General features: G+C 44.3%; 3 protein-coding genes and 1 long non-coding RNA gene across 29 annotated transcripts; 2 read left to right on the forward strand and 2 right to left on the reverse strand.

Annotated features, from left to right (window-relative positions):
* The first annotated feature begins 1211 nt into the window (after window positions 1-1211).
* LOC127928117 (uncharacterized) lies at window positions 1212-6685 on the forward strand. Of its 4 annotated transcripts, none has more exons than XR_008130476.1 (4): window positions 1212-1773; window positions 1958-2036; window positions 3381-4688; window positions 6499-6685. It is a non-coding gene; the product is annotated as an uncharacterized LOC127928117 (long non-coding RNA). The 4 variants fall into 4 exon arrangements; XR_008130477.1 differs by having other exon boundaries at window positions 1703-1717; XR_008130479.1 differs by having other exon boundaries at window positions 1731-1745.
* A 1523-nt stretch (window positions 6686-8208) lies between these two features.
* On the reverse strand, window positions 8209-20156 carry LOC118379471 (sugar transporter SWEET1-like). Of its 9 annotated transcripts, XM_052515098.1 has the most exons (6): window positions 19927-20154; window positions 19475-19552; window positions 19033-19156; window positions 15981-16142; window positions 15498-15617; window positions 8209-13565 (listed from the first exon to the last, which is right to left on the reverse strand). In XM_052515098.1, exons 1-6 carry the CDS (start codon window positions 19992-19994, stop codon window positions 13458-13460), a joined length of 660 nt encoding a protein of 219 aa, XP_052371058.1. In that variant the 5' UTR covers window positions 19995-20154; the 3' UTR covers window positions 8209-13457. The 9 variants fall into 9 exon arrangements, with proteins under 9 accessions (XP_052371058.1, XP_052371059.1, XP_052371053.1 ...); XM_052515099.1 differs by lacking the exon at window positions 15981-16142 and having other exon boundaries at window positions 19927-20156; XM_052515093.1 differs by lacking the exons at window positions 15498-15617; window positions 15981-16142; window positions 19475-19552; window positions 19927-20154 and having other exon boundaries at window positions 8209-11835; window positions 12004-13565.
* A 9021-nt stretch (window positions 20157-29177) lies between these two features.
* LOC118379472 (ephrin-A1-like) lies at window positions 29178-45230 on the reverse strand. Its single transcript, XM_052515151.1, has 5 exons — window positions 44940-45230; window positions 31970-32265; window positions 31747-31812; window positions 31419-31553; window positions 29178-31321 (listed from the first exon to the last, which is right to left on the reverse strand). The coding sequence occupies exons 1-5, from the start codon at window positions 45035-45037 to the stop codon at window positions 31200-31202; spliced, it is 717 nt and encodes a 238-aa protein (XP_052371111.1). The 5' UTR covers window positions 45038-45230; the 3' UTR covers window positions 29178-31199.
* Window positions 39304-43321, forward strand: LOC127928132 (uncharacterized). 15 transcript variants are annotated; one of them, XR_008130546.1, is made up of 5 exons: window positions 39785-40185; window positions 40723-41440; window positions 41478-41588; window positions 41663-41773; window positions 41848-43321. XR_008130546.1 is itself a non-coding variant. In XM_052515149.1 (4 exons), the coding sequence occupies exons 2-4, from the start codon at window positions 41229-41231 to the stop codon at window positions 42340-42342; spliced, it is 966 nt and encodes a 321-aa protein (XP_052371109.1). In that variant the 5' UTR covers window positions 39304-39356; window positions 40723-41228; the 3' UTR covers window positions 42343-43321. The 15 variants fall into 15 exon arrangements, 5 of the variants coding, with proteins under 5 accessions (XP_052371109.1, XP_052371108.1, XP_052371106.1 ...); XR_008130550.1 differs by having other exon boundaries at window positions 41885-43321; XR_008130553.1 differs by having other exon boundaries at window positions 41922-43321.
* Window positions 45231-70390: the final 25160 nt, after the last annotated feature.

The following is a 70390-nucleotide window of genomic DNA, read 5'->3' on the forward strand; positions in this document are numbered from 1 at the left end:
TGGTTTGCTTAATATAAGGAATAAAAAAGGATATATACTTTTACTTTTGATGCTTAAGTACATTTAAAACCAAATACTTTTAGACTTTTACTCAAGTTGTATTTTACTGGGGGACTTTCACTTTTACTTGAGTCATTTTGTTTTAAGGTATCTTTTTCCACCACATCTCTCTGTGTCTGTGTGTGTGTTGTATACGTCAATCACAGCACCCCTCTGCTATCTCTCTCTTTTACCTGCAGGAACACATGCAGGCATGCAGACAGGGAGGCATGCATGCACACGCACACACATGTGCACAGACAGACAGACAGACAGACACACACAGATGATCAAGATATGGGAAAGTCAGGGGTAACAACAAGGAAGAGAAAGACAGAACATTGAGAAGTAAAAACAAAGGAAATTGAGGAGAGAGAGAGAGAGAGATGAGGGGTGTGAGGAGAGAGAGAGAGAGAGGAGGGGTGAGGAGAGAGAGAGAGAGGAGGGGTGAGGGGGAGAGAGAGAGAGAGGGGGGGTGAGGAGAGAGAGAGAGAGGGGGGGTGAGGGAGAGAGAGAGAGAGAGAGGAGGGGTGAGGAGAGAGAGAGAGAGAGGAGGGGTGAGGAGAGAGAGAGAGAGAGAGGAGGGGTGAGGAGAGAGAGAGAGAGAGAGAGAGAGAGAGAGAGAGACAGAGAGAGGAGGGGGTGACAGAAAAAAATGAGAGAGAAGCACATTCCTCCCTCCTTCTTTCGCCCTCTTTTTCTCTTCAAAACAACAGCTGGGACAGGTGTGTTTTTACTGATTGTAGAGAGTGCACATGCTGACTGTGTCAATGTGTAAGAGCGAGACTCAGGAAACAGAGGGATCCTGTTTGTGAGCAGACTGCCATTGTTCCAGTGATTAAACACACACAACATCTTGTCCCCCTGTAGCCCGTACGCCCCAGACAACCATACCCTAACTCTCTCTCCAAGACACGTACACAATCACAATGATCATATGGGTGTGTATTAACCCATTGTAGCTTTGTCTAGTCTGTGTGTCTCCATACAGTAGATCCTTCTATTGTCCCCATCTCTCTCCTTACATTGGGACTACACCCCTCCAAATCAGCCCCTCCTTCTCTCATCAACGATTCCCTTCATCTCGCTGTATTATTCCTAGTTTATATCAGAGAACCCCCCCTGCGCTCCTTACACCCTCCCCCCTAAAGGCACCAAGCCAAACAAGTGCGCTCGCATACTCCCTAAAAGGTCATGCTTTACTCATCTCATATGTATATACAGTATTCTCTTCTACTGTAGGTCTCTCTCTCTCCCTGTATTCTCTTCTACTGTATCCCTGTGGCATAGCTATGTCTCTCTCCCTGTGGCATGGCTATGTCTCTCTCCCTGTGGCATGGCTATGTCTCTCTCTCTCTCTCCCTGCGGCATAGCTAGGTCTCTCCCTCTCCCTGTGTATAGCTATGTCTCTCTCCCTGTGGAATAGCTAGGTCTCTCTCTCTCCCTGTGGAATAGCTAGGTCTCTCTCTCTCCCTGTGGCATAGCTAGGTCTCTCTCTCTCCCTGTGGCATAGCTAGGTCTCTCTCCCTGTGGCATAGCTAGGTCTCTCTCCCTGTGGCATAGCTAGGTCTCTCTCCCTGTGGCATAGCTAGGTCTCTCTCTCTCCCTGTGGCATAGCTAGGTCTCTCTCTCTCCCTGTGGCATAGCTAGGTCTCTATCTCTCCCTGTGTATAGCTAGGTCTCTCTCTCTCCCTGTGTATAGCTAGGTCTCTCTCTCTCCCTGTGTATAGCTAGGTCTCTCGCTCTCCCTGTGACATAGCCATGTCTCTCTCCCTGTGGCATAGCTATGTCTCTCTCCCTGTGGCATAGCTAGGTCTCTCTCCCTGTGTATAGCTAGGTCTCTCTCTCTCCCTGTGGCATAGCTAGGTCTCTCTCCCTGTGTATAGCTAGGTCTCTCTCTCTCCCTGTGTATAGCCAGGTCTCTCGCTCTCCCTGTGACATAGCTATGTCTCTCTCCCTGTGGCATAGCTAGGTCTCTCTCCCTGTGGCATAGCTAGGTCTCTCTCTCTATCTTTATGGCATAGCTAGGTCTCTCTCTCTACCTGTGGCATAGCTAGGTCTCTCCCTGTGGCATAGCTATGTCTCTCCCCCTCCCTGTGGCATAGCTATGTCTCTCCCACTCCCTGTGGCATAACTATGTCTCTCTCCCTGTGGCATAGCTAGGTCTCTCTCTCTCCCTGTGGCATAGCTAGGTCTCTCTCTCTCTCCCTGTGGCATAGCTAGGTCTCTCTCTCTCCCTGTGGCATAGCTAGGTCTCCCTCTCTCCCTGTGGCATAGCAAGGTCTCTCTCTCTCCCTGTGGCATAGCTAGGTCTCTCTCTCTCTCCCTGTGACATAGCTAGCTAGGTCTCTCTCTCTCCCTGTGACATAGCTAGGTCTCTCTCTCTCCCTGTGACATAGCTAGGTCTCTCTCCCTGTGGAATAGCTAGGTCTCTCTCTCTCCCTGTGGAATAGCTATGTCTCTCTCCCTGTGGCATAGCTAGGTCTCTCTCCCTGTGGCATAGCTAGGTCTCTCTCCGTGTCATAGCTAGGTCTCTCTCCCTGTGGCATAGCTAGGACTCTCTCATTCTCTCCCTGTGGCATAGCTAGGTCTCTCTCTCTCCCTGTGGCATAGCTAGGTCTCTCCCTCTCCCTGTGGCATGGCTAGGTCTCTCTCCCTGTGTATAGCTAGGTCTCTCTCTCTCCCTGTGTATAGCTAGGTCTCTCTCTCTCCCTGTGTATAGCTCGGTCTCTCTCTCTCCCTGTGTATAGCTAGGTCTCTCGCTCTCCCTGTGACATAGCCATGTCTCTCTCCCTGTGGCATAGCTATGTATCTCTCCCTGTGGCATAGCTAGGTCTCTCTCCCTGTGGCATAGCTAGGTCTCTCTCCCTGTGGCATAGCTAGGTCTCTCTCCCTGTGGCATAGCTAGGTCTCTCTCTCTCCCTGTGGCATAGCTAGGTCTCTCTCTCTCCCTGTGGCATAGCTAGGTCTCTCTCTCTCCCTGTGGCATAGCTAGGTCTCTCTCTCTCCCTGTGGCATAGCTAGGTCTCTCTCTCTCCCTGTGGCATAGCTAGGTCTCTCTCTCTCTCCCTGTGGCATAGCTAGGTCTCTCTCTCTCCCTGTGGCATAGCTATGTCTCTCTCCCTGTGGCATAGCTATGTCTCTCTCCCTGTGGCATAGCTATGTCTCTCTCCCTGTGGCATAGCTATGTCTCTCTCCCTGTGGCATAGCTGTCTCTCTCCCTGTGGCATAGCTGTCTCTCTCTCCCTGTGGCATAGCTAGGTCTCTCTCCCTGTGGCATAGCTAGGTCTCTCTCCCTGTGGCATAGCTAGGTCTCTCTCTCTCTCCCTGTGTATAGCTAGGTCTCTCTCTCTCCCTGTGTATAGCTAGGTCTCTCGCTCTCCCTGTGACATAGCTATGTCTCTCTCCCTGTGGCATAGTAGGTCTCTCTCTGTACCTGTGGCATAGCTAGGTCTCTCCCTGTGGCATAGCTATGTCTCTCCCCCTCCCTGTGGCATAACTATGTCTCTCTCCCTGTGGCATAGCTAGGTCTCTCTCTCCCTGTGGCATAGCTAGGTCTCTCTCTCTCCCTGTGGCATAGCTAGGTCTCCCTCTCTCCCTGTGGCATAGCTAGGTCTCCCTCTCTCCCTGTGGCATAGCTAGGTCTATCTCTCTCCCTGTGGCATAGCTATGTCTCTCTCTCTCTCTCCCTGTGACATAGCTAGGTCTCTCTCTCTCCCTGTGTATAGCTATGTCTCTCTCTCTCCCTGTGGAATAGCTAGGTCTCTCTCTCTCCCTGTGGAATAGCTAGGTCTCTCTCCCTGTGGCATAGCTATGTCTCTCTCCCTGTGGCATAGCTATGTCTCTCTCCCTGTGGCATAGCTATGTCTCTCTCCCTGTGGCATAGCTATGTCTCTCTCCCTGTGGCATAGCTATGTCTCTCTCCCTGTGGCATAGCTATGTCTCTCTCCCTGTGGCATAGCTATGTCTCTCTCCCTGTGGCATAGCTAGGTCTCTCTCCCTGTGGCATAGCTAGGTCTCTCTCTCTCCCTGTGTATAGCTAGGTCTCTCGCTCTCCCTGTGACATAGCTATGTCTCTCTCCCTGTGGCATAGCTCGGTCTCTCTCTCTCCCTGTGGCATAGCTAGGTCTCCCTCTCTCCCTGTGGCATAGCTAGGTCTCTCTCTCTCCCTGTGGCATAGCTAGGTCTCTCTCTCCCTGTGACATAGCTAGGTCTCTCTCTCTCCCTGTGACATAGCTAGGTCTCTCTCTCTCCCTGTGTCATAGCTAGGTCTCTCTCTCTCCCTGTGTAATAGCTATGTCTCTCTTCCTGTGGAATAGCTAGGTCTCTCTCTCTCCCTGTGGAATAGCTAGGTCTCTCTCTCTCCCTGTGGCATAGCTAGGTCTCTCTCTCCCTGTGACATAGCTAGGTCTCTCTCTCTCCCTGTGACATAGCTAGGTCTCTCTCTCTCCCTGTGTCATAGCTAGGTCTCTCTCTCTCCCTGTGTAATAGCTATGTCTCTCTCCCTGTGGAATAGCTAGGTCTCTCTCTCTCCCTGTGGAATAGCTAGGTCTCTCTCCCTGTGGCATAGCTATGTCTCTCTCCCTGTGGCATAGCTATGTCTCTCTCCCTGTGGCATAGCTATGTCTCTCTCCCTGTGGCATAGCTATGTCTCTCTCCCTGTGGCATAGCTGTCTCTCTCTCCCTGTGGCATAGCTAGGTCTCTCTCCCTGTGGCATAGATAGGTCTCTCTCCCTGTGGCATAGCTAGGTCTCTCTCCCTGTGGCATAGCTAGGTCTCTCTCTCTCTCCCTGTGTATAGCTAGGTCTCTCTCTCTCCCTGTGTATAGCTAGGTCTCTCGCTCTCCCTGTGACATAGCTATGTCTCTCTCCCTGTGGCATAGTAGGTCTCTCTCTGTACCTGTGGCATAGCTAGGTCTCTCCCTGTGGCATAGCTATGTCTCTCCCCCTCCCTGTGGCATAACTATGTCTCTCTCCCTGTGGCATAGCTAGGTCTCTCTCTCCCTGTGGCATAGCTAGGTCTCTCTCTCTCCCTGTGGCATAGCTAGGTCTCCCTCTCTCCCTGTGGCATAGCTAGGTCTCCCTCTCTCCCTGTGGCATAGCTAGGTCTCTCTCTCTCCCTGTGGCATAGCTATGTCTCTCTCTCTCTCCCTGTGACATAGCTAGGTCTCTCTCTCTCCCTGTGTATAGCTATGTCTCTCTCTCTCCCTGTGGAATAGCTAGGTCTCTCTCTCTCCCTGTGGAATAGCTAGGTCTCTCTCCCTGTGGCATAGCTATGTCTCTCTCCCTGTGGCATAGCTATGTCTCTCTCCCTGTGGCATAGCTATTTCTCTCTCCCTGTGGCATAGCTATGTCTCTCTCCCTGTGGCATAGCTATGTCTCTCTCCCTGTGGCATAGCTATGTCTCTCTCCCTGTGGCATAGCTATGTCTCTCTCCCTGTGGCATAGCTAGGTCTCTCTCCCTGTGGCATAGCTAGGTCTCTCTCTCTCCCTGTGTATAGCTAGGTCTCTCGCTCTCCCTGTGACATAGCTATGTCTCTCTCCCTGTGGCATAGCTCGGTCTCTCTCTCTATCCCTGTGGCATATAGGTCTCTCTCTCTATCTGTGGTAGCTAGGTCTCTCCCTGTGGCATAGCTATGTCTCTCCCCCTCCCTGTGGCATAGCTATGTCTCTCCCCCTCCATGTGGCATAACCATGTCTCTCTCCCTCCGTGGCATAGCTAGGTCTCTCTCTCTCCCTGTGGCATAGCTATGTCTCTCTCCCTGTGGCATAGCTAGGTCTCTCTCCCTGTGGCATAGCTAGGTCTCTCTCTCTCCCTGTGTATAGCTAGGTCTCTCGCTCTCCCTGTGACATAGCTATGTCTCTCTCCCTGTGGCATAGCTCGGTCTCTCTCTCTATCCCTGTGGCATAGCTATGTCTCTCCCCCTCCCTGTGGCATAGCTATGTCTCTCCCCCTCCCTGTGGCATAACCATGTCTCTCCCCCTCCCTGTGGCATAACCATGTCTCTCTCCCTCCCTGTGGCATAGCTAGGTCTCTCTCTCTCCCTGTGGCATAGCTAGGTCTCTCTCTCTCCCCCTGTGGCATAGCTAGGTCCCTCTCTCTCCCTGTGGTATAGCTAGGTCTCTCTCTCTCCCTGTGGCATAGCTAGGTCTCTCTCTCTCTCCCTGTGGCATAGCTAGGTCTCTCTCTCTCTCCCTGTGGCATAGCAAGGTCTCTCTCTCTCCCTGTGGCATAGCAAGGTCTCTCTCTCTCCCTGTGGCATAGCAAGGTCTCTCTCTCTCCCTGTGGCATAGCTAGGTCTCTCTCTCTCCCTGTGGCATAGCTAGGTCTCTCTCCCTGTGGCATAGCTCGGTCTCTCTCTCTATCCCTGTGGCATAGCTAGGTCTCTCCCTGTGGCATAGCTATGTCTCTCCCCCTCCCTGTGGCATAGCTATGTCTCTCTCCCTGTGGCATAGCTAGGTCTCTCTCCCTGTGGCATAGCTAGGTCTCTCTCCCTGTGGCATAGCTAGGTCTCTCTCTCTCCCTGTGTATAGCTAGGTCTCTCGCTCTCCCTGTGACATAGCTATGTCTCTCTCCCTGTGGCATAGCTCGGTCTCTCTCTCTATCCCTGTGGCATAACCATGTCTCTCTCCCTCCCTGTGGCATAGCTAGGTCTCTCCCTCTCCCTGTGGCATAGCTATGTCTCTCCCCCTCCCTGTGGCATAGCTATGTCTCTCCCCCTCCCTGTGGCATAGCTATGTCTCTCCCCCTCCCTGTGGCATAGCTATGTCTCTCCCCCTCCCTGTGGCATAGCTATGTCTCTCCCCCTCCCTGTGGCATAACCATGTCTCTCTCCCTCCCTGTGGCATAGCTAGGTCTCTCTCTCTCCCTGTGGCATAGCTAGGTCTCTCTCTCTCCCTGTGGCATAGCTAGGTCCCTCTCTCTCCCTGTGGTATAGCTAGGTCTCTCTCTCTCCCTGTGGCATAGCTAGGTCTCTCTCTCTCCCTGTGGCATAGCTAGGTCTCTCTCTCTCCCTGTGGCATAGCTAGGTCTCTCTCTCTCCCTGTGGCATAGCTAGGTCTCTCTCTCTCCCTGTGGCATTGCTAGGTCTCTCTCTCTCCCTGTGGCATAGCAAGGTCTCTCTCTCTCCCTGTGGCATAGCTAGGTCTCTCTCTCTCCCTGTGGCATAGCTAGGTCTCTCTCTCTCCCTGTGGCATAGCTAGGTCTCTCTCTCTCCCTGTGGCATAGCTAGGTCTCTCTCTCTCCCTGTGGCATAGCTAGGTCTCTCTCTCTCCCTGTGGCATAGCTAGGTCTCTCTCTCTCCCTGTGGCATAGCTAGGTCTCTCTCTCTCCCTGTGGCATAGCTAGGTCTCTCTATCCTTTTCCTTGATCCTTCCCTTCTCTCTTACAGCTCCTGTTACACTGTCAATCTCTGCTGTTCCCTTGACCCTATTCCTCCCAATTCCCAATCTTTCTTTTCCATGTCCCCTCTCTCTCCTCCCCCTCTTTTTCCCCACTCCCACCCTCTTGGTGTTGTGTCTGTGTTCTCAGTAGGGAGGCTGGATCTTTTGATTACAGGAAGAGAAGCTGGCACACATATACACGCATGCTGAGAAACCCGAAACACAGCCATTCCCACAGCTGCCCAATCAGGCAGTGTTGGCTAAAAGACACTTACTCATGCTCACACACATCAACACATTCTCATTGCAGAACAATCACACTGCCTTGTCTCACTCACACAAACTCATTCCCAGTATCACCCAATGTCTCACACATTGCTTTCCACACAAACAAACCTAAGGGTAACCTCATTAACCTTAAAACACAAACAAACCCCACATAACTACAAGAGCAGGGGTGTATTCATTAGTCGGATTCCCTTGCAAAACAGTTCTGCAATGGAAACTGATTACTGTTCACTCTAAGAAGCCAACAGAACCAAACGGGGAGGGACCTACCTGAATTTGTCCAATAGAAACGTACTTTTAGAGTAAACGGTTTCTGTTGCTAAACGTTTTGCAACTGACTAATGAATACACCTCTGGTGTTCCACATGGTCAAATGCAGTGCTCTCACCTCGTTGAATATATCTGCATATTCAGCCAATCAAATTGTACCTATTCATGTTAGGCCTACTGCTATGTGGATACTCTTTATCCACACAAAGAAAAACACTGGATCTTAAACAACAGTATAAAACATGTATTCAGTCTGAAGAAGCAGCAAAGCCCCAACTCCCTTATTTCCAGAGTGATAATATCCTATTAAAATAGCATATGTAGAATACCCTATACACAATCCAATGCATCAACAACAAGAGCACAGACAATAGACTTACAGTATATTTAGTTTGGACAAACGTAAACCAATAAAAACAAATAAACACATTGTGCACATGAAGACATACGACCCAAATAAACACATTGTGCACATGAAGACATACGACCCAAATAAACACATTGTACACATGAAGACATACGACCCAAATAAACACATTGTACACATGAAGACATACGACCCAAATAAACACATTGTGCACATGAAGAAATACGACCCAAATAAACACATTGTACACATGAAGACATACGACCCAAATACAACAAATAAACACATTATGCACATGAAGACATACGACCCAAATAAACACATTGTGCACATGAAGACATACGACCCAAATAAACACATTGTGCACATGAAGAAATACGACCCAAATAAACACATTGTACACATGAAGACATACGACCCAAATACAACAAATAAACACATTATGCACATGAAGACATACGACCCAAATAAACACATTATGCACATGAAGACATACGACCCAAATACAACAAATAAACACATTATGCACATGAAGACATACGACCCAAATAAACACATTATGCACATGAAGACATACGACCCAAATACAACAAATAAACACATTGTGAACATGAAGACATACGACCCAAATACAACAAATAAACACATTATGCACATGAAGACATACGACCCAAATAAACACATTATGCACATGAAGACATACGACCCAAATACAACAAATAAACACATTGTGCACATGAAGACATACGACCCAAATAAACACATTGTGCACATGAAGACATACGACCCAAATAAACACATTGTGCACATGAAGACATACGACCCAAATAAACACATTATGCACATGAAGAAATACGACCCAAATAAACACATTATGCACATGAAGACATACGACCCAAATAAACACATTATGCACATGAAGACATACGACCCAAATAAACACATTATGCACATGAAGACATACGACCCAAATAAACACATTATGCACATGAAGACATACGACCCAAATAAACACATTGTGCACATGAAGACATACGACCCAAATAAACACATTATGCACATGAAGACATACGACCCAAATAAACACATTATGCACATGAAGACATACGACCCAAATAAACACATTGTGCACATGAAGACATACGACCCAAATACAACAAATAAACACATTGTGCACATGAAGACATACGACCCAAATAAACACATTGTACACATGAAGACATACGACCCAAATAAACACATTGTGCACATGAAGACATACGACCCAAATAAACACATTGTACACATGAAGACATACGACCCAAATAAACACATTGTACACATGAAGACATACGACCCAAATAAACACATTGTGAACATGAAGACATACGACCCAAATACAACAAATAAACACATTGTGCACATGAAGACATACGACCCAAATAAACACATAGTGAACATGAAGACATACGACCCAAATACAACAAATAAACACATTGTGCACATGAAGACATACGACCCAAATAAACACATTGTGCACATGAAGACATATGACCCAAATACAACAAATAAACACATTATGCACATGAAGACATACGACCCAAATACAACAAATATAAACGGTGTATGAAACACAATAAGAATGGAATTCTTAGTCTTCCCTCAGTTCATGGATTTAGAGACCAAGTACCGATGATGTAGAGTACATGCCATGTCTGCTTAGAGTAGGGAAAGGGTTGCAAAACTCTAGGAACTTTCAATAAATTCCCTGGTTTTCCAGAAATCCTGGTTGGAGGGCTCCAGATTTCCTTCTTATTCTCTTCAGATTCTGTGAATCCTCCAACCAGGATGTCTGGAAAAACAAGTTCCTGGAGTTTGGCAACCCTAGTAGGGATGGACAACTGAGGGCTCTACACCCCAGCTACAACTAGTACTACTAGGAGCACACAGTCCTTCCTGCCTCTTCATCTCTCCGTGGTACTTAACTGATCCATTCATATAACTGATTAACTAGCGAGTCTAGACCTTAGACGTCTGGTTATCCAGGTGACCTTAGACGTCTGGTTATCCAGGTGACCTTAGACGTCTGGTTATCCAGGTGACCTTAGACGTCTGGTTATCCAGGTGACCTTAGACGTCTGGTTATCCAGGTGACCTTAGACGTCTGGTTATCCAGGTGACCTTAGACGTCTGGTTATCCAGGTGACCTTAGACGTCTGGTTATCCAGGTGACCTTAGACGTCTGGTTATCCAGGTATTCAGTGCTTTCAGAAAGTATTATTCAGCCTCTTTCTAAAATGGATTTTAGAAATAAATAATAATCCTCAACAAGCTTAAACAAAAGCCCATAATGACAGAGAGAAAACAGGTTTAGATACATTTTTGCAAATCTATAAAAAACAGAAATACCTTTATTTACATAAGTATTCAGACCCTTTGCGATGAGACTCGAAATTGAGCTCAGGTGCATCCTGTTTCCATTGATCCTGTTTTCATCCTTGAGATGTTTCTACAACTTGGAGTCCATCTGCGGTAAATTAAATTGATTGGACATAATTTGGAAAGGCACGCACCTGTCTATATAAAGGTCCCACAGTTGACAGTGCATGTCAGAGCAAAAACCAAGACATGAGGTCGAAGGAATTGTCCATAGAGCTCAGAGACAGGATTGTGTAGAGAAACAGATCTGGGGAAAGGTACCAGACAATTTCTGCAGTATTGAAGGTCCAAGAACACAGTGGCCTCCATCGTTCTTAAAGGGAAGAAGTTTGGAACCACCAAGACTATTCCTAGGGCTGGCCGATAGGCCAAACTGAGCAATCAGGGGAGAAGGGCCTTGGTCTGGAAGGTAACCAAGTACACTGACAGAGCTCCTCTGTGGAGATGGGAGAACCTTCCAGAAGAACAACCTTTTTTTGCAGAATTCCACCAATCAGGCCTTTAGGTAGAGTGGCTAGATGGAAGCCACTCCTCAGTAGAAGGCTCATGACAGCCTGCTTGGAGTTTGCCAAAAGGCACCTAAATGACTCTCAGACCATGAGAAAAAACATTCTCTGGTCTGATGAAACCAAGATTGAACTCTTTGGCCTGAATGCCAAGCATCATATCTGGATGAAACCTGGCACCATCCCTACAGTGAAGCATGATGGTGGCAGCATCATATCTGGATGAAACCTGGCACCATCCCTACGGTGAAGAACGGTGGTGGCAGCATCATATCTGGATGAAACCTGGCACCATCCCTACGGTGAAGCACGGTGGTGGCAGCATCATATCTGGATGAAACCTGGCACCATCCCTACGGTGAAGCATGGTGGTGGCAGCATCATATCTGGATGAAACCTGGCACCATCCCCACGGTGAAGCATGGTGGTGGCAGCATCATATCTGGATGAAACCTGACACCATCCCTACGGTGAAGCATGATGGTGGCAGCATCATATCTGGATGAAACCTGTCACCATCCCTACGGTGAAGCACGGTGGTGGCAGCATCATATCTGGATGAAACCTGGCACCATCCCCACGGTGAAGCATGGTGGTGGCAGCATCATATCTGGATGAAACCTGACACCATCCCTACGGTGAAGCATGATGGTGGCAGCATCATATCTGGATGAAACCTGTCACCATCCCTACGGTGAAGCACGGTGGTGGCAGCATCATATCCGGATGAAACCTGGCACCATCCCTACGGTGAAGCACGGTGGTGGCAGCATCAGCCTGTGGGGATGTTTTTCAGCGGCAGGGACTGGGAGACTAGTCGGGATTGTGGAGATGAACAGAGCAAGTACAGAGAAATCCTTGATGAAAACCTGCACCAGAGCGCTCAGACTGAGGCGAAGGTTCACCTTCCTACAGGATAATGACCCTAAGCACACAGCCAAGACAAGGCAGGAGTGGCTTCGGGACAAGTCTCTGGACTTGAACCCGATCTAACAGAGAGACCTGAAAATAGCTGTGTAGCAACGTTCCCATCCAACCTAACAGAGTTTGAGAAGATCTGCAGAGAAGATTGGGAGAAACTCCCCAAATACAGATGTGCCAAGCTCGTAGTGTCATACCCAAGAAGACTCGAGGCTGTAATCGCTACTAAAGGTGCTTCAACAAAGTACTGAGTAAAGGGTCTGTAAATGTGATATTTTCATTTTATAAATGTACAAAATAAAAACAATTAAACCTCTCTTTGCTTTGTTATTATGGGGTATTGTGTGTAGATTATTTTCCTCATCAAACACTTTAATACATTTTAGAATAATGCTGTAATGTAACAAAATGTGGAAGGAGTCTGAAAACTTCCCAAATGCACATCAGTCTAGTTAAAAGAGAAGGATAACAACCCAGCAGATACTGTAGCTACCAGGAACAGAGTAGTTCACCCCTAGTTCACAGGGTACCATAGTGATGAGGACAGACAAGTCAACTATAAAGGTGAGGGGGTCTCAAACCCCACTAGAGGCGGGATCATCCTGTCCTGTTAGTTAGAGCGATTCAACCAATAGCAGCGCATTGATGCTGAGCAAAAAACCTTCCACTGGATAACAGAGACTACTGTGATTGACAGGGCAGGACTGTCCCGCCCATGGTTGAGTTCTCAGTAATGATGTCCCAGACTAGGACAGAAGGCACAAAAAGGAAGTGGTGGAGGGAGAACGATGAGGAAGATGCCCCTAACCACTGATACAGGGTCAGATATTTATTCATAATTTTTCATCCCCCATTGCTAGGGTACTCTGATCCAAGATCTGTGATTAGGGACAGCTTCTGTCTTGAGAGGAGAAAGTCTTCTTAAACCCTTGGTGGGTAGGAGTGATCATGAATCATTTACAATATGAGTAACAATATCAGTGATTGACAGCCTGACCATGATAGGGTCAAGAAGCCTGTTATCTCTCTCCCTTGTAACCATTGGTGTTTTTTTTTTAACCTTTATTTAACTAGGCAAGTCAGTTAAGAACAAATTCTTATTTTCAATGACGGCCTAGGAACAGTGGGTTAACTGCCTGTTCAGGGGCAGAACGACAGATTTGTACCTTGTCAGCTAGGGGGTTTGAACTTGCAACCTTCCGGTTGCAAGTCCACTGCTCTAACCACTAAGCTACCCTGCCGCCCCTGGTGTGAGTCTCCAGCCACTTAAATTTCGATGAGCTTATAGGATGGCACGCCTTGATTGACAGATTCAAATCTCCAGAACAGGAAGAACCGGATGAGACTGGTCACAATGCCTGGCGTGTTTGGAACCTGTAACACACAAACAAACACAAAGAGGGTAAAGCCTGGTGGGTAGGAGCGTTGGGCCAGTAACCGAAAGGTTGCTGGATCGAATCCCCGAGCTGACAAGGTAACAAGGTAAAAGGTAAAAATATGTCGTTCTATTCCTAAGGCAGGCAGTTAACCCACTGTTCACCGGGCGCCAAAGACCTGGACGTCGATTAAGGCAGACCTCCGCACCGCTCTGCCTCAGAGGGGATGGCTTAAATGCGGAAGACACATTTCAGTTGTACAACTGACTAGGTATCCCCTTTCCCTAAAGCTAATTTACAATAATTTAACAGTCCCCTTCCATCTAGCCCCTACCATGTCTCACATACAGTCTATTCAGACCCCTGGACTTTTTCCACATTTTGTTACTTTACAGCCTCATTCTAAAATGTATTTCTAAAATGTATTTCCTCATTCTAAAATGTAAAATATATTTCTCTTCAATCTACACACAATACCCCATAACAACAAAGCAATAACTAGATTTTAAAAAAAAAATATATATATATATATACGTTTTAAATACCTTATTTACATAAGTATTCAGACCCTTTGCTATGAGACAGAAAGAAATTGAGTGCAGGTGCATCCTGTTTCCATTGATCATCCTTGAGATGTTTCTACAACTTGATTGGAGTCCACCTGTGGTAAATTCAATTGATTGGACATGATTTGGAAAGGCACACACCTGTCTATATAAGGTCCCACAGTTGTCAGAGCAGAAACCAAGCCGTGAGGTCGAAGGAATTGTCCATAGAGCTCAGAGACAGGATTGTGTCGAGGCACAGATCTGGGTAAGGGTAGCAAAACATTTCTGCAGCATTGAAGTTCCCCAAGAGCACAGTGACCTCCATCATTCTTAAATGGAAGAAGTTTGGAACCAACAAGACTCTTCCAAGAGTTGGCCACCTGGCCAAAATGAGCAATCGGGGGAGAATGGACTTGGTCAGGGTGGTGACCAAGAAAACTCTGACAAAGCTCCAGAGTTCCTCTGTGGAGATCTTCCAGAAAGATAACCATCTCTGCAGCACTCCACCAAATGAGGATTTTATGGTATCGTGGCCAGATGGAAGCCACTCCTCAGTAAAAAGGCACATGAAAGCCTGCTTGGAGTTTGCCAAAATGCACCTAAAGACTCAGACCATGAGAAACAAGACTCTTTACTCTGATGAAACGAAGTTTGAACTCTTTGGCCTGAATGCAAAGCATCACGTCTGGTGGAAACCTGGCACCATCCCTACAGTGAAGCATGGTGGTGGCAGCATCATGCTGTCGGGATGTTTTTCAGCGGCAGGGACTGGGAGACTAGTCAGGTTCGAGGGAAAGATGAACGGAGCAAAGTACAGAGAGATCCTTGATGAAAACCTGCACCAGAGCGCTCAGACTGAGGCGATGGTTCACCTTCTAACAGGACAACAACCCTGCCAATACAATGCAGAAGTGGCTTCGGGACAAGTCACTGAATGTCCTTGAGTGGACCAGCCTGAGCCCAGACTTGAATCCGATTAAACATCTCTGGAGAGACCTGGAAATAGCTGTGCAGCGACACTCCCCATCCAAACTGACAGAGCTGATCTGCAGAGAAGAATGAGAGAAACTCCTCAAATAGAGGGATGCCAAGCTTGTAGTGTCATACCCAAGAAGACCCGAGGCTGTAATCGCTGCCAAAGGTGCTTCAACAAAGTACTGAGTAAAGGGTCTGAATAGTTATGTAAATGTGATATTTTAGTTGTGTTATTTTTAATAAATGAATGCAGTTGCAAAAATGTCTATAGAACTTGTTTTTGTTTTGTCAATGAGGTATTGTATGTAGAGGGGAAAAAATAATTTAATACATTTCAAAATAAGGCTGTAACGTAGAAAAAGTCAAGGGGTCTGAATACTTTCAGAATGCACTGTATACACACACACCATGATATAGTAGTCTTGCAGCTGTAGTCCATAGAGCGTCCAGGATGTTGAGGTGAGGAAGGTAGCTACAGTCAAAGAGAAGGACAAACGCTCCACACTACCAGTACGCACTATCTCCATCTGACAGAGAAGAGAGGGAGAGAGAGAGGGAGAGAGAGAGGGAGAGGCAAAGGGCAAGGGGAGAGAGCCTGATGAGAAAGGTGGTCATGTTCTAAAGATGGAATCTAGTTGGCCTGTTGTTGGTCTACCTTACATATTTATGAGAGTATGTGAGGAATCAGAGAACTGTGGGTATCAGGGTGGTAGGTATCAGAACATTGGAAAAATAGGTCTGTTTGCCAGGCTAGTGAGTGTGTGTTATCTGAACTCTGTATTAAAGTTGTATAAAGGTTTCTTCACCAGTGCGTGGAAGAATGTGTCCAATGCGTGGACATAGTGTTTATACAATATGCACCCTGTGTAAGAAAGGGTTTGCATATTTACCAGGTCAGCGAGTGGACTCAGGTACATGCTGATAGTGAACAGGCTGCAGGTGAGACCTAGCTGGGCCAGCTGAGACTCTCCCTGAGGCAGGACAACACTGAAGTACAGCCAGCCTCCACAGACCACTCCTCCTGCTAGTAACGTCTGAGAGGTCACTCGCCTCTGGAACGAACACACACAAGTTTACTGACCCCATACTAGTTTTAACTATTTTGGCACACACCCTAAAACTAGGCTTCAAGCTAGAGGTGGCCGATTAATTAGGGCAGATTTCAAGTTTTCATAACAATCAGAAATCGGTATTTTTAGACACCGATTTTTTTTTACACCTTTATTTAATCTTTATTGAACTAGGAAAGTCAGTTAAGAACACATTCTTATTTTCAATGACGGTCTAGGAACAGTTGGTTAACTGCCTCGTTCAGGGGCAGAACGACAGATTTTTACCTTGTCAGCTCGGGGGATTCAACCTTCCAGTTAACTAGTCCAACGCTCTAACCACCTGATTACATTGCACTCCACAAGGAGACTGCCTGTTACGCGAATGCAGTAAGCCAAGGTAAGTTGCTAGCTAGCATTAAACTTATCTTATAAAAAACAATCAATCATAATCACTAGTTAACTATACATGGTTGATGATATTACTAGTTTATCTAGTGTGTATATGCTTTGCATATAATTAATGTGGTGCGTATTGTTGCTCCAATGTCTACCTAACCATGAACATCAATGCCTTTCTTAAAATCAATACACAGAAGTATATATTTTTAAACCTGCATATTTAGCTAAAAGAAATCCAGGTTAGCAGGCAATACTAACCAGGTGAAATTGTGTCACTTCTCTTGCGCTCATTGCACGCAGAGTCAGTGTATATGCAACAGTTTGGGCCGCCTAATGTCCGAATTTTACGTAATTATGACATAACATTGAAGGTTGTGCAAAGTAACAAGAATATTTAGACTTATGGATGCCACCCTTTAGATAAAATACGTAACAGTTCCGTATTTCACTGAAAGAATAAACGTCTTGTTTTCGAGATGATAGTTTCCAGATTCGACCATATTAATGACCTGAGGCTCGTATTTCTGTGTGTTATCATGTTATAACTAAGTCTGTGATTTGATAGAGCAGTCTGATTGAGCAATGGTAGGCACCAGCAAGCTCATAAGTACTTTTGTGCGTTTTTCCAGCAGCTCTACTGTTTATGACTTCAAGCCTATTAACTCCTGAGATTAGGCTGGGGTAACCGATGTGAAATGGCGGGGTGTGCGCTAATAGCTAGTTAGCGGGGTGTGCGCTAATAGCGTTTCAAACATCACTCGCTCTGAGACTTGGAGTAGTTATTCCCCTTGCTCTGCATGGGTAACACTGCTTCAAGGGTGGCTGTTGTCGTTGTGTTCCTGGTTCGAGCCCAGGTAGGAGCGAGGAGAGGGGCGGAAGCTATACTGTTACACTGGCAATACTAAAGTGTCTATAAGAACATCCAATAGTCAAAGGTTAATAAAATACAAATAGTATAGAGAGAAATAGTCCTATAACAACTACAACCTAAACCTTCTTACCTAGGAATATTGAAGTCTCATGTTAAAAGGAACCATCAGCTTTCATATGTTCTCATGTTCTGAGCAAGGAACTTAAAGGTTAGCATTCTTACATGGCACATATTGCACTTATACTTATACCAACACTTTGTTTTTGCATTATTTAAACCAAATTGAACATGTTTCATTATTTATTTGAGGCTAAATTGATTATATTGATGTATTATATTAAGTTAAAATAAGTGTTCATTCAGTGTTGTTGTAATTGTCATTATTACAAATACATTTAAAAAAAAAAATGTATTGTTATTTTTTTATTATTATATAAATTGGCCGATTAATCGGTATCTGCTTTTTTTGGTCTTCCAATAATCGGTATCGGCGTTGAAAAATCATACTCGGTCGACCTCTACTTCAAGCAGGGAACCAGTGGGCAGATATACTGAAAGTACTTCAAACCCTAACGGAAAAATACAAACAATGAACTAGAGCAAACAAACCTTGAATGTCTACAGAAAAATCATCATTATGAAATCTACATAAATGAACATCAGACCATCTGGTGACCATCGTCATTTATGAACATTTGAACATCTTGGCCATGTTCTGTTATAATCTCCACCCGGCACAGCCAGAAGAGGACTGGCCACCCCACATATGCTCTCTCTAATTCTCTCTTTCGGAGGACCTGAGCCCTAGGACCATGCCCCAGGACTACCTGACATGATGACTCCTTGCTGTCCCCAGTCCACCTGACCGTGCTGCTGCTCCAGTTTCAACTGTTCTGCCTTATTATTATTCGACCATGCTGGTCATTTATGAACATTTGAACATCTTGGCCATGTTCTGTTATAATCTCCACCCGGCACAGCCAGAAGAGGACTGGCCACCCCACATAGCCTGGTTCCTCTCTAGGTTTCTTCCTAGGTTTTGGCCTTTCTAGGGAGTTTTTCCTAGCCACCGTGCTTCTACACCTGCATTGCTTGCTGTTTGGGGTTTTAGGCTGGGTTTCTGTACAGCACTTTGAGATATCAGCTGATGTATGAAGGGCTATATAAATGAATTTGATTTGATTTGATTTGACCATCTCTAAGACAAATGAATGCACTCCTGGGGGATTCAGGTCTGGCCGTATCTATGTGATAAGTGACCATAAAACACTGTGGTCAACTCACCTTGTCATTGGTGTAGTGGCAGTAGGAGAGACGATAAAACACTGTGGTCAACTCACCTTGTCATTGATGTAGTGGCAGTAGGAGTGACTATAAAACACTGTGGACAACTCACCTTGTCATTGGTGTAGTGGCAGTAGGAGAGACTATAAAACACTGTGGACAACTCACCTTGTCATTGATGTAGTGGCAGTAGGAGAGACTATAAAACACTGTGGACAACTCACCTTGTCGTTGGTGTAGTGGCAGTAGGAGAGACTATAAAACACTGTGGACAACTCACCTTGTCGTTGGTGTAGTGGCAGTAGGAGAGACTATAAAACACTGTGGTCAACTCACCTTGTCATTGGTGTAGTGGCAGTAGGAGAGGATGTAGAGGGACTGTAGACAGGCTCCTATGGTGTTAACCAGGACCAGAGTCCCATCCGTCTTCAGTATCCCATAATACAGCCAGCCCAGGTTACTATAGAGACAGACAAGACTTTAGCTCAATGGGCTAACACAGTATGATTTGTGCAAACGACCCGGGTTTAATCGGGCAGGGTAGCCTAGTGGTTAGAGCGTTGGACTAGTAACCGGAAGGTTGCAAGTTCAAACCCCCGAGCTGACAAGGTACAAATCTGTCGTTCTGCCCCTGAACAGGCAGTTAACCCACTGTTCCCAGGCCGTCCTTGAAAATAAGAATTTGTTCTTAACTGACTTGCCTAGTTAAATAAAGGAAAAATAAATAAATAATCAGTGGTCACTGGCACGTTGCCTAGGCACCACACACACAGCTTACTTGAGGCATGTGGTGAGGAAGGGGAGGAACTGGACGTTATCTGCACTTTTGGAAGCTCTCATCTTCTTCAGGTCCGTCCTGACACACACACACACACTTTTATAAGACCTGCTTGCAAATCTAGCACAAGAAAAAGGATGCAACTGAACTAAAACATTATTTTATTATCACCTGTCCAGTATTCTATTTACACAAGCCTCAGGCATTGAACGAATAACTAAGCAAATATTTGATTAACTCATATCTGTGAGATAAGGGTGGAGTAGCTAGCTAGCTAACCAACACCGAGCTGGCTATGTCTCCAAAGTTTAATGCAATACAAACAAGCAAATTAGAGCTGAATTTGGTCTCTGCCCAAGTTTGCGATGTTGGCACTAAAGAACAGGTATCTAGCCAACGTTAGCAACTTAGCCAGATAGTTTATCTGAACAGCAGAAAGCTGTCAAACTTACAGTCCAGTCGAGAACATCCCGACTGTAAATACGATGCACGCCCATGATAGAAACTGCAAAAACTCCATAGATAGGAAAAGGGAATGTGTGGCGCACTACCTAGATAGCTAGGTATGTGTCTAAATTGTGAGTAATTTCGCTGTGAATATCAAATCAGCTATAGTGCAAATAGTTGACATCTGCATCAGCGACTGACTCAACGCTGACGTCGTTCTAACGACACTGTATTTCCGTGTTTGTAATCAAGGGCGTATTCATTTCGCTAATTCTGTTGTAAAACGTTTCGTATACGGAAGCAAACAGAACGTAACGAGAGACACCTAACTTCACGTGTCCAATAGAAACTCTCGTTTGCTTTAGTTTGGTTCTTTAACGGTAAACGGTTTCCTTAATGAATAAACCACAGTATTCTGAAATAATTCTGCACTCTGATTGGCAGACATGGATGAGAGGATGGATAGGTTTCCACCAATGATATGATGGTCAATATGATTTCGCTCGTAATCCATCAAGGACTTTAGGTACAGATCTTGGATCAGTCTTTTCTCCCAAAACATTAACCTTAACAATTAAGGGAAATAATGATACACTGACCTTAGATCAGTGTCCACGGGCAACGCTATCCTCCTCCTCTCCCTGGAGACATGAAGTTGCATCTGTGATCACCAATAATGGGATTTAGATGTTGCCGCGTGCACCGCTACATCAGTGTCCAGGGACATATTTATTATAAGGTCACTAAAAGCACTCATTTAGATGAACGCAGCAGAATATAGTATATGTCAAATGTGCAGGAGGCGGAGATCATGATACTCTGATCAAATAGTGTAAAACCACAGTCTGTTTTGGGGTAGTTAGGCTACTGCTGCGAAAACCTACTACTCCTACTGCTAGCAGGTACCCCCCCCCCCTTACTTTTTGTTTGATTACCTGCCATCGGAATGTTTAGAAATATATGGCTCAAACAATCGATTAATCAAATGTATTTGATCAAGTCCATTTTACAACAGCAGTTGCCTGTCTATTTATTTTTTATTTTTTATTTAACCTTTATTTAACTAGGCAATTCAGTTAAGAACACATTCTTATTTACAATGACGGCCTAGGAATACTGGGTTAACTGCCTTGTTCAGGGGCAGAACCACAGATTTTTACCTTGTCAGCTCAGATACTGTATCTGTGCTCCATAATAGCTGTATATAACTCCCATCCTTAGCAAATAATATCCTAATGACATATTCCTCTATGGGACAGACAACAAGACGACAGTCAGAATACTGGGATGTCTAGTAGTGTAGTCTGGGCACAGTGTGAAGTTTTCACCTTGGAGGCATGCTGGGTTGGAATGAATGACCTCCTCTGCTGTATCATCACTGGGATCCAATATAAATACCCAAATATAGCCTGGAATGTTCGAAACAGTGTAACTTTATACCACATACACCCTCTTCACAATATCCACCTTTATGCTATATAGGATAATAATGAGCAAGGGGTTTTGTACATTGCGAGGGGGAACTCATCTCAGTCACTACAGTGTGAAGTGGAACGGCTCCTAATTCATGTTTTGCCTGTGTAATAAACATTTCCAGGTGAACCAAAAGGAGAGAAGTTGTAGATGAAGTCAATCAAAAATCAACCCGGTTTATTACAAGTTGCAACAGGGAGACACCACCCAGCATGAAGCAGAGAAAATGTCTAACTGGCCTCTTGGAGACAGAACCTTAATATCTTAATCAGACAGCACCAAATGTTCTGTAAACAGCAGCCAAGAGGCTTGTAGGAAGTCAAAACAAAAAGGCAATGACTTTGTCAGCTGCTACAGAATCACACAGTGTTCAGACTGACATCAATACAATACAACAGTGAATAATCAGTGTGTCCTCAGTCCTTGGATCTCCATTCTTGCGTCAATCACTGTCAACAGATACGGGAATAATCCATAACATTCATTATCTAGTCTAATGACCATCAACCCGCACTAGCATTTCACTACACCTGCAAAAACATCTGCTAAATATGTGTACGTGACCAATAAAATTGTATTTGATCAACCCACACTAGTGACCATCAACTCACACTAATGACAGTCAACCCGCACTAGTGGCCATCAACCCGCACTAGTAACCATCAACCCGCACTAGTGACCATCAACTCACACTAGTGACCATCAACCCGCACTAGTGACCATCAACTCACACTAGTGACCATCAACCCGCACTAGTGACCATCAACCCACACTAGTGACCATCAACCCGCACTAGTGACCATCAACCCGCACTAGTGAGCATCAACCCACACTAGTGACCATCAACCCGCACTAGTGACCATCAACCCACACTAGTGACCATCAACCCACACTAGTGACCATCAACCCGCACTAGTGACCATCAACCCGCACTAGTGACCATCAACCCACACTAGCGACCATCAACTCACACTAGTGACCATCAACCCACACCTTGAGTTTCACAAACAGAACAATGGAAATTAAGTGTTATAAGGAAACTCCAAATATGCTAAACATTGTGTCTAAACTGAATATGAACTTTAGTTACAGTACCTTCACAAAGTATTCACACATTGGACTTTTTCTACATGTTGTTATGTTAGATTTATTAGAGATTTGTGTCACTGATCTACACACAATACCCTATGCCAAAAATGTATTTTGTTTGTAGAAAAATTTGAAAATTAATACAAAATGAAAAGCTGAAATGTCTTGAGTCAATAAGTATTCAACCCCTTTGTTATGGAAAGCCGAAATAAGTTCAGAAGTAAAAATGTCTTTAGTCAATAAATATTCAACCCCTTTTTTATGGCAAGCCTAAATAAATTCAGGAGTAAAAATGTGCTTAACAAATCACATAATCAGTTGCATTGACTCATTCTGTGTTCAATAATAGTGGTTAATATATATATTTTATGACTAACCCATATCTGTACCCCACACAATCAATTATTTGTAAGGTCCCTCAATCGAGTAGTGAATTTCATGCACAGATTCAACCACGAAGACCAGGGAGTTTTTTCAATGCCTCGCAAATAAGGGCACCAATTAAGAAGACGCTGAATATCCCTTTGAGCATGGTGAAGTTATTAATTAGGTTTTGAATGGTGTATCAATACACCCAGTCACTGCAAAGATATAGGCGTCCTTCCTAACTCATTTGCCATAGAGGAAGGAAATTGCTCAGGAATTTCACCATGAGGCCAATGGTGATTTTAAAACAGTTACAAAGTTTAATGGCTGTGATAGGAGAAAACTGAGGATGGATCAACAACATTGTAGTTACTCCGCAAAACTAACCTAAATGACAGAGTGAAAATAAGGAAGCTTGCACAGAATAAACAATATTCCAAAACATGCATCCTGTTTGCTAACAGGATGCATGTTTTCCAGTATTACTTTAGTGCCTTATTGCAACAAGGCACTAAGGTAATACTGGAAAACATTTTTGCAAGTAAATTAACTTTTTGTCCTGAATACAACGCATTATGTTTGGGGAAAATCCAACACATCACTGAGTACCACTCTTCATATTTTCAAGCATGGTGGTGGCTGCATCATGTTATGGGCATGCTTGTCATTGGTAAGGACTAGGTATTTTTTTAAATAAAAATAAACTTAATTCGGTTAAGCACAGACAAAATCCTAGAGGAAAACCTGGTTCAGTCTTCCTTGCAACAGACACTGGGAGACAAATTCACCTTTCAGCAGGACAATAACTTAAAACACAAGGACAAATATACACTGGAGTTGCTAAGACAACATTGAATTTTCCTGAGTGGCCTAGTTACAGTTTTGACATAAATTGGCTTGAAAGTCTATGGCAAGATCAACAACCAACTTGACATAGCTTGAATAATTTTTAAATAATAATGGGTAAATATTGCACAATCCAAGTGTGTGAAGCTCTTAGAGACTTACCCAGAAAGACTCACAGCTGTAATCGCTGCCAATTGTGTTTCTAACATGTATTGTCTCAGGGGGTTGAATACTTATGTAATCGAGGTATTAGTGTTTTATTTTTCAACATTGTAATAAATGTTAGACTTTTTCACCCACTTTGACATTACAGAGTATGCTGTGTAGATTGTTGACCAAAAATTACAATTAAATCCACTTTAATCCCACTTTGTAACCCAACAAAATATGGAAACAGTCAAGGACTGTTTCTGTATCATATATTACCCCATTACAGTATTCTTTAACAAAGGAATAGTTTATTTCCAAAATGCTATATCCAACTCTTTCACCAGTACCTTTTCATCACATATGATTGCTTATAGGTACCTTCATCTGTGTGTAAAATATAACTGTTCTCAGATTTTTAATTAATAGATTTTAGTTGTGTTAGAAAATGCTATATATGCATTGTTTAGCTGGAATGGAATGTTAGCATCCTGTATATTGTGGTACAGATATCCTGTATATCTGTATACTGTATATGTGGTTGTCTCACCTAGCTATCTTAAGATAAATGCACTTACTGTAAATCGATCTGGATAAGAGCATCTGCTAAATAACTCAAACTAAAATGTAAAAGTTTTAAATAAAGATCTCATATTACTGTATTTAATTATATATACATATATACTACCGTTCAAAAGTTTGGGGTCACTTAGAAATGTCCTTGTTTTTGAAAGAAAAGCAAATTTTTTGTCTATTAAAATAACATCAAATTGGTCAGAAATACTGTGTTGACATTGTTAATGTTGTAAATGACTATTATTGCTGGAAATGGCTGATTTTTTAATGTAATATCTACATAGGTTTACAGAGACCCATGATCAGCAACCTGTGTTCCAATGGCCCGTTGTGTTAGCTAATCCAGTTTATCCTTTTAAAAGGCGTTGATCATTAGAAAACCCTTTTGCAATTGTGTTAGCACAGCTGAAAACTGTTGTCCTGATTAAAGAAGCAATACAACTGGCCTTCTTTTGACTAGTTGAGTATCTGGAGCATCAGCATTTGTGGGTTCGATTACAGAATGAAAATGCCAGAAACTCGTCAGTCTATTCTTGTTCTGAGAAATTAAGGCTATTCCATGAAAGAAATTGCCAAGAAACTGAAGATCTCGTGTACTACTCCCTTCACAGAATAGCGCAAACTGAATCTAACCACAATAGCAAGAGAAGTGGGAGGCCCCGGTGCACAACGGAGCAAGAAGACAAGTACATTAGAGTGTCTAGTTTGAGAAACAGACGCCTCAGAAGTCCTCAACTGGCAGCTTCATTAAATTAGTATCCACAAAACACCAGTCTCAACGTCAACAGTGAAGAGGCGACTCTGGGATGCTGGCCTTTTTGGCAGAGAAAAAAGGGGAAAGAAGAAGAAAAAGCCATATCTCAGACTGGCCAATTTAAAGAAAATAATAAGATGGGCAAAATAACACAGACACTGGACAGAGGAATAATTTTGCACGCCCAATTTTTCAGTTTTTGATTTGTTAAAAAAGTTTGAAATATCCAATAAATGTTGTTCCACTTCATGATTGTGTCCCACTTGTTGTTGATTCTTCACAAAAAAATACAGTTTTATATCTTTATGTTTGAAGCCTGAAATGTGGCAAAAGTTCGCAAAGTTCAAGGGGGCCGAATACTTTCGCAAGGCACTGTAGGTAGTACTACCTATATGGGCAGCCCTGCAGTCCAACTCAACATGGTGCCAGGGGATGTGGAGTTTCCACAGGAGACAGGGCAGAGAGAGAGAGAGTTAGATGAAGAATGCGAAAAAACAAAGAAAGAAAATGAGAAACCTATCCAACCAAAAACACAAAGACCCAGAAACCCGAGACTACGCCTTCACTATTGTAAATCACTAAATCAATACAGAAATGCACTACGGAAAAAGAAGGAACAGCACGTAGGAAAACAGCTTAACTTAATTGAATAATCCATAGAATCTAACCACATTTGGGAAAACTGGAACACACCAAACAAACAATAACAAGAAGAGTAATCTATCCAAAACGAAGATGTATGGAGAAACCACTTCTCCAATCTTTTGGACTCTATAACTAAGAACAAACATCAAAAACATAAACATGCATTAATTCAAATCTTAGAATCAGCTATTAAAGACCCACTGGATCCTCCAATTACATTGAATTAACTACAGGACAAAATACAAACACTCCAACCCAGAAAGGCATGTGGTGTTGTAATCCTAAATAAAATGATAAAATATACAGACAACAAATTCCAATCGGCTATACTTAAACTCTTTAACATCCTCCACAGCTCTGGCATCATCCCCAACATTTGGATCCAAGGACTGATCATTGCAAACCACAAAGTGGAGACAAATGACCCCAATAACTACCGTGGGATATGCATCAACAGCAACCTTGGGAAAATCCTCTTGCATTATCCTTAACAGCAGACTCATAAATGTATTCAGTGAAAACAATGTACGGAACAAATTGGCTTTTTACCAAATTACCGTACGACAGACCACGTATTCACTCTGCACACCCTAATTGACAAAATGTCTATTTCTTTCAAACTTTTTACTTATTTTACTTATTTCTTTTAATTTAGTTTATCTATCTATTTCACTTGCTTTGGCAATGTCAGCATGTTTCCCATGCCAATAAAGCCTTTTGAATTGGATTGAGAAAGGGAGGGAGGGAGGGAGGGAAGATAGCAAACAAAAGGGCAAGGGAGAGTATAAGGGCGAGAGTAGCACTTTCATACCCAGGTGTCAGTTTGCTCATGGTCTCCTGTCACCCCTCTCTCCTCCCACTGTGCTCTCTCAAATTATTATTATTATTTTCAATTCAGGGTTTTTTTTGGCATGGGAAACACATGTTAACATTGCCAAAGCAAGTGAAGTAGATAATACACAAAAGTGAAATAAACTATCAAAATGAACAGTTAACATTACACTCACAGAAGTTCCAAAAGAATAAAGACATTACAAATGTCATATTATGTATATATACAGTGTTGTAATGATGTGCAAATGGTTAAAGTACAAAAGGGAAAATAAATAAATATTTGATCCCCTGCTGATTTTGTATGTTTGCCCACTGACAAAGAAATGATCCGTCTATAATTGTAATGGTGGTTTATTTGAACAGTGGGAGACAGAATAACAACAAAACATTCCAGAAAAACATGTCAAAAATGTTATACATTGATTTGTATTTTAATGAGGGAAATAAGTATTTGACCCCCTCTCAATCAGAAAGATTTCTGGCTCCCAGGTGTCTTTTATACGGGTAACAAGCAGAGATTAGGAGCACACTCTTAAAGGGAGTGCTCCTAATCTCAGTTTGTTACCTGTATAAAAGACACCTGTCCACAGAAGCAATCAATCAATCAGATTCCAAACTCTCCACCATGGCCAAGACCAAAGAGCTCTCCAAGGATGTCAGGGACAAGATTGTAGATCTACACAAGGCTGGAATGGGCTACAAGACCATCGCCAAGCAGCTTGGTGAGAAGGTGACAATAGTTGGTGCGATTATTCGCAAATGGAAGAAACACAAAAGAACTGTCAATCTCCCTCGACCTGGGGCTCCATGCAAGATCTCACCTCGTGGAGTTGCAATGATCATGAGAACGGTGAGGAATCAGCCCAGAACTACACGGGAGGATGTTGTTAATGATCTCAAGGCAGCTGGGACCATAGTCACCAAGAAAACAATTGGTAACACACTACGCCGTGAAGGACTGATGTCCTGCAGCGCCCGCAAGGTCCCCCTGCTCAAGAAAGCACATATACATGCTCGTCTGAAGTTTGCCAATGAACATCTTAATGATTCAGAGGACAACTGGGGGAAAGTGTTGTGGTCAGATGAGACCAAAATGGAGCTCTTTGGCATCAACTCAACTCGCCGTGTTTTGAGGAGGAGGAATGCTGCCTATGCAACGGATGTGAAATGGTTAGCTAGTTAGCGGTGTTCGTGCTAAATAGCGTTTCAATCGGTGACGTCACTTGCTCTGAGACCTTGGAGTAGTAGTTCCCCTTGCTCTGCAAGGGCCGCGGCTTTTGTGGAGCGATGGGTAACGACGCTTCGTGGGTGACTGTTGTTGATGTGTGCAGAGGGTCCCTGGTTCGCACCCGGGTATGGGGACGGTCTAAAGTTATACTGTTTCACCTATGACCCCAAGAACACCATCCCCACCGTCAACCATGGTGGTTGAAACATTCTGCTTTGGGGGTGTTTTTCTGCTAAGGGGACAGGACAACTTCACATCAAAGGGACAATGGACGGGGCCATGTACCGTCAAATCTTGGGTGAGAACCTCCTTCCCTCAGCCAGGGCATTGAAAATGGGTCGTGGATGGGTATTCCAGTATGACAACGACCCAAAACACACGGCCAAGGCAACAAAGGAGTGGCTCAAGAAGAAGCACATTAAGGTCCCGAAGTGGCCTAGCCAGTCTCCAGACTTTAATCCCATAGAAAATCTGTGGAGGGAGCTGAAGGTTCGAGTTGCCAAACGTCAGCCTCAAAACCTTAAGGAGTTGGCGAAGATCTGCAAAGAGGAGTGGGACAAAATACCTCCTGAGATGTGTGCAAACCTGGTGGCCAACTACAAGAAACATCTGACCTCTGTGATTGCCAACAAGGGTTTTGCCACAAAGTAAAGTCATGTTTTGCACAGGGGTCAAATACTTTTTCGCCTCATTAAAATGCAAATCAATTTATAACATTTTTGACATGAGTTTCTGGATTTTGTTGTTATTCTGTCTCTCACTGTTCTAATAAACCTACCATTAAAATTATAGACAGATAATTTCTTTGTCAATGGGCAAATGTACAAAATCAGCAGGGGATCAAATACTTTTATCCCTCACTGTATATATATATATATATATATATATATCCCTCCACACAAGGCTTTCCTTAAGTCTGGGTCAGTCAGAGGGGTCAGGTATTCTGCCACTGTGTACTCTCTGTTTAGGGCCAAATAGCATTTGGCCAGAGGGCTGTGATGTTATGGCCAGAGAAAACCAGCCCAGGGTGAAAGACAGAAATGGCAAAAGCGAGGGAAGGAGAGAAGAGCACAGGAAAGACATGAGGGTAGTTGACAAAAGGGTGAGATTTCTTCAGAGGGCAGAGGGAGGGGCTTGGAGAGTCACCTTTGTCAACCATCAAAACAAATGTCAGAATGCTGCAGTGAAAGATTAACTCCAGCTGTGAATTGTGTCAAAAGTAACAACTTTGAAAGTGTGACCATCAATGTCTTTACCTTTGGCTATAAAATGTGAGAATTGAAAGCATTCAAGTCAGATTTATCATACCGTTTTTTAATTACATTAAAGTTTTCACATTTTAAACAAATGCTGTTATTTATATTTTTCTATGTACACATTTTCCATACAAAGATTTACAAAAACAAAATTACAATACAGTGTCTGTATGTAGGGATTTCCTTTGCATTTTGTGTAACACCTGTAATCCGGATGCTGCTGAGGGGAGGACGGCTCATAATAATGTCTGGAACGGAGCTAATGGAATCAAACACCTGGCATCCATGTGTTTATGTATGATACCATTCCACAGATTCCACTCCAGTCATTACCACAAGTCAGTTCTCCCCAATTAGGGTGCCACCAACCTACTGTGCTGTGCACACACCATAATGTCCAGTGTACCGGTTATGTTGTTTGTGTGACGTTGTTTACAGTATATCAGAGTATGCGATGAATGACCATCAGTAAAGGAAGGAAGCACAGCTCCCAGCTGTCATGCAATCACAACACCCACTCAGAATCCTGTCATTAGCACTTTGCTCTCCTCCTTCCCCTCAACTCCCATTCCCTCCATCTCGTTCCTATACACACATCTGTTCAACACTAAACCATAAAGACATACAAAAGCAAACCAGCAATGACTAAAACAAGCCCAATTTGTTTACAAGAAGCTGTTGTACCAATGACAGAGGATCTAGTTATGTAAATGTGTATATCTACAACATAGAATGTGTGTTTTGTTCTAGTGTGTGCTAATCTGTGCGTTAGAGTATGTATCTGTCACATCATTGGGTTTTGTACAGTGAATTATAATTGAATACTGCATTGTTGAGGAAGGGCTTGCAAGTAAGCATTTTACTGTACTGGTCACACCTGCTGTATCCTGTGGACGTGAAAAATACACTTTAGTTTGATTTTAGTGACATGTCAAGACGAAACATTGACCTGAGTATCTACTACACTAAATAAGACATGAACCGTTCTTAGAGGAAGGTCAGTTAATACATATACATCTATATACATCAATAGTCTCTACATGTAGAGGAGGAAACATGAGGCTGTTTCAGAGGACTACTGTAGGCTTTGGTTCAAACTATTTCAGATTGAACCAAGAATATGTACCCACATTATACACTGAGTGTACAAAACATTAGGAGCACCTGCTCTTTCCATGTCAGACTGACTGGGTGAAAGCTACGATGTTACTTGTTAAATCCACTTCAATCAGTGTGGATGAAGGGGAGGAGACAGGTTAAATAAGGATTTTTATGCCTTGAGACAATTGAGACATTGCTTGTGTATGTGAGCCATTCAGAGGGTGAATGGGCAAGACAAAAGAGTCAAGTGCCTTTGAATGGGGTATGGTAGTAGGTACAAGGCACACCGGTTTACGTGTCAAGAACGAACACTCCTGTGTTTTTCACCCTCAACAGTTTCCTGTGTATATCAATAATCTTTCACCTCCCAAATGACATCCAGCCAACTTGACAACTGTGGGAAGCATTGGAGTCAACATGGGCCAGCATCCCTATGGAATGCATTCGACACCTTGTAGAGTCCAGGACCTGACAAATTGAGGCTTTTCTGAGGGCAAAAGGGGGTGCAACTCAATATTAAGAAGGTGCTGATCATGCATTTTTACACTCAGTGTATATCACTGTTAAACTTCACTTCAGGGTAATCATGAAAACAGTTATCCCTTTGTCAGTTTTCTAATAACGATTAGTACATCACGTTTCCAGTTAGATCTGTTCCAGAGTCAGTGGGGTTTCCAAGAGTCCATACAGATCAAATGGAGTGAAAAGGAGAGAAAGGGGGAATAGCATCCATCCTCTTTCATTTACAAAAACATGTAGAAACACATCCTTCAGAAAATACTCTTGAAGATCATCGTCTCTGGAACGATCCACGTTCCAATCACACACACACACACACACCACACACACACACACAGCAGCTCAGTCCAGTTGCAAATATAAAAATATCTATAAAAATCTTCTCTGTGCCAATGTCCAGCATTGGGTTGACAGTGTCTCTGCAGCTAGGTCTTTAACTCAGTCTCAACATAGTAACAGGAATAGTAGGACGGGGAACAGGGTGAAGAAGACCGACAGGGAGACCAGCTGAACACCTGAACTACCCACACTCTTCTGAACCTTAGGCTCCAACACAGTAGGGTCATCTGTAGAGAGAGAGAGAACATGTTATTATCAGAAACAAGTGGAACAATTCTACTGTACATCTGACTGTCTCACTGGATGGGCAGAAGGGAGACGTACCGGCTGGAAGCCTGTTGGAGGGGTTGTGCACTCCTCCTCCTCCTCCTCCTCCTCCCCCCATCTTTTCCTTTCCTCCATCCATCGCTTTCTCCATCGCTCCATCCTTGCCTTTGTCAGCCTTGGCCTTCCCAGAACCTGTAGAAGACAAGTCATTGGTAAGAACTTGATTGTATGAACACCCAACAGGAACACCACTGAATATGGGGAACACTAAGCCTAGCCATTGATGCTAACGGAAGCTAATGCTACCGTAGGAAAACTCTCTAAAGGCTAAAGCTAACAGAGGCTAATGCTAGCATGTTGATGGAGACAGGGGAATGGAGCTCACCATGAGGTCCAACCACATCCACCTTCAGTCTCAGACACTCCTGGCCGTGGTGATGCAGCGGCTTGGCTGAAGAGGGAGAAGAGATGTTTAGTACAAATACCCAAGCATTGTGTTAGAGTAGTCTATTGTACAGTTAAGTGGTAGTATTCATTCAGAAGTACTGCACATAGATAGTAGTGGTATTAGTTCATGTGTAGTACTACTATAGTATTGATATACTTACAGATATAGTAGTAGCTCTCTCCCTGTCTGAACTCCTTGCCCAGGGTGAAGGGGGTGAAGCGCTGGAACTTCTCAGAGAACCTCTCGGGGGCGTGGGCAGCGAAGGGCCGGGAACATTCCCAACGCAGCTGGTCGAAGGAGTGGGGCTTACACACCTCATAGTCCTCCTTCTCTACCATGTACAGCACGTACCGCTCGGCCTCCTGGGACGGCAGCTCCCCACGCGTGTAGTGAGGACAGATGATGTCCAGGTAGTCGTTGATTTTCACCTCCACTGTGTACTCATCCCATAGGAAACTAGGGAGCGAGAGAAGAGAAAGGTGGTTAGTAACATGGCTGGCTATTATCTTGGCTATTAACATGGCTGGCTATGAGTTGAGCCCATTCCCATCCAGATGACAGAGTTGAGCCCATGTTTGGGTGGGCTGTTCCTCTCACATGAACAAACACACATGGAAGAACTGACTTACTCAAAACACAAACTCATAATAAACACTCACGGACAATCATAAACACACACTCATAATAAACACTCACATAATAAACACTCACGGACAATCATAAACACACACTCATAATAAACACTCACATAATAAACACTCACATAATAAACACTCACGGACAATCATAAACACACACTCATAATAAACACTCACATAATAAACACTCACATAATAAACATTCACGGACAATCATAAACACACACTCATAATAAACACTCACATAATAAACACTCACATAATAAACACTCACATAATAAACACTCACGGACAATCATAAACACAAAAAGCTGTTCATAAGACTCAGCCCAAACAGACAGTGTGTGTGTGTGTGCATTTGCACCTGCAGCATGTGTGCGTGATTGCGTGAGTCCTAGTGTAGACCTGTCACCCAGACAATGAGAATTAGTGAGTAGCCAATCAGGAGTCACTGCCTGAACTTGTTTATGGCTGAACTTGTTTAATGTCTTTATTTAGACAAGAACACACCACTACACTCTTTCTGCCGATCCCTCTTTAACTCTCGCCCTCATCTGTTTTCTGGAGCGTTCCACTCATGTTGTTTTAAGAGTAGAGTTTCACTGGCCAGCTGTATCCATGGAGACAAGATTCTGAGTGGCAGTTTCTCCTTGGGTCTCTCTGTCTGTCTGTCTCTGTCTGTCTGTCATATATATGTGCTGTCTGCACAAGTCATTTAATCTCTCTCTCCCTTCCTTTGAGTGGGTAAGTTATAATCTTTCTTTCCCTCTCCACCTGTTGGAGTGTCAGTGGGTGACTGTTTTAACTCCTCTAGTGATTCTTCACCCCTGATTCTGTCTCTTCCTACTTCTTTCTTCTGCCCTCCATGAAAAATAAATATTGAGGGAGGTGGAGACAGTCTCTCTTTCTGTTCCTTTTCACCCTCCCTTAACTTGATGACTCTAAGCTTTCCCTCCATCTCAGTTCGAGATTTTAAACTGTTGTTGTGGTGGTTGTTTCGCCCTCCCTCCCTCCAGTCAACCCCTTCCGATCTACTGAGGTAAACACGTGAAAGGACACGGATGTCTAACACACACACACCTCATGGAATAAACCCTAGAACATTGGGTAGAGCAGTGGAACATATATTTCTGGTAGGAAGGAAAGTTAGAGAGATGAAAGAAACAAAGTGCTGTATCTGGGTATCAAATTAAAACAGTGAATTCCAGCTGTCCTCCAGGCCTATTAGGATTCAGCTCACACAGGGACTAGGAGTTGTGTTGCCAAGTGGAGTCAGTGGCACACACACACACACACACACACACACACTTCTGGAAGAGAGGTTGACTGTGGGTAAGAGCTTGTTATCCCTGAGGATGTAATCAGTAGAATATGCACGTCAGAGTCTCATTGGTTCCCAGCCTTGGGCTGAACAGACATCCACACAGGCCACAGCACAAACACCCTGCCACATACTCTGGGTGTGTGGCTCTGTGCTGTGCCACGAGAGAGAGAGCATCTTTATCACAGGCCACAGCACAAACACCCTGCCACATACTCTGGGTGTGTGGCTCTGTGCTGTGCCACGAGAGAGAGAGCATCTTTATCACAGGCCACAGCACAAACACCCTGCCACATACTCTGGGTGTGTGGCTCTGTGCTGTGCCACGAGAGAGAGAGCATCTGCATCACAGGCCACAGCACAAACACCCTGCCACATACTCTGGGTGTGTGGCTCTGTGCTGTGCCACGAGAGAGAGAGCATCTTTATCACAGGCCACAGCACAAACACCCTGCCACATACTCTGGGTGTGTGGCTCTGTGCTGTGCCACGAGAGAGAGAGCATCTGCATCACAGGCCACAGCACAAACACCCTGCCACATACTCTGGGTGTGTGGCTCTGTGCTGTGCCACGAGAGAGCGAGCATCTTTATCACAGGCCACAGCACAAACACCCTGCCACATACTCTGGGTGTGTGGCTCTGTGCTGTGCCACGAGAGAGAGAGCATCTTTATCACAGGCCACAGCACAAACACCCTGCCACATACTCTGGGTGTGTGGCTCTGTGCTGTGCCACGAGAGAGAGAGCATCTTTATCACAGTCCACAGCACAAACACCCTGCCACATACTCTGGGTGTGTGGCTCTGTGCTGTGCCACGAGAGAGAGAGCATCTGCATCACTTTAATTAGGGAGGAAGGGCTCATTGTAATGTATACACTAGCTTTGTGTGTGAGAGACAGTGTGAAGAACCCAGTTCATACATGTTTATGTTGTGTTAGTGTGTGTCCAAACATCAAAGCCTGGAGCAGGAGGTATCTGCTATCCTGCCTCCCTCCTTTCTCTACTGTTGTTGTTGTCCTTCTTAAGTGACAGACACACTGGCTCCATGTGGGTCTCTAACCCCCTTCAATCCCCCTGCCACCGTGTGTGTGTGTGTGTGTGTGTGTGTGTGTGTGTGTGTGTGTGGAGACAGTAACCTGCCTGTTACAACATGTATTGTTAGCAGAGCCCGTACCTAGGCTCATTAGCCAGGGCTAATAGCTAGATTAGCCTCTCTCACACCACTTCAAAACAGGATGATATCTTTGGCTTAGCCTTCGCATGCACACACACCGGTCTGCGGTTCAAGCGCTTAATTGACAAACAAATCTGTGTTCCTTTCTTATTTCTTTGACTCAGACTGGTAATGACAGGGTTGAGACGAACGGCACGAGAACTGCACTGCTAGTCGAGTAAAGAGACTTTCCTAACTGAATGGAATCCACCTGATTTCCACACTAATCACAGCTTCTCCTTAAAAACATGTTCCTGTCTAAAGCTGTCAAAACACATATTCTGTTGCTAATCTCAGTCACTACAAACAATCACACTTTCAGATCTCCCTTTGTCGTTCTTCCTACTTAATTAAAATCTATCTGGGGTCTGGGGCCAAGCTGTTGCCCACAAAGGGAGGAGGGGTTCTGAATAGGGTGTAATTACTCCTCCCCCTAAAGACATAAACCCTGGAGCTGACTAGACTCCAGTCTGCCCCCCATCCTTCACCCCCTCTAGCCCCAAGGCTGGGCTCAGTGTCCTCTGCTCACTAGTAGAGGCTGATGTAGATGTGATAAGGTGAGGTGTGTTGTGTTGTAGCTACTATGGCTCTCAGCATTTTGCACGTGGTACATGTTGCCCATAATTGACTCTGTACAATAATCATGATGAAGCTAGATTTACAGTAACACTGACGGCCGTACTTATCAATGGGAGGGGTTGTGTGTGTGTGTGTGTGTAATCTCAGCCTAGGTATCTGGGAGAAGTCTAGCTGATTGAAGCCAGTTGACACAGGGCCAGACTCACAACTGGAACACAAGCACCCCTTCCTCCCTCCGAACAGTATCGTCTTTCTCTCGTCTTTCCCTCTCCTTCGTCCTTCTACTCTGACTGACAGTTCACAGGAGAGTGAGAGTTGCGTTAATGTGATAGCTACGTGTGTGTGAGAGGCAGGGGGGTGAGAGGGAGAGAGGTTCTCTGAATATCAGGATTCAGGCCGCCTCACACCCCAGGCACTTGAGCACATCTGTTTATCAGTGCAGACCAGAGCCTGTGTGTCCGTCTGTCTGTCTGTGTCTCTCTGTCTGTCTGTGTCTCTCTGTCTGTCTGTGTCTCTCTGTCTGTCTGTGTCTCTCTGTCTGTCTGTGTCTCTCTGTCTGTCTGTGTCTCTCTGTCTGTCTGTGTCTCTCTGTCTGTCTGTGTCTCTCTGTCTGTCTGTCTGTGTCTCTGTCTGTCTGTCTCTGTCTGTCTGTGTCTCTGTCTGTCTGTGTCTCTGTCTGTCTGTGTCTCTGTCTGTCTGTGTCTCTGTCTGTCTGTGTCTCTGTCTGTCTGTGTCTCTGTCTGTCTGTGTCTCTCTGTGTGAATGAGGTAGGTGTGTGTGTGTGTGTGTCTCACTGAGGTGTGTGTAAACTGCCAGGGTGGAAGGTAGTCTCCCTTCACCTCTCCTCTGAACAGTTCTCAGAGCTGCCACTGCAGCTACTGCGTCACAGATGTGTGTGTTTGCTTTGAGTGTGTGTGTGGTAGGTGGTTATGACAGTAGGGTGATTTGGGTGAGTTGTTTAACACCTCATTAAGTTCTCAACAGCTTTGAAGTTCTCTCCTCATCTCTTGCTGTTATCACATCTATCCCCTCTTCTCTTCCCTACTTATAGGCCCATTTCTCTTCTCTCCTAACATCCCTCCTGTGTTTTCCATATAAAAACCCACAACAAAAATGCTCTCCCATCTCCCTGTCTCCTCCTGCTCTCATTCTTTGGGGAATGTTACAAACTGTCAGGCAGGTCACAGGGGTTAGAGTTCAGAATCCTCATACACACTCCCACTGACTCAGCAAGGGAGAGACACACACACACACACACACACACACACACACACCGGGCCTGAAGGAGTGTCAGCACTGTTAAAACAACACCCACCATAGTCAGCAACACACACGAGGAATGTCATGACAGGGCTTCTGGGGTTTGTGAGAGTCTGTGGAATAGAATGCTCTCACACCATACAACTATAAAATCTGCACACACAGATGTATAAATGGCCCTATTAATTCACTGTGGTATCCCACATTCACACTTCAACTCAAGAGGATATAAGCCTGTCAGTTGTAATCTGGGTTTGAGTTGTATCTACTAATACAGTATTATACACCAACTCCCCTAGTAGAACCTCTCTAGAACACTCCAATCTCTCTCTAATCTCCCACATGTTCTCCCAAGAGGAGAGTTCCAAAGAGGTCATTCTTCTGTCTGTCACGATCCAAAAGATCAGAATAACAGGAGTCTAATCATTCTGTCCCAACCCCCATTATCACATCCAGACTCCAATTAGTACAACCTATTCATCATATGTGTGATTCTTTATAAGGAATTGCAGGGTTTGAGGCTTAAAAATGTCAACACAACCTTTTCTCCCCTCCCTCCAGCCATGTCCCATCTCTCCAGCCATGTCCCATCTCTCCTCCCTCCAGCCATGTCCCATCTCTCCTCCCTCCAGCCATGTCCCATCTCTCCTCCCTCCAGCCATGTCCCATCTCTCCTCCCTCCAGCCATGTCCCATCTCTCCTCCCTCCAGCCATGTCCCATCTCTCCTCCCTCCAGCCATGTCCCATCTCTCCTCCCTCCAGCCATGTCCCATCTCTCCTCCCTCAGTCTTTCTCCCCTTTATGCGCTCTAAATTAACCCACCCCCCTCTCCCTCCGTTATTCTTCCCTTGCTCTTAAAAAGGTAACATAATATCAGAGCTCTTCATGACAGCCTAATTTCTCAACACAAATCCCTTCCTCTTCTACCCATCCCCCGCTTTCTGTTCCCAACTCTCTCACATGTTGGCAGGTTGCTAGATATGCAGCTTGGCTTGGGTCAATGAGGAGAACTAGACTCACAGGTCTCTCAACCAGGGCGATTATATTCCAACTAACCCTGGTTCAATCTGGATTATACAGAATAACACGGTTGGGGTCAAAACTATTTTCATTCATTCAAAGTGAATGTCATGAATTGCAAAAATCTCTGAAACGCTACATGAGATGATACTGGACACAAACATGACCCTACACACACAATGTGATAACGTGAGGATAAAGCAGTCCTCAGTCCTGTAGAATTGAGTCAAACAGTAACAGTGGGGAGACACAGAAAGCAGTCCTCAGTCCTGTAGAATTGAGTCAAACAGTAACAGTGGGGAGACACAGAAAGCTGCTGTGATCTGTGTGGAAAACTACTCAGGAAAACAGAGCAGGGTCTGTGAGAAAGAGAGTGACTAACAGAGAGAGAGAGGAAGTCTGGACTCTGTACAATAGATACGGAGGCAAGAGGAAGAGCTGAGATGGAAGGGGGCGTTAATTAAAGTATATTTTTTATTTTAAACAAGGCAAACATTGTTTTATGTTACATCCATGATAATGTGTGTGAGAGTGTTAGGTAAGAAAGCTGTTATGTCAGCAGGAAACAAGCTATATGCCTAGATGTGATTGAATGGACCGAACTATACGCTGTGTAGCTCACTGACTGGAGACACCCGATTGGCTCCTTTAACTGATTGTTCTATGTAGGATGTTCCTCTACATATTTAAGGAGCTTCAGATCTACTAACACACACTACGTCAGAGAGATAACAGGGATATAATCTATTCTAAATATAAAAAGCAGCAGAATGACAATTTTAGTGTCTATGGGTCAGCTAGTCAGATTACAGCTCAGATTGTCTGTAATCTGTGTGCGCGTGAATTTCCCCCTCATTCTGCTGTAGGATTAGAGACCCAGAGCGACAGATGAGGTGGGAGAGAGAGAGAGGGAGAGAGAGAGAGAGACTTGCTTTGGCAATGTTAACATATGTTTCCCATGCCAATAAAGCCCCTTGAATTGAAAGGTTGATTTCAGAACAGAGAGAGGAGAGGGTTTCAGAACAGAGAGAGGAGAGGGTTTCAGAATAGAGAGAGGAGAGGGTTTCAGAACAGAAAGAGGAGAGGGTTTCAGAACAGAAAGAGGAGAGGGTTTCAGAACAGAGAGAGGAGAGGGTTTCAGAATAGAGAGAGGGGAGGGTTTCAGAATAGAGAGAGGGGAGGGTTTCAGAATAGAGAGAGGGGAGGGTTTCAGAATAGAGAGAGGAGAGGGTTTCAGAATAGAGAGAGGAGAGGGTTTCAGAATAGAGAGAGGAGAGGGTTTCAGAACAGAAAGAGGGGAGGGTTTCAGAATAGAGAGAGGAGAGGGTTTCAGAACAGAAAGAGGAGAGGGTTTCAGAACAGAAAGAGGAGAGGGTTTCAGAACAGAGAGTGGAGGGTTTCAGAACAGAGGAGTGGAGGGTTTCAGAACAGAGAGTGGAGGGTTTCAGAACAGAGAGAGTGGAGGGTTTCAGAACAGAGAGAGGGGAGGGTTTCAGAACAGAGAGAGGGGAGGGTTTCAGAACAGAGAGAGTGGAGGGTTTCAGAACAGAGAGAGTGGAGGGTTTCAGAACAGAGAGAGTGGAGGGTTTCAGAACAGAGAGAGGGGAGGGTTTCAGAACAGAGAGAGGGGGTTTCAGAACAGAGAGAGGGGGGTTTCAGAACAGAGAGAGGGGGTTTCAGAACAGAGAGGAGAGGGTTTCAGAACAGAAAGAGGGGAGGGTTTCAGAATAGAGAGAGGAGAGGGTTTCAGAACAGAAAGAGGGGAGGGTTTCAGAACAGAGAGAGGGGAGGTTTCAGAACAGAGAGAGGGGAGGGTTTCAGAACAGAGAGAGGAGAGGGTTTCAGAACAGAGAGAGGGGAGGGTTTCAGAACAGAAAGAGGAGAGGGTTTCAGAACAGAAAGAGGAGAGGGTTTCAGAATAGAGAGAGGGGAGGGTTTCAGAATAGAGAGAGGGGAGGGTTTCAGAATAGAGAGAGGGGAGGGTTTCAGAATAGAGAGAGGGGAGGGTTTCAGAATAGAGAGAGGAGAGGGTTTCAGAATAGAGAGAGGAGAGGGTTTCAGAATAGAGAGAGGAGAGGGTTTCAGAACAGAAAGAGGAGAGGGTTTCAGAATAGAGAGAGGAGAGGGTTTCAGAACAGAAAGAGGAGAGGGTTTCAGAACAGAAAGAGGAGAGGGTTTCAGAACAGAGAGAGTGGAGGGTTTCAGAACAGAGAGAGTGGAGGGTTTCAGAACAGAGAGAGTGGAGGGTTTCAGAACAGAGAGAGGGGAGGGTTTCAGAACAGAGAGAGGGGAGGGTTTCAGAACAGAGAGAGGGGAGGGTTTCAGAACAGAGAGAGGGGAGGGTTTCAGAACAGAGAGAGTGGAGGGTTTCAGAACAGAGAGAGTGGAGGGTTTCAGAACAGAGAGAGGGGAGGGTTTCAGAACAGAGAGGGGGGTTTCAGAACAGAGAGAGGGGGGTTTCAGAACAGAGAGAGGGGGGTTTCAGAACAGAGAGAGGAGAGGGTTTCAGAACAGAAAGAGGGGAGGGTTTCAGAATAGAGAGAGGAGAGGGTTTCAGAACAGAAAGAGGGGAGGGTTTCAGAACAGAGAGAGGGAGGTTTCAGAACAGAGAGGGGAGGGTTTCAGAACAGAGAGAGGAGAGGGTTTCAGAACAGAGAGAGGGGAGGGTTTCAGAACAGAAAGAGGAGAGGGTTTCAGAACAGAAAGAGGAGGGTTTCAGAATAGAGAGAGGGGAGGGTTTCAGAATAGAGAGAGGGGAGGGTTTCAGAATAGAGAGAGGGGAGGGTTTCAGAACAGAAAGAGGGGAGGGTTTCAGAATAGAGAGAGGAGAGGGTTTCAGAACAGAAAGAGGGGAGGGTTTCAGAACAGAGAGAGGGGAGGTTTCAGAACAGAGAGAGGGGAGGGTTTCAGAACAGAGAGAGGGGAGGGTTTCAGAACAGAGAGAGGGGAGGGTTTCAGAACAGAGAGAGGGGAGGGTTTCAGAACAGAGAGAGGGGAGGGTTTCAGAACAGAGAGAGGGGAGGGTTTCAGAACAGAGAGAGGGGAGGGTTTCAGAACAGAAAGAGGGGAGGGTTTCAGAACAGAGAGAGGGGGAATGTAGCCTGAGGAAAGAAGAGCTTTACAACAGAGAAGAAAATCACACGGTTAACTTTACAACCACACCACCCTCTTCCCCCACCAGCCACCACAACCCTAAACCTCTTCCTCTAGGACATATCTGTTCAGACAAGCCCAACACCTCAACAACACGAGAGAGAAAGACAAAAGACAGAGGATTGGAAATTTGTAAGTCGCTCTGGATAAGAGCGTCTGCTAAATGACTTAAATGTAAATCTATATAGGAGAGGAGAACATGAATACTTGAATATGTGGTAGAGATGAACTCATGGAAACAGAGAGTGATAGAGGTGGTCAGGCAATAACAAGCTGGAGAAGACGCAGCTGGTGTGGAGAAGAGGGAGTGGCGACGGAGAGAGGAACAGACAGGTACAGAGGGAGTGGCGACGGAGAGAGGAACAGACAGGTACAGAGGGAGTGGCGACGGAGAGAGGAACAGACAGGTACAGAGGGAGTGGCGACGGAGAGAGGAACAGACAGGTACAGCGGGAGTGGCGACGGAGAGAGGAACAGACAGGTACAGAGGGAGTGGCGACGGAGAGAGGAACAGACAGGTACAGAGGGAGTGGCGACGGAGAGAGGAACAGACAGGTACAGAGGGAGTGGCGACGGAGAGAGGAACAGACAGGTTCAGAGGGAGTGGCGACGGAGAGAGGAACAGACAGGTTCAGAGGGAGTGGCGACGGAGAGAGGAACAGACAGGTACAGAGGGAGTGGCGACGGAGAGAGGAACAGACAGGTACAGAGGGAGTGGCGACGGAGAGAGGAACAGACAGGTACAGAGGGAGTGGCGACGGAGAGAGGAACAGACAGGTACAGAGGGAGTGGCGACGGAGAGAGGAACAGACAGGTACAGAGGGAGTGGCGATGGAGAGAGGAACAGACAGGTACAGAGGGAGTGGCGATGGAGAGAGGAACAGACAGGTACAGAGGGAGTGGCGATGGAGAGAGGAACAGACAGGTACAGAGGGAGTGGCGATGGAGAGAGGAACAGACAGGTACAGAGGGAGTGGCGATGGAGAGAGGAACAGACAGGTACAGAGGGAGTGGCGATGGAGAGAGGAACAGACAGGTACAGAGGGAGTGGCGATGGAGAGAGGAACAGACAGGTACAGAGGGAGGGAGAGAGGAACAGACAGGTACAGAGGGAGGGAGAGAAGGAAGGAAAGGGGGGGGTGTCGAACACAGCTGACAGAGTTGAGTATAGTAACAGGGGAAGTGTGGAATGCTGGCTGCTACTAATATTAACACCCAACTCCTCCCTGCTGCCCCGAGAGAGAGTGAGTGTGTGTGTGTGTGTGTGTGTATGTGCGTGCGCACGCTCGCATGTATGCGTGTGGGTCACTGATTTACCAGTGCTCCGTAATATCTCCTACATATAGGGCCCCTCCCTTTCTCTGACATTGGAGTTCAGACAACACTACACGCACTCAGTCAAAAACAACAAAACACTTCCAGTAACAAGGCATTACGCCAGAACTAATGATTAAGCTGTTGGATCAGGTCGAAACAAGCCCAGTCTCTCTCTCACACACAAGGTTGGAACAGACTGCGAAAAACCAGTTTCTACACCAGTCAAGTTGGAGACTGACAACTGTACACACTCACTGAGCGATCTGTGTGTTACCATCCGAAGTCAGTCAGTAAACATCAGTTTACACCTGATCGCCTTAGATCAATCAGCCAGGAATCAATTAGAATCAATTAGACTCAGGGATTCACTGGCTGTCAGTCTGCCTGACAGATTGATCACGAGAGTGAATCAGGTGGTTGAGACACAGTGTAAAGTGGGACGACAGTTGAGGGACCAGATTGGGCTTTCAGGCTGAAAGAAGACTGAGAACTGCCCAGAGAGAAAGTTTAAAAAGAAAGATAGAAACTGAGAAGGAGGGATTAAAGAGAAGGACGAGGGATTATACAGTAAACATGTGGTAACAGTAGCAGGTGGGTACGGGCCAGACTAGGATTAAGTCTTCATTTTTAACACTGATTATTCTCCTTCCGAAAACCACATTCACTGAGTTCCAATTGGAGGTTTTCAGAGACTTTAGATAAAGAATTCTGGGGGGAAAAAGTGTGCGTGTGAGAAACATAAGCAGTAGAGAATGTGTGAATAGAGCTTGTATCATGAGTAATAGTTATCAGTGTGAGTCTATCGGTCTTTAGTGGACACTGAGTGCATCACTGCTCCCACATAACTGGCGCAGCGAGTTTCCATGTAGTTTGTTTTTGTTAACGTGAGACCGTGTCAATGTGTATGTGAGAGTGTGTGTGTCTGAACATGCTTGTTTGTGTCTATAGTACATGTGTGAACATATTTCTCTGTCTGGTTATGTGTTAGTCTGTCTTTAGTCTGCTACGAAAAGGATTAGTGTACATGATGATTGTTGTTGTTGTTGATGTTATGCAACACAAGTTAGAGTGGGAGTGTAGTCCAGAGCCAGATTAAAGAACACAAGTCTTGTGCAGCTAAAATGGTGGGGACAAGGTTAACCCCCAACCCTATCCTAACCTTAACCTAAACCTAGCTCCTAATCCTAGAAATAACATTTGATCTTGTGGGGATCAACAAAATGTCCCCAGTTGGTCAAATGTTTGTTTGTTTACTATTCTGTTCCTCACAAGTATAGTTAAACACAAACACACACACACATTTCTGTATTGCTCTGCATTTATAGCAATTCTCACTTGACCCACAACTCTGAAGCTGTGATTTGTCCTCTATAACCCAGAAGTCGTGTTCCTTGTGCTCGAGGCACCGTCTCAGTGCTGTCATACCGACAAACCCAGGTGAAGTCAGACCTGCGTACAGAACAGGTAAAGTACACGACTGACTCACACCGACAAAACCCATTACGTCACAACGCATGACATGGTATGACTCGTCAACAATATTTTCCTGTGCTCACGTCATTAATTCAATTACAAAACCAATGTCTTTCCCATTTCATAGGAAATCTAATTTAGTTCTGTCATCATCATTGTCCTAAGGAGAATGAGGCTACAGAGACAAAGTGCAAATCGAATTAAGGTAACACAAAAAGGCCGATAATAAGGTACAATAACGTCGACCCAGTCGGCTGAAACCGTGACCCCTCAGTCTTTGTCCATTTTCTCTATAGAATAATCCATCCTTCTTTCTCACCATCTTCAGCTCTGTGCTAAAAGCTCAACAAATCACACAGCCTCGCATACGCTGTCAAGCTCCATTGATCCCACTGAGTGGCAGGGTAGCATTACAATGTCTGACCCCAAATCAATCAGTATTGGACATCTCACCCCCCTTTGGAGAGCTGAAGTGTCAGACAGTCAACTGCACCACTAGAGTGAAACAGACATATACAGTCTGTATTCAGACACTCGGGTCGAGTTGGTTCATGTCAGGCTTTATTTTTATGCTGTGTGAGGAAGTCTGTCTATTATTATTATTATTATTATTATTATTATTATATATATGGTTGATTCTGTCTGTCCATCTTCCCCTTGTTCTCTGTTTATGCCCTGCTGCGCGATTGGCCTACCATAGCCTAGTTAAAAAGGGCAAGCAGACAGCTAATACAACAAGGCACACAGCCTACACCTACATTTATACAAGTGGAAGAAATAAAAACAATACCAAAATCCAGATGTCAAATTCTATTCCACATTGGTTCAACATCATTTCATTGAAATGACGTGCAATTGACGTTGATTCAACCAGGCCGTGTGTGTCCAGTCTGTTAAAGAACCGAACCGAGGAAATTCAGCGCGTAGGATATCCATTGAGTGGATGAAACACACAGTATTTATCCCATGACAGAAAGTGTATTTAAGTTGGCCTGGTGTAGTGTCAGATAACCATTCTCAAAGTGAGTTGAGCACGAGGTGCGCGTAAACAGAAATCACACACACTTTTAATGTGTGCTACACCAAAATACTCACAACACGCGCGCGCGTAAAAACACACACACAGAGAGAGAAAGAGATTAAGAACACCTACTTTGGGTTTGTGCTATTCCAGAAGACGCTATGTCTCTCTGCGGAGGCGAACCAGGTTCCGAAGCTCACAGCCAGACACACCAGCCACACCAAATCCATAGCTGCGGATTTAGGACCAGAACAAAACGAAACACCAACAAATACTGTCAGTTACTGCAGAATAAGTCTGTGCAGGATGTGCACACTGTCAAAAGAAATGTATGATAAGGGTGCTGGTCTATAGGTCCTGCTTTTCTGTAGGGTTGAGACCTCCTTCTATGGAGTTTAATGGTGGTTTGTATGGTTTAGACCGAGGCGCGTTGACTGTTTTGTCTAACGGAGCCACGCCTCTCCCGGTTGTATAGCCAATAGCAGCGGGAAAAACGCCCCGCTGCTCTGACTATTCAACTCGAGACGTCATGAACACTTTATCCAATCTATATGATATTATCAAAGCCATGGACAGAAATATATAGGCCTGTCGCTATTTTTGTGACATTGAAATGAATTCATGACGCACTCAAAATAGTTGTTGTGTTTCTTTTGTTGTGACCAAAAGTGTTTTCTTAGAATTTTAGTCATTAATGCAAAACTTGCTGATTCCCCCCCCCCCCTGATTAATTATAGGCTCACATATTCAACAACATGAAAATGAGAAACAACAATACTATGGTATACTTGAGAAAATAAGTGAATCTAATGTAATGTAAAAGTCTACCTAAAGGTTGTAGGAGAGCTGATCTGTGACTGTGTCTGTCAGTCAGATGTTATCCTATTGAATCATTAAGATGTTGTCTGTGTAGCTAATCTTCTGGGTCCCCTGTAGCCATATAGCCTGCAGGCACACACTGACTGTAAATTAGCAACACAAAGCTGCTCAAAATAATGCATTATAATACAGTATAGCCCACCTTTTTTATCCCACTTTTAGTATTCACTTCTTTTGTGCCACTAAAAAACAAGACTGACAAAAATAAAAATGAGCACGTTGCAGAAATCAAGTAAGAATATCAGTAAATGTGCCAAACACACTGTGTTGTCTGCTAGTCCAGGGCTCCATGGGTTCAGGGGCTGACCAACAGGGGGCAGGGACCAGGACAAGGCCCGGTGAACAGGCTCAGAACTCCGGTGTGTGTGTGTGTGTGTGTTCTCGACATAGTTTCCTATGACTAAAAAGAGCTTCTGGACATCAGAACAGTGATCCCTAACTTCCATTTGGATTCAGATGTCTACTTCAACAAGTTGGCAGCTGTTGACATACTGCTCAGACCAGAGGCCCTAATCCCGGGACTCGAAACAGGAAGAGACGCTGCAAAAGAGGCAAACTAGTGGGCTCCCTGAGGAGACAAATGAACACCTGTACCCTCCATCATTTGCTAATAAATTAATAAAAAATCCTACAATGTGATTTTCTGGATTTTTTTTTCTCATTTTGTCTGTCATAGTTGAAGTGTACCTATGTACCTAAATTACAGGCCTCTCTCATCTTTTTAAGTGGGAGAACTTGCACAATTGGTGGCTGACTAAATACTTTTTTTGCCCCACTGTACGAAACTCTAGATCACCTTTACTCCACACACAGAAACACATTCAAAACTCTCTATCCTCCTGATTCCCGCGTACAAGCAAAAACTGAAATAGGAAATACCAGTTCAATACGTAAGTGGTCTGATGAAGTGAACACTAAGTTACAGGACTGTTTCGCCAGCACAGACTGAACTATGTTACGGAATGCATCTGATAAAATGGTGGTGTTTACCTCATCAGTCACCAGCTTCATTAATAATTGTGTCAATGACGTCTTCCCCACAATGACCCAACGTACATATCCCAACCAGAAGCCATGGATTACAGGCAACATCCTCACTGAGCTAAAGACTAGAACTGCCGCTTTTAAGGAGCGGGACACTAACCCGGGAGCTTATAAGAAATCTCACTACGACCTCAGATGAGCCATCAAACAGTCAAAACGTCAATACAGGACTAAAATGGAATCCTACTCTGGCGCTCTTTGGATGTGGCAGGACTTGAGTAAGGACTATAAACAGGTTAACATTGACATGGCCATGGGGCCAGATGGATCACTAGGATGCATACTCGGAGCATGCACTGACCAGCTGGTGTCTTCACAGACATTTTCAACCTTTCCCTGACCCAGTCTGTAATACCAACATGTTTCAAGGAGAACACCATAGTCCCTGTGCCCAAGCATGCCAAGGTAACCTGTCTAAATGACTAGCGCCCGTGGCACTCACATCTGTTGCCCCGAAATGCTTTTAAAAGCTGTTTAAGGCTCACATCAAAACCATCATTCCAGACACGCTGGAGCCTTCTCCAATTCACATTCCACCCCAACAGATCCACAGATGATGCAATCTCTATTGCACTCCGAACTGCCCTTTACTACCTGGACAAGAGGAACACCTATGTGAGAATGCTGTTCATTGACTATAGGGCGGCGTCCAACACGGTAGAGCCATCCAAGCTCATCACTAAGCTCAGGACCCTATGACTGAACAACTTCCTCTTCAACTGGATCCTGGACTTCCTGACGGGATGCCCCCAGGTGTTGAGGGTAGGCAACAACACATCTGCCACGATGACCCTCAGGGGGGCGTGCGTAGTCCCCTCCTGTACTTCTTGTTATCCATGACTGTGTGGCCACGCACGACTCCTACACCATCATTAAGATTGCTGAGGACATGAAGGTGGTTGGCATGATCACAGACGACGATGAGACAGCCTATAGGGAGGGAGTCAGTGACCTGGCAGTGTGGTGACAGGACAACAACCTCTCCCTCAACGTTAGCAAGACAAAGGAGCTGATCATAGACTACAGGAAACGGAGGGCAGAACACGGCGCCATCCACATCGACAGGGCTGTAGTGGAGTCGAGAGCTTCAGGATCCTACACATCAATAAGGTATTAACATGGTCTACACACACCAACACAGTCATGAAGAAGGCACAACGGCGGCCCTTCCCCCTCAGGAGGCTGAAAAGGTTTGTAATGGGCCCTCAGTTCCTCAAAAGGTTTCACAGCTGCACCATTGAGAGCATCTTGACTGGCTGCATCACCGCTTGGTATGGCAACTGCTTGGCATCCCACCGCAAGGTGCTACAACAGGGTAGTGCATATGGCCCAGTACATTACAGGGGCCGTGTTCCCTGCCATCTTTATAGCCAAGTTATCATGACACAGTACAGGTACCCTGTGTATATTGCCAAGTTATTATTGACTCAGTACTGTTACCCTGTGTACATAGCCAAGTTATCGTTGACTCAGTACTGGTACCCCGTGCATATAGCCAGGAGGACTGAGGGAGAGAGGTACAGCCAGGAGGACTGAGGGAGAGTGTTACAGCCAGGAGGACTGAGGGAGAGTGTTACAGCCAGGAGGACTGAGGGAGAGTGTTACAGCCAGGAGGACTGAGGGAGAGTGTTACAGCCAGGAGGACTGAGGGAGAGTGTTACAGCCAGGAGGACTGGGGGAGAGTGTTACAGTCAGGGGGACTGAGGGAGAGAGGTACAGCCAGGAGGACTGAGGGAGACAGGTACAGCCAGGAGGACTGAGGGAGAGAGGTACAGCCAGGAGGACTGCGGGAGAGAGGTACAGCCAGGAGGACTGAGAGAGAGAGGTACAGCCAGGAGGACTGAGGGAGAGAGGTACAGCCAGGAGGACTGAGGGAGAGAGGTACAGCCAGGAGGACTGAGGGAGAGAGGTACAGCCAGGAGGACTGAGGGAGAGAGGTACAGCCAGGAGGACTGAGAGAGAGAGACGTGAGAGGAGGAGAAATAGAGTGTGAGTGTGAGTGGGGTACAGGGGAAAGGTAAGGTTTAGAGGTGCAACACACACACACATGTGCACGACCTTACACATTATCTAAATATAGACAGGATTTTGGATCCCCCAAATCCACACATCCCACTTAACACACACACACACACACGCACACACGCACGCACACACACACACAGAGAGAGATGCAGCACATCCTGCATCCTATACACCTCCTCTGCTGTAGCAGCCGTGGGATGGAATCTCCCGAGCACACACTTCCGTCCCGGCTGACACACGCCCTCTTCAATGGCAAGGTTTGGTCCTTATGTCACAGTGCCCCTGATGATGACTGTAACTCCAGCCTCCCACAGCCAACAGAGAGGGAAGACCTTCCTGTTAATAAAAGAGAGATATTTGCTTCTTCCATTTCAATGCAAGAACAGGTTCTGAGCCTGATGCGGGAGGTAACCACCACATATTTGGACACCCCTCCTTGTACAGTAGCCCTATTATAAATAATATGAACAGTCCTGACCAAATACCGAACAAAAACGGGAAGGAGTTAGTGCATCTCTTTCGAGGCCTGTACGTGGTTAATGGTAGAATCAGAGGGGACTCTTTAGGTCGGTTTACTTACTTCTCAGCTCTTGGGACAAGTTGAGTCGATTATGTCATCACTGACATTGACCCCTCCTCCATTAGGGAATTCTCTGTCAGACCACTGACACCATTGTCAGATCACAGTCAGATCGACATGCTTCTGAAGAAATGAACCATCAATACGTATAAAAACAGCCCAATAAACTCTACAACATGAACCAATAGTACAGATGGGCTCCAAACAGTCACAGAGAAAATAATTGAAACATTTAACTCAAATGAAATGATGAACTCTATACAGGTCTTCAATAACTCACAAAACAATAAAGAAGGTGTCAATTCAGCTACTCGAATCATCAACTGCATATTCCAAAAAGCAGCATCAAAAGCAAACCTGAGAAAACCAAAGAAATGCAACATCAGAAACAAACAAAAAAATGTTTCTGAAAGATGGTTTGATAATGAACGTAAAACAAATAGAAAACATCTAAGAAAAATTTCAAATGAAAAACATAAGCAGCAAAACAACGCAGATTTACGTTATGAATACTTCTAAATTCTGAAACAGTATAAACATACACTGAAACGCAAGAAATTGAATTATATCAATAAGACGCTTGATGAAATTGAAAACCAATTGACCAAAATCAGTTCTGGGACATGTGGAACAATTTCAGCACAACAAAGCCACAAGAATTAGCCGTACAAGCCATAGCCATTAGCCATAGCCATTAGCCATAGCCATTAGCCATAGCCAATAGCCATAGCCGTTAGCCATAGCCATTAGCCATAGCCATTTGGAAAACTTATTTTGATAATCTATACAAAAACATCCCACAAAATGACTTACAATATAACTAATTAGAACATCCTTGAATCAGTCATTAAAAACAACCAAAATTCATTAGATGACCCAATAACCCAACAAGAACTAAATAAAAAGCTAAAATCTATAAAAACAAAGGAGGATTGTGGTCTAGATAACATCAGAAATGAAATGCTGAAAAACAGCACACCTGAGTTGCAAAATACTGAGCTTAAATTGTTCAACATGTGTCTGCTTCTGTCTGCTTTCCTGATGTCTGGAACCAGGGGCTCATCTCCCAGATCCACAAAAGTGGAGACAAATCAGACCTCAATAATTACAGGGGAATTTGCGTAAACAGCAACTTGGGAAAGGTTTTCTGTAGCATTTTGAATTCAAGAATCCCAACCATTCTTCAAGAAAAAATGTAATAAGTAAATGTAAAATTGGCTTTCTCCCCAACCATCTTTTATTTAATTTCACCTTTATTTAACCAGGTAGGCCAGTTGAGAACAAGTTGTCATTTACAACTGCGACCTGGCCAAGATAAAGCAAAGCAGTGTGACACAAACAGCACATGGAATAAACAAACATACAGTCAATAACACAGTAGAAAAAGTCTATATACAGTGTGTGCAAATGGCGTGAGGAGGTAAGGCAATAAATAGGCCATAGTAGTGAAATAATTACAATATAGCAAATTAACACTGGAGTGATAGATGTGCAGAAGATGATGAGCTAGTAGAAATACTGGTGTGCAAAAGAGCAGAAAAGTAAATAGAAACAATATGAGGATGAGGTAGGTAGGTAGATTGGATAGGCTATTTATAGATGGGCTGTGTACAGATGCAGCGGTCGGTTAGCTGCTCAGATAGCTGATGTCGAAAGTCGCACTACTGACCATACCTTACACACATTAATACATAAACACATCCACCAAAAAAAAGAAGACAACTTGCTTTATTGACTTTAAAAAAGCCTTTGATTCTATTTGGCATGAAGGTCTATTCTTCAAAATTCCCCAACATGGGCTTGGTGGTAAGGTGGTGTTTATTAATGTAGGTGGGCTTGGTGGTAAGGTGGTGTTTATTAATGTAGGTGGGCTTGGTGGTAAGGTGGTGTTTATTAATGTAGGTGGGCTTGGTGGTAAGGTGGTGTTTATTAATGTAGGTGGGCTTGGTGGTAAGGTGGTGTTTATTAATGTAGGTGGGCTTGGTGGTAAGGTGGTGTTTATTAATTAATGTAGGTGGGCTTGGTGGTAAGGTGGTGTTTATTAATGTAGGTGGGCTTGGTGGTAAGGTGGTGTTTATTAATGTAGGTGGGCTTGGTGGTAAGGTGGTGTTTATTAATGTAGGTGGGCTTGGTGGTAAGGTGGTGTTTATTAATGTAGGTGGGCTTGGTGGTGTTTATTAAAGGTGGGCTTGTGGTAAGGTGGTGTTTATTAATGTAGGTGGGCTTGGTGGTAAGGTGGTGTTTATTAAATGTAGGTGGTGTTTATTAATGTGGTGGGCTTGGTGGTAAGGTGGTGTTTATTAATGTAGGTGGGCTTGGTGGTAAGGTGGTGTTTATTAATGTAGGTGGGCTTGGTGGTAAGGTGGTGTTTATTAATGTAGGTGGGCTTGGTGGTAAGGTGGTGTTTATTAATGTAGGTGGGCTTGGTGGTAAGGTGGTGTTTATTAATGTAGGTGGGCTTGGTGGTAAGGTGGTGTTTATTAAGGTGGGCTTGGTGGTAAGGTGGGCTTGGTGGTAAGGTGGTGTTTATTAATGTAGGTGGGCTTGGTGGTAAGGTGGTGTTTATTAATGTAGGTGGGCTTGGTGGTAAGGTGGTGTTTATTAATGTAGGTGGGCTTGGTGGTAAGGTGGTGTTTATTAATGTAGGTGGGCTTGGTGGTAAGGTGGTGTTTATTAATGTAGGTGGGCTTGGTGGTGTAAGGTGGTGTTTATTAATGTAGGTGGGCTTGGTGGTAAGGTGGTGTTTATTAATGTAGGTTATTAATGTAGGTGGGCTTGGTGGTAAGGTGGTGTTTATTAATGTAGGTGGGCTTGGTGGTAAGGTGGTGTTTATTAATGTAGGTGGTGTTTATTAATGTAGGTGGGCTTGGTGGTAAGGTGGTGTTTATTAATGTAGGTGGGCTTGGTGGTAAGGTGGTGTTTATTAATGTAGGTGGGCTTGGTGGTAAGGTGGTGTTTATTAATGTAGGTGGGCTTGGTGGTAAGGTGGTGTTTATTAATGTAGGTGGGCTTGGTGGTAAGGTGGTGTTTATTAATGTAGGTGGGGTAAGGTGGTGTTTATTAATGTAAGGTGGTGTTTATTAATGTAGGTGGGCTTGGTGGTAAGGTGGTGTTTATTAATGTAGGTGGGCTTGGTGGTAAGGTGGTGTTTATTAATGTAGGTGGGCTTGGTGGTAAGGTGGTGTTTATTAATGTAGGTGGGCTTGGTGGTAAGGTGGTGTTTATTAATGTAGGTGGGCTTGGTGGTAAGGTGGTGTTTATTAATGTAGTTTATTAATGTAGGTGGGCTTGGTGGTAAGGTGGTGTTTATTAATGTAGGTAGGGGCTTGGTGGTAAGGTGGTGTTTATTAATGTAGGTGGGGCTTGGTGGTAAGGTGGTGTTTAGGTGGTGTTTATTAATGTAGGTGGGCTTGGTGGTAAGGTGGTGTTTATTAATGTAGGTGGGCTTGGTGGTAAGGTGGTGTTTATTAATGTAGGTGGGCTTGGTGGTAAGGTGGTGGTAAGGTGGTGTTTATTAAGGTGGGCTTGGTGGTAGGTGGGCTTGGTGGTAAGGTGGTGTTTATTAGGTGGTGTTTATTGTAGGTGGGCTTGGTGGTAAGGTGGTGTTTATTAATGTAGGTGGGCTTGGTGGTAAGGTGGTGTTTATTAATGTAGGTGGTGGTGGTAAGGTGGTGTTTATTAATGTAGGTGGGCTTGGTGGTAAGGTGGTGTTTATTAATGTAGGTGGGCTTGGTGGTAAGGTGGTGTTTATTAATGTAGGTGGGCTTGGTGGTGTTTATTAATGTAGGTGGGGTGTTTATTAATGTAGGTGGGCTTGGTGGTAAGGTGGTGTTTATTAATGTAGGTGGGCTTGGTGGTAAGGTGGTGTTTATTAATGTAGGTGGGCGTGGTGGTAAGGTGGTGTTTATTAATGTAGGTGGGCTTGGTGGTAAGGTGGTGTAATGTAGGTAAGGTGTTTATTAATGTAGGTGGGCTTGGTGGTAAGGTGGTGTTTATTAATGTAGGTGGGCTTGGTGGTAAGGTGGTGTTTATTAATGTAGGTGGGCTTGGTGGTAAGGTGGTGTTTATTAATGTAGGTGGGCTTGGTGGTAAGGTGGTGTTTATTAATGTAGGTGGGCTTGGTGGTAAGGTGGTGTTTATTAATGTAGGTGGGCTTGGTGGTAAGGTGGTGTTTATTAATTAGGTGGGCTTGGTGGTAGGTTAATGTAGGTGGGCTTGGTGGTAAGGTGGTGTTTATTAATGTAGGTGGGCTTGGTGGTAAGGTGGTGTTTATTATGTAGGTGGGCTTGGTTAATGTAGGTGGGCTTGGTGGTAAGGTGGTGTTTATTAATGTAGGTGGGCTTGGTGGTAAGGTGGTGTTTATTAATGTAGGTGGGCTTGGTGGTAAGGTGGTGTTTATTAATGTAGGTGGGCTTGGTGGGTTTATTAAAGGTGGTGTTTATTAATGTAGGTGGGCTTGGTGGTAAGGTGGTGTTTATTAATTAGGTGGGCTTGGTGGTAAGGTGGTGTTTGTAGGTGGGCTTGGTGGTAAGGTGGTGTTTATTAATGTAGGTGGGCTTGGTGGTAAGGTGGTGTTTATTAATGTAGGTGGGCTTGGTGGTAAGGTGGTGTTTATTAATGTAGGTGGGCTTGGTGGTAAGGTGGTGTTTATTAATGTAGGTGGGCTTGGTGGTAAGGTGGTGTTTATTAAGGTGGTGTTTATTAGGTGGGCTTGGTGGTAAGGTGGTGTTTATTAATGTAGGTGGGCTTGGTGGTAAGGTGGTGTTTATTAATGTAGGTGGGCTTGGTGGTAAGGTGGTAAGGTGGGCTTGGTGGTAAGGTGGTGTTTATTAATGTAGGTGGGCTTGGTGGTAAGGTGGTGTTTATTAATGTAGGTGGGCTTGGTGGTAAGGTGGTGTTTATTAATGTAGGTGGGCTTGGTGGTAAGGTGGTGTTTATTAATGTAGGTGGGCTTGGTGGTAAGGTGGTGTTTATTAATGTAGGTGGGCATGGTGGTAAGGTGGTGTTTATTAATGTAGGTGGGCTTGGTGGTAAGGTGGTGTTTATTAATGTAGGTGGGCTTGGTGGTAAGGTGGTGTTTATTAATGTAAGGTGGTGTTTATTAATGTAGGTGGGCTTGGTGGTAAGGTGGTGTTTATTAATGTAGGTGGGCTTGGTGGTAAGGTGGTGTTTATTAATGTAGGTGGGCTTGGTGGTAAGGTGGTGTTTATTAATGTAGGTGGGCTTGGTGGTAAGGTGGTGTTTATTAATGTAGGTGGGCTTGGTGGTAAGGTGGTGTTTATTAATGTAGGTGGGCTTGGTGGTAAGGTGGTGTTTATTAATGTAGGTGGGCTTGGTGGTAAGGTGGTGTTTATTAATGTAGGTGGGCTTGGTGGTAAGGTGGTGTTTATTAAGGTGGGCTTGGTGGTAGGTGTAGGTGGGCTTGGTGGTAAGGTGGTGTTTATTAAAGGTGGGCTTGGTGGTAAGGTGGTGTTTATTAATGTAGGTGGGCTTGGTGGTAAGGTGGTGTTTATTAATGTAGGTGGGCTTGGTGGTAAGGTGGTGTTTATTAATGTAGGTGGGCTTGGTGGTAAGGTGGTGTTTATTAATGTAGGTGGGCTTGGTGGTAAGGTGGTGTTTATTAATGTAGGTGGGCTTGGTAAGGTGGTGTTTATTAATGTAGGTGGGCTTGGTGGTAAGGTGGTGTTTATTAATGTAGGTGGGCTTGGTGGTAAGGTGGTGTTTATTAATGTAGGTGGGCTTGGTGGTAAGGTGGTGTTTATTAATGTAGGTGGGCTTGGTGGTAAGGTGGTGTTTATTAATGTAGGTGGGCTTGGTGGTAAGGTGGTGTTTATTAATGTAGGTGGGCTTGGTGGTAAGGTGGTGTTTATTAATGTAGGTGGGGGTTGGTGTGTTTATTAAAGGTGGGCTTGGTGGTAAGGTGGTTATTAATGTAGGTGGGCTTGGTGGTAAGGTGGTGTTTATTAATGTAGGTGGGCTTGGTGGTAAGGTGGTGTTTATTAATGTAGGTGGGCTTGGTGGTAAGGTGGTGTTTATTAATGTAAGGTGGGCTTGGTGGTAAGGTGGTGTTTATTAATGTAGGTGGGCTTGGTGGTAAGGTGGTGTTTATTAATGTAGGTGGGCTTGGTGGTAAGGTGGTGTTTATTAATGTAGTGTTTATTAATGGGCTTGGTGGTAAGGTGGTGTTTATTAATGTAGGTGGGCTTGGTGGTAAGGTGGTGTTTATTAATGTAGGTGGGCTTGGTGGTAAGGTGGTGTTTATTAATGTAGGTGGGCTTGGTGGTAAGGTGGTGTTTATTAATGTAGGTGGGCTTGGTGGTAAGGTGGTGTTTATTAATGTAGGTGGGCTTGGTGGTAAGGTGGTGTTTATTAATGTAGGTGGGCTTGGTGGTAAGGTGGTGTTTATTAATGTAGGTGGGCTTGGTGGTAAGGTGGTGTTTATTAATGTAGGTGGGCTTTAAAGGTGGTGTTTATTAATGTAGGTGGGCTTGGTGGTAGGTGGTGTTTATTAATGTAGGTGGGCTTGGTGGTAAGGTGGTGTTTATTAATGTAGGTGGGCTTGGTGGTAAGGTGGTGTTTATTAATGTAGGTGGGCTTGGTGGTAAGGTGGTGTTTATTAATGTAGGTGGGCTTGGTGGTAAGGTGGTGTTTATTAAGGTGGTGTTTATTAATGTAGGTGGGCTTGGTGGTAAGGTGGTGTTTATTAATGTAGGTGGGCTTGGTGGTAAGGTGGTGTTTATTAATGTAGGTGGCTTGGTAAGGTGGTGTTTATTAATGTAGGTGGGCTTGGTGGTAAGGTGGTGTTTATTAATGTAGGTGGGCTTGGGCTTGGTGGTAAGGTGGTGTTTATTAATGGTAAGGTGGTGTTTATTAATGTAGGTGGGCTTGGTGGTGGTGGTGTTTATTAATGTAGGTGTAAGGTGGTGTTTATTAATGTAGGTGGGCTTGGTGGTAAGGTGGTGTTTATTAATGTAGGTGGGCTTGGTGGTAAGGTGGTGTTTATTAATGTAAGGTGGGCTTGGTGGTAGGTGGTGTTTATTAATGTAGGTGGGCTTGGTGGTAAGGTGGTGGTGTTTATTAAGGTGGTGTTTATTAGGTGGGCTTGGTGGTAAGGTGGTGTTTATTAATGTAGGTGGGCTTGGTGGTAAGGTGGTGTTTATTAATGTAGGTGGGCTTGGTGGTAAGGTGGTGTTTATTAATGTAGGTGGGCTTGGTGGTAAGGTGGTGTTTATTAATGTAGGTGGGCTTGGTGGTAAGGTGGTGGTGTTTATTAATGTAGGTGGGCTTGGTGGTAAGGTGGGCTTGGTGGTGGTGGTGTTTATTAATGTAGGTGGGCTTGGTGGTAAGGTGGTGTTTATTAATGTAGGTGGGCTTGGTGGTAAGGTGGTGTTTATTAATGTAGGTGGGCTTGGTGATAAGGTGGTGTTTATTAATGTAGGTGGGCTTGGTGGTAAGGTGGTGTTTATTAATGTAGGTGGGCTTGGTGGTAAGGTGGTGTTTATTAATGTAGGTGGGCTTGGTGGTAAGGTGGTGTTTATTAATTAGGTGGGCTTGGTGGTAGGTGGTGGCTAGGTGGGCTTGGTAAGGTGGTGTTTATTAATGTAGGTGGGCTTGGTGGTAAGGTGGTGTTTATTAATGTAGGTGGGCTTGGTGGTAAGGTGGTGTTTATTAATGTAGGTGGGCTTGGTGGTAAGGTGGTGTTTATTTATTAATGTAGGTGGGCTAGGTGGGCTTGGTAAGGTGGTGTTTTTATTAAGGTGGTGTTTATTAGGTGGGCTTGGTGGTAAGGTGGTGTTTATTAATGTAGGTGGGCTAAGGTGGTGGTAAGGTGGTGTTTATTAATGTAGGTGGGCTTGGTGGTAAGGTGGGTGGTGTTTATTAATGTAGGTGGGCTTGGTGGTAAGGTGGTGTTTATTAAGGTGGTGTTTATTAATGTAGGTGGGCTTGGCTTGGGTAAGGTGGTGTTTATTAATGTAGGTGGGCTTGGTGGTAAGGTGGTGTTTATTAATGTAGGTGGGCTTGGTGGTAAGGTGGTGTTTATTAATGTAGGTGGGCTTGGTGGTAAGGTGGTGTTTATTAATGTAGGTGGGCTTGGTGGTAAGGTGGTGTTTATTAATGTAGGTGGGCTTGGTGGTAAGGTGGTGTTTATTAATGTAGGTGGGCTTGGTGGTAAGGTGGTGTTTATTAATGTAGGTGGGCTTGGTGGTGAGGTGGTGGTAAGGTGGTGTTTATTAATGTAGGTGGGCTTGGTGGTAAGGTGGTGTTTATTAATTAGGTGGGCTTGGTGGTAGGTGGTGTTTATTGTAGGTGGGCTTGGTGGTAAAGGTGGTGTTTATTATGTAGGTGGGCTTGGTGGTAGGTGGTGTTTATTAATGTAGGTGGGCTTGGTGGTAAGGTGGTGTTTATTAATGTAGGTGGGCTTGGTGGTAAGGTGGTGTTTATTAATGTAGGTGGGCTTGGTGGTAAGGTGGTGTTTATTAATGTAGGTGGGCTTGGTGGTAAGGTGGTGTTTATTAATGTAGGTGGGCTTGGTGGTAAAGGTGGTGTTTATTAATGTAGGTGGGCTTGGTGGTAAGGTGGTGTTTATTAATGTAGGTGGGCTTGGTGGTAAGGTGGTGTTTATTAATTAGGTGGGCTTGGTGGTAAGGTGGTGTTTATTAATGGTGGGCTTGGTGGTAAGGTGGTGTTTATTAATGTAGGTGGGCTTGGTGGTAAGGTGGTGTTTATTAATGTAGGTGGGCTTGGTGGTAAGGTGGTGTTTATTAATGTAGGTGGTGCTTGGTGGTAAGGTGGTGTTTATTAATGTAGGTGGGCTTGGTGGTAAGGTGGTGTTTATTAATGTAGGTGGGCTTGGTGGTAAGGTGGTGTTTATTAATGTAGGTGGGCTTGGTGGTAGAGGTGGTGTTTATTAATGTGTTTATTAAGGTGGTGTTTATTAAGGTGGGCTTGGTGGTAAGGTGGTGTTTAATGTAGGTGGGCTTGGTGGTAATGTAGGTGGGCTTGGTGGTAAGGTGGTGTTTATTAATGTAGGTGGGGTGGTAAGGTGGTGTTTATTAATGTAGGTGGGCTTGGTGGTAAGGTGGTGTTTATTAATGTAGGTGGGCTTGGTGGTAAGGTGGTGTTTATTAATGTAGGTGGGCTTGGTGGTAAGGTGGTGTTTATTAATGTAGGTGGGCTTGGTGGTAAGGTGGTGTTTATTAATGTAGGTGGGCGTGGTGGTAAGGTGGTGTTTATTAATGTAGGTGGGCTTGGTGGTAAGGTATATGACTTAATAAAATGAATGTACACAGAAAACAATAAGTGTGCAATAAAAATCTAAAACCAAAGAACGTAATTATTTTTTGCTATGTTGAAGTGTGAGACAAGGCTGCAGTTTGAGTCCAAACCTTTTCAACATTTATATCAAAGAATTAGCAGACATGTTGGACCAATCTGCAGCCCCAGGACTCACACTATTTGACACAAAGGTAAAATACCTGCTATATGCTGATGACTTGGTACTTCTATTACCAACCAATGAAGGTCTTCAACATAACCTTAACATTCTGGAGCAATATTGCCATAATTGGGCCCTGGCAGTAAAAAAAAAAAAAAAAAACGAACTAAAATCATGGTTTTCCAGAAGAAAACCCATGTCAGAAACACAAATATACATTCACCTTGAACAACACCTTAATTGAACACACTAAAAATGACTCATACCTTGGTCTGACCATATCTGCATCAGGAAGCTTTAATATGGCAGTGAATGCACTTAAAGAAAAACCCTGCAGTGCAATGTATGCAATAAAAATGAAATGATTCAAAATCAACATCCCAATTAGTATTTGGACCAACATTTTTGTCCTAATTCAAGTCTCCAATTTAAAGCATTTCAAACCCCAAGAGCTGAGCCCAGAAACGAGCCCTCTCATTCAGATGGTGTTGGACCTCACCAACCAATCTGACACCAGCACTGCTTCAAAAGAAATCATTCCAATAAACAAAATCATGAACCAATCAAAGGACTTATATTTACAACATTGGAAAAACTAAACAAAATCCCAAAGCCGACTAAAAAAGATTTAGATGCACTATTGTAAAGTGGCTGTTCCACTGGATGTCATAAGGTGTATGCACCAATTTGTAAGTCGCTCTGGATAAGAGCGTCTGCTAAATGACTTAAATGTAAATGTAAATGTAAATTAGTATCTGGTCCTAAACAGAGAAGATGAATTGGCTGATTATCTCTACTCAGTCAGAGATACGAAGCAGAGACAGATCCTTACCAAGTACAGGCTGAGTGACCACCAATTGGCAATAAGAAAGCGGCAGACATAAAAAGACATGGCTACCAAAAGAGGAGCGTGTATGTGGTCACTGCATGACAGGGGAGGTAGAGACAGAGATGCCTTTTCTCCTTTACTGTGAGAAATATTCCTCACCAAGAAATTCATTATTCACAGAAATAACTACATTTATTCAAAATGTATTAAACCCAGAGGAAATACAAAAAATACTCCTGGGAGAAGGAGCAATGGCTCCTCTTGCAGCCAAACATGTATTTGCCTTCCATAGCCTGAATAATAACATCTGCATAGTAAGCAGTAACTTACTTTATATTAGAATGATTGTTATTACTATAATTAATATTACTGTTATTATTATTATTATTATTATTATTGTTTAGATTATTATTCCAAATAGTAGAGGTGCATGTATGGGTGGTAATGGTAATGATAGCAGTTTAGTGATGGTGGTGGTAGTAGTAGTGGTATGGGTGGTAATGGTAATGATAGCAGTTTAGTGATGGTGGTGGTAGTAGTAGTGGTATGGGTGGTAATGATAGCAGTCTAGTGATGGTGGTGGTAATAGTAGTAGTATGGGTGGTAATGGTAATGATAGCAGTTTAGTGATGGTGGTGGTAGTAGTAGTGGTATGGGTGGTAATGATAGCAGTTTAGTGATGGCGGTGGTAGTAGTAGTGGTATGGGTGGTAATGATAGCAGTTTAGTGATGGTGGTAATGGTAATGATAGCAGTTTAGTGATGGTGGTGGTGGTAGTAGTGGTATGGGTGGTAATGGTAATGATAGCAGTTTAGTGATGGTGGTGGTAGTAGTAGTGGTATGGGTGGTAATGGTAATGATAGCAGTTTAGTGATGGTGGTGGTAGTAGTAGTGGTATGGGTGGTAATGATAGCAGTTTAGTGATGGTGGTGGTAGTAGTAGTGGTATGGGTGGTAATGGTAATGATAGCAGTTTAGTGATGGTGGTGGTAGTAGTAGTGGTATGGGTGGTAATGGTAATGATAGCAGTTTAGTGATGGTGGTGGTAGTAGTAGTGGTATGGGTGGTAATGGTAATGATAGCAGTTTAGTGATGGTGGTGGTAGTAGTAGTGGTATGGGTGGTAATGATAGCAGTTTAGTGATGGTGGTGGTAGTAGTAGTGGTATGGGTGGTAATGGTAATGATAGCAGTTTAGTGATGGTGGTGGTAGTAGTAGTGGTATGGGTGGTAATGGTAATGATAGCAGTTTGTGATGGTGGTGGTAGTAGTAGTGGTATGGGTGGTAATGGTAATGGTAATGATAGCAGTTTAGTGATGGTGGTGGTAGTAGTAGTGGTATGGGTGGTAATGGTAATGATAGCAGTTTAGTGATGGTGGTGGTAGTAGTAGTGGTATGGGTGGTAATGGTAATGATAGCAGTTTAGTGATGGTGGTGGTAGTAGTAGTGGTATGGGTGGTAATGGTAATGATAGCAGTTTAGTGATGGTGGTGGTAGTAGTAGTGGTATGGGTGGTAATGGTAATGATAGCAGTTTAGTGATGGTGGTGGTAGTAGTAGTGGTATGGGTGGTAATGATAGCAGTTTAGTGATGGTGGTGGTAGTAGTAGTGGTATGGGTGGTAATGGTAATGATAGCAGTTTAGTGATGGTGGTGGTAGTAGTAGTGGTATGGGTGGTAATGGTAATGATAGCAGTTTAGTGATGGTGGTGGTAGTAGTAGTGGTATGGGTGGTAATGTAATGGTAATGATAGCAGTTTAGTGATGGTGGTGGTAGTAGTAGTGGTATGGGTGGTAATGGTAATGATAGCAGTTTAGTGATGGTGGTGGTAGTAGTAGTGGTATGGGTGGTAATGGTAATGATAGCAGTTTAGTGATGGTGGTGGTAGTAGTAGTGGTATGGGTGGTAATGGTAATGATAGCAGTTTAGTGATGGTGGTGGTAGTAGTAGTGGTATGGGTGGTAATGATAGCAGTTTAGTGATGGTGGTGGTAGTAGTAGTGGTATGGGTGGTAATGGTAATGATAGCAGTTTAGTGATGGTGGTGGTAGTAGTAGTGGTATGGGTGGTAATGATAGCAGTTTAGTGATGGTGGTGGTAGTAGTAGTGGTATGGGTGGTAATGGTAATGATAGCAGTTTAGTGATGGTGGTGGTAGTAGTAGTGGTATGGGTGGTAATGGTAATGATAGCAGTTTAGTGATGGTGGTGGTAGTAGTAGTGGTATGGGTGGTAATGGTAATGATAGCAGTTTAGTGATGGTGGTGGTAGTAGTAGTGGTATGGGTGGTAATGATAGCAGTTTAGTGATGGTGGTGGTAGTAGTAGTGGTATGGGTGGTAATGGTAATGATAGCAGTTTAGTGATGGTGGTGGTAGTAGTAGTGGTATGGGTGGTAATGGTAATGATAGCAGTTTAGTGATGGTGGTGGTAGTAGTAGTGGTATGGGTGGTAATGGTAATGATAGCAGTTTAGTGATGGTGGTGGTAGTAGTAGTGGTATGGGTGGTAATGGTAATGATAGCAGTTTAGTGATGGTGGTGGTAGTAGTAGTGGTATGGGTGGTAATGGTAATGATAGCAGTTTAGTGATGGTGGTGGTAGTAGTAGTGGTATGGGTGGTAATGGTAATGATAGCAGTTTAGTGATGGTGGTGGTAGTAGTAGTGGTATGGGTGGTAATGGTAATGATAGCAGTTTAGTGATGGTGGTGGTAGTAGTAGTGGTATGGGTGGTAATGGTAATGATAGCAGTTTAGTGATGGTGGTGGTAGTAGTAGTGGTATGGGTGGTAATGGTAATGATAGCAGTTTAGTGATGGTGGTGGTAGTAGTAGTGGTATGGGTGGTAATGGTAATGATAGCAGTTTAGTGATGGTGGTGGTAGTAGTAGTGGTATGGGTGGTAATGGTAATGATAGCAGTTTAGTGATGGTGGTGGTAGTAGTAGTGGTATGGGTGGTAATGGTAATGATAGCAGTTTAGTGATGGTGGTGGTAGTAGTAGTGGTATGGGTGGTAATGGTAATGATAGCAGTTTAGTGATGGTGGTGGTAGTAGTAGTGGTATGGGTGGTAATGGTAATGATAGCAGTTTAGTGATGGTGGTGGTAGTAGTAGTGGTATGGGTGGTAATGGTAATGATAGCAGTTTAGTGATGGTGGTGGTAGTAGTAGTGGTATGGGTGGTAATGGTAATGATAGCAGTTTAGTGATGGTGGTGGTAGTAGTAGTGGTATGGGTGGTAATGGTAATGATAGCAGTTTAGTGATGGTGGTGGTAGTAGTAGTGGTATGGGTGGTAATGGTAATGATAGCAGTTTAGTGATGGTGGTGGTAGTAGTAGTGGTATGGGTGGTAATGGTAATGATAGCAGTTTAGTGATGGTGGTGGTAGTAGTAGTGGTATGGGTGGTAATGGTAATGATAGCAGTTTAGTGATGGTGGTGGTAGTAGTAGTGGTATGGGTGGTAATGGTAATGATAGCAGTTTAGTGATGGTGGTGGTAGTAGTAGTGGTATGGGTGGTAATGGTAATGATAGCAGTTTAGTGATGGTGGTGGTAGTAGTAGTGGTATGGGTGGTAATGGTAATGATAGCAGTTTAGTGATGGTGGTGGTAGTAGTAGTGGTATGGGTGGTAATGGTAATGATAGCAGTTTAGATAGCAGTTTAGTGATGGTGGTAGTAGTAGTGGTATGGGTGGTAATGGTAATGATAGCAGTTTAGTGATGGTGGTGGTAGTAGTAGTGGTATGGGTGGTAATGGTAATGATAGCAGTTTAGTGATGGTGGTGGTAGTAGTAGTGGTATGGGTGGTAATGGTAATGATAGCAGTTTAGTGATGGTGGTGGTAGTAGTAGTGGTATGGGTGGTAATGGTAATGATAGCAGTTTAGTGATGGTGGTGGTAGTAGTAGTGGTATGGGTGGTAATGGTAATGATAGCAGTTTAGTGATGGTGGTGGTAGTAGTAGTGGTATGGGTGGTAATGGTAATGATAGCAGTTTAGTGATGGTGGTGGTAGTAGTAGTGGTATGGGTGGTAATGGTAATGATAGCAGTTTAGTGATGGTGGTGGTAGTAGTAGTGGTATGGGTGGTAATGATAGCAGTTTAGTGATGGTGGTGGTAGTAGTAGTGGTATGGGTGGTAATGGTAATGATAGCAGTTTAGTGATGGTGGTGGTAGTGGTATGGGTGGTAATGATAGCAGTTTAGTGATGGTGGTGGTAGTAGTAGTGGTATGGGTGGTAATGGTAATGATAGCAGTTTAGTGATGGTGGTGGTAGTAGTAGTGGTATGGGTGGTAATGGTAATGATAGCAGTTTAGTGATGGTGGTGGTAGTAGTAGTGGTATGGGTGGTAATGATAGCAGTTTAGTGATGGTGGTGGTAGTAGTAGTGGTATGGGTGGTAATGGTAATGATAGCAGTTTAGTGATGGTGGTGGTAGTAGTAGTGGTATGGGTGGTAATGGTAATGATAGCAGTTTAGTGATGGTGGTGGTAGTAGTAGTGGTATGGGTGGTAATGATAGCAGTTTAGTGATGGTGGTGGTAGTAGTAGTGGTATGGGTGGTAATGGTAATGATAGCAGTTTAGTGATGGTGGTGGTAGTAGTAGTGGTATGGGTGGTGGTAATGATAGCAGTTTAGTGATGGTGGTGGTAGTAGTAGTGGTATGGGTGGTGATGGTAATGATAGCAGTTTAGTGATGGTGGTGGTAGTAGTAGTGGTATGGGTGGTAATGGTAATGATAGCAGTTTAGTGATGGTGGTGGTAGTAGTAGTGGTATGGGTGGTAATGGTAATGATAGCAGTTTAGTGATGGTGGTGGTAGTAGTAGTGGTATGGGTGGTAATGGTAATGATAGCAGTTTAGTGATGGTGGTGGTAGTAGTAGTGGTATGGGTGGTAATGGTAATGATAGCAGTTTAGTGATGGTGGTGGTAGTAGTAGTGGTATGGGTGGTAATGGTAATGATAGCAGTTTAGTGATGGTGGTGGTAGTAGTAGTGGTATGGGTGGTAATGGTAATGATAGCAGTTTAGTGATGGTGGTGGTAGTAGTAGTGGTATGGGTGGTAATGATAGCAGTTTAGTGATGGTGGTGGTAGTAGTAGTGGTATGGGTGGTAATGATAGCAGTTTAGTGATGGTGGTGGTAGTAGTAGTGGTATGGGTGGTAATGGTAATGATAGCAGTTTAGTGATGGTGGTGGTAGTAGTAGTGGTATGGGTGGTAATGGTAATGATAGCAGTTTAGTGATGGTGGTGGTGGTAGTAGTGGTATGGGTGGTAATGGTAATGATAGCAGTTTAGTGATGGTGGTGGTAGTAGTAGTGGTATGGGTGGTAATGGTAATGATAGCAGTTTAGTGATGGTGGTGGTAGTAGTAGTGGTATGGGTGGTAATGGTAATAATAGCAGTTTAGTGATGGTGGTGGTAGTAGTAGTGGTATGGGTGGTAATGGTAATGATAGCAGTTTAGTGATGGTGGTGGTAGTAGTAGTGGTATGGGTGGTAATGATAGCAGTTTAGTGATGGTGGTGGTAGTAGTAGTGGTATGGGTGGTAATGGTAATGATAGCAGTTTAGTGATGGTGGTGGTAGTAGTAGTGGTATGGGTGGTAATGGTAATGATAGCAGTTTAGTGATGGTGGTGGTAGTAGTAGTGGTATGGGTGGTAATGGTAATGATAGCAGTTTAGTGATGGTGGTGGTAGTAGTAGTGGTATGGGTGGTAATGGTAATGATAGCAGTTTAGTGATGGTGGTGGTAGTAGTAGTGGTATGGGTGGTAATGGTAATGATAGCAGTTTAGTGATGGTGGTGGTAGTAGTAGTGGTATGGGTGGTAATGGTAATGATAGCAGTTTAGTGATGGTGGTGGTAGTAGTAGTGGTATGGGTGGTAATGGTAATGATAGCAGTTTAGTGATGGTGGTGGTAGTAGTAGTGGTATGGGTGGTAATGGTAATGATAGCAGTTTAGTGATGGTGGTGGTAGTAGTAGTGGTATGGGTGGTAATGGTAATGATAGCAGTTTAGTGATGGTGGTGGTAGTAGTAGTGGTATGGGTGGTAATGGTAATGATAGCAGTTTAGTGATGGTGGTGGTAGTAGTAGTGGTATGGGTGGTAATGATAGCAGTTTAGTGATGGTGGTGGTAGTAGTAGTGGTATGGGTGGTAATGGTAATGATAGCAGTTTAGTGATGGTGGTGGTAGTAGTAGTGGTATGGGTGGTAATGGTAATGATAGCAGTTTAGTGATGGTGGTGGTAGTAGTAGTGGTATGGGTGGTAATGGTAATGATAGCAGTTTAGTGATGGTGGTGGTAGTAGTAGTGGTATGGGTGGTAATGGTAATGATAGCAGTTTAGTGATGGTGGTGGTAGTAGTAGTGGTATGGGTGGTAATGGTAATGATAGCAGTTTAGTGATGGTGGTGGTAGTAGTAGTGGTATGGGTGGTAATGGTAATGATAGCAGTTTAGTGATGGTGGTGGTAGTAGTAGTGGTATGGGTGGTAATGGTAATGATAGCAGTTTAGTGATGGTGGTGGTAGTAGTAGTGGTATGGGTGGTAATGATAGCAGTTTAGTGATGGTGGTGGTAGTAGTAGTGGTATGGGTGGTAATGGTAATGATAGCAGTTTAGTGATGGTGGTGGTAGTAGTAGTGGTATGGGTGGTAATGGTAATGATAGCAGTTTAGTGATGGTGGTGGTAGTAGTAGTGGTATGGGTGGTAATGGTAATGATAGCAGTTTAGTGATGGTGGTGGTAGTAGTAGTGGTATGGGTGGTAATGGTAATGATAGCAGTTTAGTGATGGTGGTGGTAGTAGTAGTGGTATGGGTGGTAATGATAGCAGTTTAGTGATGGTGGTGGTAATAGTAGTGGTATGGGTGGTAATGGTAATGATAGCAGTTTAGTGATGGTGGTGGTAGTAGTAGTGGTATGGGTGGTAATGGTAATGATAGCAGTTTAGTGATGGTGGTGGTAGTAGTAGTGGTATGGGTGGTAATGGTAATGATAGCAGTTTAGTGATGGTGGTGGTAGTAGTAGTGGTATGGGTGGTAATGATAATGATAGCAGTTTAGTGATGGTGGTGGTAGTAGTAGTGGTATGGGTGGTAATGGTAATGATAGCAGTTTAGTGATGGTGGTGGTAGTAGTAGTGGTATGGGTGGTAATGGTAATGATAGCAGTTTAGTGATGGTGGTGGTAGTAGTAGTGGTATGGGTGGTAATGATAATGATAGCAGTTTAGTGATGGTGGTGGTAGTAGTAGTGGTATGGGTGGTAATGATAGCAGTTTAGTGATGGTGGTGGTAGTAGTAGTGTTATGGGTGGTAATGATAATGATAGCAGTTTAGTGATGGTGGTGGTAGTAGTAGTGGTATGGGTGGTAATGATAGCAGTTTAGTGATGGTGGTGGTAATAGCAGTGGTATGGGTGGTAATGGTAATGATAGCAGTTTAGTGATGGTGGTGGTAGTAGTAGTGTTATGGGTGGTAATAGTAATGATAGCAGTTTAGTGATGGTGGTGGTAGTAGTAGTGGTATGGGTGGTAATGGTAATGATAGCAGTTTAGTGATGGTGGTGGTAGTAGTAGTGGTATGGGTGGTAATAGTAATGATAGCAGTTTAGTGATGGTGGTGGTAGTAGTAGTGGTATGGGTGGTAATGGTAATGATAGCAGTTTAGTGATGGTGGTGGTAGTAGTAGTGTTATGGGTGGTAATGGTAATGATAGCAGTTTAGTGATGGTGGTGGTAGTAGTAGTGGTATGGGTGGTAATGGTAATGATAGCAGTTTAGTGATGGTGGTGGTAGTAGTAGTGGTATGGGTGGTAATGGTAATGATAGCAGTTTAGTGATGGTGGTGGTAGTAGTAGTGGTATGGGTGGTAATGGTAATGATAGCAGTTTAGTGATGGTGGTGGTAGTAGTAGTGGTATGGGTGGTAATGGTAATGATAGCAGTTTAATGATGGTGGTGGTAGTAGTAGTGGTATGGGTGGTAATGGTTGATAGCAGTTTAGTGATGGTGGTGGTAGTAGTAGTGGTATGGGTGGTAATGAAGCAGTTTAGTGATGGTGGTGGTAGTAGTAGTGTTATGGGTGGTAATGATAATGATAGCAGTTTAGTGATGGTGGTGGTAGTAGTAGTGGTATGGGTGGTGGTAATGATAGCAGTTTAGTGATGGTGGTGGTAATAGCAGTGGTATGGGTGGTAATGGTAATGATAGCAGTTTAGTGATGGTGGTGGTAGTAGTAGTGTTATGGGTGGTAATGGTAATGATAGCAGTTTAGTGATGGTGGTGGTAGTAGTAGTGGTATGGGTGGTAATGGTAATGATAGCAGTTTAGTGATGGTGGTGGTAGTAGTAGTGGTATGGGTGGTAATGGTAATGATAGCAGTTTAGTGATGGTGGTGGTAGTAGTAGTGGTATGGGTGGTAATGGTAATGATAGCAGTTTAGTGATGGTGGTGGTAGTAGTAGTGGTATGGGTGGTAATGGTAATGATAGCAGTTTAGTTATGGTGGTGGTAGTAGTAGTGGTATGGGTGGTAATGATAATGATAGCAGTTTAGTGATGGTGGTGGTAGTAGTAGTGGTATGGGTGGTAATGAAGCAGTTTAGTGATGGTGGTGGTAGTAGTAGTGTTATGGGTGGTAATGATAATGATAGCAGTTTAGTGATGGTGGTGGTAGTAGTAGTGGTATGGGTGGTAATGGTAATGATAGCAGTTTAGTGATGGTGGTGGTAGTAGTAGTGTTATGGGTGGTAATGGTAATGATAGCAGTTTAGTGATGGTGGTGGTAGTAGTAGTGGTATGGGTGGTAATGATAGCAGTTTAGTGATGGTGGTGGTAGTAGTAGTGTTATGGGTGGTAATGGTAATGATAGCAGTTTAGTGATGGTGGTGGTAGTAGTAGTGGTATGGGTGGTAATGGTAATGATAGCAGTTTAGTGATGGTGGTGGTTGTAGTAGTGGTATGGGTGGTAATGATAATGATAGCAGTTTAGTGATGGTGGTGGTAGTAGTATTAGTAATGATGACGGTAGTTGTAGTATGGATTATTTATCACAGCAGCAAGATTTGTGACCTGTTGCCACGAGAAAAGGGCAACCAGTGAAGAACAAACACCATTGTAAATACAACCCATATTTATGCTTATTCATTTTATCTTGTGTCCTTTAACTATTTGTACATTGTATATATATATATATATATATAAGACATTTGTAATGTCTTTACTGTTTTTAAACTTCTGTATGTGTAATGTTTACTGTTAATTTTAGTTGTTTTTCACTTTATATATTCACTTTGTATGTTGTCTACCTCACTTGCTTTGGCAATGTTAACACATGTTTCCCATGCCAATAAAGCCCCTTGAATTGAATTGAATTGAATTGAGAGACAGAGAGGGAGGGAGGGAGGAGAGAGAGAGAGAGAGAGAGAGAGAGAGAGAGAGAGAGAGAGAGAGAGAGAGAGAGGGAGAGGAGAGAGAGAGAGAGAGAGACAGAGAGAGAGAGAGAGAGAGAGAGAGAAATACTGAGAGAGAGAGAGAGAGAGAGAGAGAGAGAGAGAGAGAGAGAGAGAGAGAGAGAGAGAGAGAGAGAGAGAGGGAAATACTGAGAGAGAGAGAGAGATACTGAGAGAGAGAGAGAGAGAGAGAGAGAGAGAGAGAGAGAGAGAGAGAGAGAGAGAGAGAGAGAGAGAGAGAGAGAGAGAGAGAGAGATTGTTTTTGCTTCTTCCATGTCAATGCAAGAACAGGTTCTGAGTTCTGAGTTCCCACAGGGTCAAATGTTATTTCCAGGGGGTTAAGGTTAGAATTAGTGTTCGGAGCTAGGGTAAGGGTTAAGGTTAGGTTTAGGGTTATGAGCTAAGGTTAGGGTTAGAGTTAAGGTTAGGTTTAGGGTTATGAGCTAAGGTTAGGGTTAAGGTTAGGTTTAGGGTTAGAGTTAAGGTTAGGTTTAGGGTTATGAGCTAAGGTTAGGTTTAGGGTTAGAGTTAAGGTTAGGTTTAGGGTTAGGGGATATGGAAAATAAGATTTTAAATGGTACTGAATGTTGTGTCCCCACAAGGGTGTTCTTCCTAGAATGACAGGGGGAGAGAAAGAGAGGTAGAGGACCTACCAAGTAGCCAAAATAAATGTTATGGAATCAGATAGTCCTCATCTTGCCACTAATAGGGACTCTCCCTCAGATTCTCACCCTGTCTCTTTATCCCTCCTTTCCTCTTCCCGTCTTCCTCTCTCTCCTCTCATCCTGTCATTGCCCGAGGGTCTGCCTGATGTAGTTCTCTTAAAATGACCAGATGTTCAGCCGACACACACATACCCACATTGGCGTAATGAATAGAAGGTGTGTTTCCACTAAAGGTGTGTTGAAGTAAAAGAGACATGGAAAACATAAAGCTGTAACAGAAACCAAGACAAGGTGGGGTGAAGTAAAGACAACAGAGAAAGGAGTAATGGAAAGGGTTGAAAACAGAGAATGGGAGGGTACACACACACACACACGCACGCACGCACGCACGCACGCACGCACGCACGCACGCACGCACGCACGCACGCACGCACACACACACACACACACACACACACACACACACACACACACACACACACACACACACACACACACACACACACACACACACACACACACACACACACACACACACACACACACTACTATAGTTGGGGCAGGACTCTTCTCCCTGGAGCTGTTTTTATTGTTATTGAAAGAGCTCACAATGTTATCTTTTAATCACATATCTGTCTATGCCCATGTCTCCCTTCTCTCTATTTCTCTATCACACTCCCCCTT

This window comes from Oncorhynchus keta, unplaced genomic scaffold (assembly GCF_023373465.1).
Source record: "Oncorhynchus keta strain PuntledgeMale-10-30-2019 unplaced genomic scaffold, Oket_V2 Un_scaffold_2149_pilon_pilon, whole genome shotgun sequence".
Taxonomy (NCBI): domain Eukaryota; kingdom Metazoa; phylum Chordata; class Actinopteri; order Salmoniformes; family Salmonidae; genus Oncorhynchus; species Oncorhynchus keta.

Excerpts from the sequence above, each read along its gene's own strand:
- LOC118379471 (XM_052515093.1), bottom strand. The coding sequence starts at position 9,912 with ATGTGCATAATGTGTTTATTTGTTGTATTTGGGTCATATGTCTTCATG.
- LOC127928132 (XM_052515149.1), top strand. The coding sequence starts at position 41,229 with ATGGAAACAGAGAGTGATAGAGGTGGTCAGGCAATAACAAGCTGGAGA. Across the intron at positions 41,441-41,477 it reads ACGGAGAGAGGAACAGACAG|GTACAGAGGGAGTGGCGACG; the intron begins GTACAGCGGGAG and ends AGGAACAGACAG. Across the intron at positions 41,552-41,662 it reads ACGGAGAGAGGAACAGACAG|GTACAGAGGGAGTGGCGACG; the intron begins GTACAGAGGGAG and ends AGGAACAGACAG.
- LOC118379472 (XM_052515151.1), bottom strand. The coding sequence starts at position 45,037 with ATGGATTTGGTGTGGCTGGTGTGTCTGGCTGTGAGCTTCGGAACCTGG. Across the intron at positions 32,266-44,939 it reads TGGAATAGCACAAACCCAAA|TTTCCTATGGGATGAGTACA; the intron begins GTAGGTGTTCTT and ends CTCGCTCCCTAG. Across the intron at positions 31,322-31,418 it reads CTCCAACAGGCTTCCAGCCG|ATGACCCTACTGTGTTGGAG; the intron begins GTACGTCTCCCT and ends CTCTCTCTACAG.